The sequence below is a fragment of the Paroedura picta genome, chromosome 4 (assembly GCF_049243985.1).
Source record: "Paroedura picta isolate Pp20150507F chromosome 4, Ppicta_v3.0, whole genome shotgun sequence".
In the NCBI taxonomy this organism is placed as follows: Eukaryota; Metazoa; Chordata; class Lepidosauria; order Squamata; family Gekkonidae; genus Paroedura; species Paroedura picta.
This window is the reverse complement of record NC_135372.1, coordinates 119,932,123-119,990,496: the sequence shown is the minus strand read 5'-3', so window position 1 is coordinate 119,990,496 and position 58,374 is coordinate 119,932,123. Positions and strand designations below refer to the sequence as shown.

The window sequence follows — 58,374 nt, the reverse complement described above, 5'->3', positions numbered from 1 at the left end:
CATTTTTTTCTTTCTTCTGCTTAAATTTAATGGCATTTCATTTGTACCCTGCCTCTCCCATGGGGCACCCAAAATGGCTTACATTCTCCTCCTCTGTTTTATCCTCACAACAACCCTGTGAGGTAGGTGAGGTTGAGAGTGCGAGTGACCCAAGATCAGAATGCAAGCTTCCATGGCAGAGTGGAGATTCAAATCTAGGCTCTCCAGCTCGCAGCCGCCGACCAGCCTGCCGCAGACCAGCCTGCCGCTGCCGCCGCCGACAACTTAGGTAGGACCTAGCGCCCGCTGCATTCCCCTGCAGCGGGCTTGATTACTAGTTATATATATTTGTATTTTGAAATGTTTTAATGTTTGCCCTCTAGGGAACCTTACCGGGGTGGAAAAACAGCCCAGATATGTTTAAAATAAAATTAATACATGTACTTTTTAGTATTCATCTCCCTTATAGAAACATGGGAAGATATGTATGGATACCCAGCTGCTAAGTACACTAAAATTGAAATACTGGCAGAAAGTTCCCTGGCAAGGACAGAACAATAATCCAGGGCAGATCTTGTATATAGGGCATGGTATATTTCAGACCTGCAGAGGAAGGCAATGGCAAAACCAGTGCTTTTCACTTGCTTTGAAAGCCCCTTGCTCAAGTCACCATAAGTCAACTGTGACTTGATGACATTATGCACACATACATGCCTTTCAGACATGTGAATCACCATTAAATTTTGCAGGATCACACATGCTAAGCGGCAGGATGACAAAATGAAAATCACCATTTAATTTCACATTATTTGCAGCGCACCTCTGCCCTGGTAGAATAAATTTCAAAATTAAGTAATCAAGTTAAGATTGTCCTCTCCCAGACAGTATTCAAAATTATTTCTCTATGTTCCATTCCATTCTGCTTGCTTGTTGCCTTTGATGGATTGTTTACAATTGCTGGGTCAGAAACAAGTGGCCCACCTCCTCCTCCTCCTCAAATGGACAGGCTTCTTTGATTCAGAAAACCTCCTATTCTTTGGGTCTGATGATTGATTGGCTTTTGTGAGAATGCCTTTCACACAAATCGGTCTCAGCTCCTACAATATATATCTGTTGAACACAATCATTTGTCAGAACAACCCTCCATATCCTGTATTCAGTCATCCCATTTTTTTCTCCTGATATTATTAGTATTATTATTATTAGCCTGGGGGGCTGCAGTTTCATCTGTCCTATCTGAATTAACCATGTGCGTCAATCTTGAAAGCACACAGATTATGAGATTTAAACCTGGACTCACCTCAAGTCTAATTTGGTTCCTGGAGGATTATTAAAACAGAGGAAGGATTTTTCTTTTTGTTAAACAGTCAGCATGATTTGCATATTAATATTAAAATTTTAAGAAATTATTAATATTATGGCATATTAATATTTTAAGAGATTAAGAAGTTGATGTTTTTCTTTCTCTGATTAGAAGAGAAAGTTTCTGTAGAATACACTAAAAAGGAAATATGAGAAATTATTCCCAAGTGACTTCCTGAAAGCCAGGGAGCATCTGAATAAGATTTCTATTTGTTGCATAGTGAGGTTTTCAGTCTTTTCTGCTTCTGATTCCATTCTGATCTTGTGGGCTGCTATGGAACCCCTTTGGTGGTAATTTGCCGATAATTCATTATTCCTGGGTAATGAATTGAATTTTCAAAAGCTCAAACTGTGTAGGGTGTTTTCCGTACACAGAGCCTGATAGAATTTGCAACTGATTAAACTGAACTAACACTGAACACGGCTTCCATCCTGTACCTTTGGAAATGGCCACCGGCTGGACCTCTGAGACACACAACAGTATTATAGTCCTACTTTTGCCTTACCAGGTAACTTGATAAGGAGCTTCAAAGGTATCGTACAAAATGGCTCTTAAGCTCCCCTGCTGAGGGCCTGCTTGACTCAGATGAACCTGCAGTGCTTTTAGGATAGTCATTTTTTTAAAATGGACATTCTGAAGAGATTATGCTTTTTCCTACAAAGTGATTCAGTGAAGGGGAAAGATGCTTGTATTGAATTTCTGCCTGATGTGCAGAAATACCCACTTAAAAGGTGACAACGCTAAGTGCTTTGACACAAAAAGTGAGGGCAAGGGGTGTATGAGCAAGACCCCCCCCCCTCACGGAGCAATGGGGAGAAGCATGGGTGGGCAGTGGGATAGATGGCATGGATTCTGTTTGGACCATGACCACTTTGGATGATGGAGCACAGAATCAGTTTTCATCAGTAACATTTTTAAAGCAGAAATGTTTCTGCATTTTAAAAGAAATTTCCTTAAATGGAAGCAATGATTTCAAAGTCTGTGGAGGGGTGAATCAGTGTTCCTGGGTGAGGCAGTTCACTTGTGGATCTCATCTTGCGCTGATTTATGAGGATCAAGATGCAGGATACCTTGACCTCACACACAGGAGACACTGGCCCCAAAGACGTTCCTGGGAACAATAAATAAATAAATAAATAAATAAATAAATAAATAAATAAATAAATAAATAAATAAATAAATAAATAAATAAACAAATAAACAAACAAACAAACAAACAAACAAATAAACAAATAAATAAATAAACAAACAAACTCCTTGGTTTTTAGGCTCAGAAGAGATGGTTTCTCCTTATGGAGACAAATGGGGAAGATACAAATGACCTTCTGCCTATCTGCCCAGAGAAGCAAGATAGATCATGAGTTAGGGTTATGAAGCTGAGGACATGTGCCTTGCTATGGAAGTATAAAAGTGCAGGGAAGCACATGTGGGAACTAAGCTCTAGAGTAGGCCATGGAGAAAGCAGAGTTGTATGATAGTAAAAAAATTCTTTTAAGGATCTCAGACTATGATGTAAAGCATCTGGCTATTCATCCACTCATGAACCAAATGACAAAGGTTTTTCTGACACACGTGGGAATGCACTGGTGATTGAGAGCTGGGCAAAAGCATAGAGTGGGGGCCTCTGGAAGTGCTTATTTTAGAAGGTGGGCTCCAAATCAGGTACCTTTACATTAGAAAGCCTAGTTGGAACAGCACCTAACAGATTTTTCTTTGCCACCCAGCAATTTTATACCTGAGTGCATTCCTCATTATAATTTGACCACTGAGGAAGACCCCGGGGGGTCAAACACATTTGGTCCATTCTTTATTGGTCTATTCCATGTGTAATTAGAAATATGATTTTAAAAATTATGACAACTATGTTTTAAATATGTTGAATTAGTTTCCTTTTGCAATAAATATTTGAAAATTTAAAAACATTATTTTTGCAGCTCAACCTTTGGATACCTAAGATTTCCTTTTATGACAGGAAAGAAGGGAACAAATAAGAAAGTCTCAGTTCAAACAGGTATCTTCCCTACACCTTCTTGAGAGCTAGTGTGGTGTAGAGATTAAGACCAGCAACTTCTAATCAGGAGAAAAAAAGTTCTTCTTGGGTACTCTCAGGCAAAGTGTGTGTGTGTGTAGGGTGGTGGTGGATCATCACAGGTTTGATAGGGAATTGCCTGGAACAGATTATTTTATTCTGAATTACTGTTGTCAGGCCTGATTCAAGTAAAGGCATGCTCCTGAAGAACCCCAGATATCTAGTTACCTTTCCTATATCAGATCATTCATCTCCTAGCCAGATGTGTTTGGTCAGCTGAAATATGCAGGTCAATAAGATTAGAGCATTGTTGCCTCCATTTATTAAAAATCACTGTTTAAATCCTTAACACTGAATAGGTGAGAAGAATATGATAATACCATCCATTAATTCAACACAGATAATTACAGGAGAACAGTCACATGAATGCATTAAATGTCTCTTACCCTCCAAGTAAGAAGGATCACAAGCAAGGAGATCCCTTCAAGAAGATGGTAATTAATTCAGGCTCCCATATTGATAGGATTGTCTCGATCAAATTTGTCCCACTCAATGGCATAGACATTCTTGAAAAAGAAAAACAATTATCTCATAGCTCACACATCCTCCAAAATTATATCAATTCTGCATTAATACATTCTGTTTTTAATCATAACGGAAATTAGAAAAATAGGCATTACACGTTTCTCATACATACGTTGGCCCTCAACCAATGTGTTCCATTCTTGCACTGTATATTTATTTCTGCCCTTGGCTTGATATTGTTGTCATTCTGGGATCCACATATCTGAGGGACCACTTGTGGCCCTATGCCCCCCGCAGAGCTTTGTGCTTTGCAGGTATCAACATGTTGGTCATGCCCGGCCCCCGGGAAGTTCGCCTTGCATCGACCAGGGCTAGGGCTTTTTTGGACCTGGCCCCTACCTGATGGAATGAGCTCCTAGAAAAGCTGCAGGCCCTGCAAGAATTACCATTGTTTTGCAGGGCCTGCAAGATGCAGCTCTTCCCGCTAGGTCTATGGTTGAGGCTGGGTTATGGAAGACTGTAGGGCTCCCCTAGAAGATACTGCAACCTTTCCATAGGCCATCATATTGGTTGCTCTGGCATACGGAATTCCCTGGCACACTGAGGTGCAGTCATGCTATTGGGAAGAGGGATCTGGATTTTTACCGCCATTGTTGTAATATATGGGGTTTTAGTGTTTTATGTGGGGTTTTTAATATTGTGATCCATCACAAGATGGCTTGTTGTGGGTGGTGGAATATAAATTTAAATAATGAATAATAACAATAATTCTTTTTATGTTGCCTTTCCTGGACCCCAACACGTATCTGCTGATAGGAGTTCAACTGTTTCTGACCTACTAGAGGCCAAATTATACTGTAGCTCCTGTGTTCCTTTCCAAGGCTGTTCTGAGATTCTGAACATACTACTTTCCCATAATCTTCTTGATCAAAAAGATGTTTTTTCAGGCCTGGTCTCTCAATCAAACACCAGCTCTCACCTACACCCCCTACAGCAACTGTTCCCTACTGCACAGAAGCCATGATGATCAACTAGAGGATATATCTGGTGGTACTACAATAACTAATGCTCAAACATTCAGCAACACTTGCTATTTGGATTCACCTGGAGAAAGATGCCATGTCCCTTTAATAGATGCTTAATGGTTGGTATTTGCCAGGCGATGTTCTGTTATCTCCATGCCATGAACATCTTCAGCTCCATATTTTCCATGCTTTAAGCCTCTATTAAATAGACAGGACATTTTTTCCAGGTTGGTAAGCTTATGTTAGAAGAAGCTAAAGGACCCTGTTGTATGTGTACATGCACAAATAAAAGACCTTTCCAAAGTTTCCCCCAAACAGAGAGAATGGTTTACTGGGATAAGGAACTGGAAGATAGAGATTGTTCAGTGGGGAAAACTGGCTATTAAAGGTATAATATCTGGTTTGTATCTGGTTCACCTTAGATGTTGCTTTGCATTCACATTTTCATAAGCAGAGATGGGAATCTTGCCATTCCACTTCCCAGCAGGCCCAGTTCCTTGCTTTGGGAATTGCTGTTATCAGGAGCCTGCAGAAATACTGATTTGGGCTTATCTTTTACTGGCAGAGTTAGTTCAGTATCAATAGTTAATCAATGCAGGATCTGTCAGCCCTTTGAGAAACATTAACAATGGCTGTATCCATGTTACCATAAGGCTTTTAGGTATAATTCAAGACTGACGTATACAAACAATGTCTTTGGCTATATTCATGGCTGTTTTAAAGGAGGAGGAAGATTTGTTTTTCATACTCTGCTTTTCTCTACCATAAGGAGTCTCAAAGTGGCTTACAATCACCTTCACTTTCTTTCCTCCAAACAGCCACCATGTGTGGTAGGTGAGTCTGAGAGAGAATTCTGAGAGAACTGTGACTGGCCCAAGGTCACCCAGCAGGCTTCATGTGCAGGAGTCGGGGATCGATCCCAGTTCTCCAGATTAGAGGCCAATGCTTCTAACAACTATAACCATAGCTGGCTTTAAAACGTATTTTTTTAAAAAAATTCTAGTTTTCTTGGTTTACTTTTAGGTCTAGCAGCAACAGAACCTTGCAATCAAGGTAGGGAAGGATTTTCCTCCCCAGTCAAAAGGACCTCGGCCTCCGCAGGAGAGTATTATTTTGCCCAGTTTCTCAAATCACCTTCAGTCAATCATTTCTACCTTGATTTTGCTACTGATGGAACCACTAAACACTGCAGAGGAATTTGGGCAGTGTTCTAGAAAGAGCACACACAAGTGCTTAAGTCCGTATTGACCAGTCGTTGAAATTTACAGAGAAAAGAGAGTGCCAGCATAAACATTATGCAGAGATCCTGGAGTTGTTTTCATTGGGGGTGGGAGGATTTATTTAAGTCACCAGTTTACAGTGACTGTTTTGGTGGGCAAGCAACAAAGTTATAAGTGACTACATTTAATATAATCAGGTTCAATCTAGCAAGTGGAGGAAAACCAAGGATTAAGTTCATAGCGTTTACTTGACATTGCTTTACTTGTTCCATTGTACCTATTGTGCATGGATGATGATGCTGGCTTGTGTGACAAAGATCCCGAATCTCTAGAAAATATAAATTGTGCAGGCACACAGCTAAAGTTTGGACCAGGTCACTGCAGGCAGGGGATTGGGGAGCTAGCTCTTCAATCACTCTTTGGTTTGTCAATCAAAATAGGACTGCTAGTGTGGTTATAGGCACTTTATAATTTCATTTAAGAAAAGCAAGTTGGGATATGAGGATAGTCCTCTCTCCATTCCTGCATGGTTCCAATCCATACTGTGACAGCATATGCATTTTAATTTTCTAAAGATTAGTGTAACTCCATGATCTTTGCCATAAACATGTCCTGCACCCCAGAATTCTCATCAAAATTCATTCTAAATGGGTCTGTATTTTACCCATGCTCTGAGTTTGTTAAGTGCCTTTCTCCCCTGGCTAAGTAGACAGGGAAGGTGACATCTCCCAGCAGAAGAGTTAGCCAGCTGCTTAGATATGCAGATAACCTAGTCTAAGAAAGAGCAAAGGAGTGAAAGTCACACCTGAACTACGGACTCTTGAAAACCAAATGGTTAAATGATACTTCCCTTGGATTCAAGTGGGTAGCTGTGTTGGGCTGAAGCAGCACAATAAAACAAAATCAGAGTCCAGTGGCACCTTTAAGACCAACAAAGATTTATTCAAGGCGTGAGCTTTCGAGTGTAAGCACTTTTCGTCAGACAAGGAAAGACAGGATATTTGCCATTAGTGTGGGGAAATAATGAAAGTTTCTTTCAAATCCTTGCACAGATTTGCTATGTAAATCAGAACATGGGAAGAGCCTTGCTGGATAAGACCAATAGCCCATCTAGTACAGCATACTGGTCACGCAGTGGCCACCAATCCCTCTGGAGTGCCAAAAACAGGACAAAGAGGCTGAGAAGTTCCCTGACATTCCCTCTTGGCACTAGAATTCAGAGGTTGGCTGCCTCTGAATGTAGAGGTTCCTCTCATGACTAGTAGCCACTAGTAGAACTATCCTCCATTAATCTCTCTAATCCCCCTTTAAAGCTGTATATTCCTGTGGCTGACATTACACCCTTTGGCAATGAATCACTCTCAGTGTAAAGAAGTATTTCCTTTTGTCCATTCTGAATCTTTTGCCCATCAACTTCATTAGATGTTCTCAAGTTCCAGTTGTCTCCTTTCTAAACAGAAAATTCCCAGACTCTTCATGTGTTTGTCATAGGGAAGAAGCTCTTCCCCTTAACCACCTTGGTTGTTCTCTGCTGTACTTTTTCTAGCTTATCACTGTCATTTTTGAGATACAGTGATTAAAACCATACACAATATTCCAAATGAGACTGCACCATGGAAATATACAGGGGAATTATAGTATCAGCGGTTTTATGTTCAGTCCCTTTCCTAATAATCCCAACAAAGAGTTTGCTTTTTTCCCACCACTGCAGCACACTGAATTGGCATTTTAACTGAGCTGTCCACCGTGACCCCAAGATCCTTTTCACTCTTAGTCTCCGTAGGTTTGGGCCCCATGAGCCTGTACATGAAGCTGGGATTTTGTTGTTCCAAAGTGCATCACTGTACACTTACCAACATTGACCTTCATTTGCTACATTGTTGCCAGCTCGCCCGATTTTTGGAGATCCTCTTGGAGCGTTTCACAGTCGGCTTTGGGTTTTGCCGTTGTGAATAATTTTGTGTCATCTTTAAACTTGGCCGCTACATTACTCTCCCCTAGTTCCAGATCATTCCTGAATAAATTAAATAGAAGTGGAGCTTGAAAGAGCTGTTATGTCACAGAACCCTTAATTACTCATTCCAATCCTGTCCTGGACTTAAAATGTCTAGTGAAAGGTTAACATAATAGGTTGGAGGCTCCTAAAGAGACTTTGAACTAGGGCTGAAGCTGAGGTGATAAGCATCACATTGTATGAAAGCAAAATGAAGCGGTCTTTTTGGGATCCCAATGCAAACTGAGTCCAGAGATGTTTGCACTCCCAGCCCCTCCCTCCCATCAGCTGTCCTAGATGTTCTACCTTTTCCTCCTTTGCATCATCACAGTTTTGCACCTGAAACAGACAGGAAGGGCTCAGCTGCAGTCTATTCCTTGGGGTTTCTCTTGGCCCTCTCCTCCATTTGTTTTCCTGTCACCAGCCAGTCATGTGTGAAATCAGACAGAGGTGAGGTCACACAGTGTATTTTCTTGGCAAAGAAGAAGCCCCCCAACCCCGCAACTTGCCTGAGGCTGGGATGTCTGAATTTGAGCTGCTAGGCTCCATACAAGGTCAGCCTGGGGGGAGGGTGTCTTTATTTGCACAGCACATTAGTGGAGTAACATTACCACCCTGATTCCAAAAGATAGAATCATAGAATCATAGAGTTGGAAGGGGCCATACAGGCCATCTAGTCCAACCCCCTGCTCAATGCAGGATCAGCCCTAAGCATCCTAAAGCATCCAAGAAAAGTGTGCATCCAACCTTTGCTTGAAGACTGCCAGTGAGGGGGAGCTCACCACCTCCTTAGGCAGCTTATCCCACTGCTGAACTACTCTGACTGTGAAAAATTTTTTCCTGATATCTAGCCTATATCGTTGTACTTGTAGTTTAAACCCATCACTGTGTGTCCTTTCCTCTCTTCTTGTACTTCTGGCAGCCAATGGAAACAGCATCCTGCCCTCCTCCAAATGACAACTTTTCAAATACTTAAAGAGGGCTATCATGTCCCCTCTCAACCTCCTTTTCTCACAGATCAATCTGTGAGGATGTGATTTAGTGCTATCCCTGTTTATTTGCTACCTGGAAAGCCCAGGCATACCTCGGAAGCTAAGCAGGGCTGACCCTGGCTAGTATTTGGGTGGGAGACCTCCAAGGATTTGGATGGAGCTTCTCCAAGAAACATCAGGGGTCATGACCCAGAGGCAGGCAGTGGCAAACCACCTCCAAATGCCCCTTGCCTGGCTGCCAGACAAACTTCGGATCTCCTGCCTACACTACACATGCCATAAGATAGATAAATAAATAAATAATACTGCTCCCTGGATTCAAAAGCCTGGATTCAACCCAGTGTTTCATACAATGGTGTTCTGTGGGTCTTAGAGGAACTTCGGATTATTTGCTGATTGTTACTGAACATGATTCTTTCCGTTTTGGAGTCAAGGCTACACTTTGCATTGCATTGAGTAATACAAGGGAGAAACTGTTAGTCTGTGCGAACAATTACAGTGTGACTGGTGGGAATTTAAAGCAATTTAGCATTCCACATTATTGTTTGGGTGCAAAAAGATAGAAATCCCAGCTGGAATGTGATAATGTCTAACCCTACCCATGCAATCCTAAGCAAAGTTGCACCCTTGAAAATACATTAAAGTGAATGAAATTAGAAGGGATAAGCCAGTGTAGGATTGAACTGTAATTTCCTCATTTATTTCAAACTAGATTCAGCCAGTTTGTGGTTCTTCAGTACCATGCCTCTACTAATAGTCTGGGAGAATTGATCTAACATCTCCCACCCTCTGCACCCTCTGGGATATGACTGACATATAACCCTCATCTTGAATAAATCAGTAATTTAATTAGGGAGGGGAATCAGGGACAATACACAAATAGCAGACTCTTAAATGAACTCAGTGTTTCACAGTAAGTATTTGCACAGTGAATCCCCCCAGTATCCCCATTCGGCCTAACCTTCTTCTGGTGCAGAATCTGCTGCCAGTTGCTGGAGTAGATCTGCCCTCATCAAGGGGCCTTACCTTTCTCTGCTTTGCCTTGTGGAGGGAACCTGTTAAGTACAATGGCAGGAGAAGACACTGTTATCTTGCAAGAGTAAGAGTAATAGAGTCCCTCTGCTTTCCCTGGAACTTATCCAGAAGCTGTCAATTCTTTATGCTGTCCCACTCTTCTGCCCTGACTTAATGAACTCTGGTAGGCTAATGGCCAAGTCTGTTGTGTTTTGGAAGCTGGGATTTCCAATGCTCTAATGTACACAGTCCTGTGTATTTCAAGCCCTTCTGTCTGGGTGAATGTAGAACAGCTGCCGGTTTAGAGTTGCTCACATGCCAGGCATTTGAGTTGTACTTCTGGCAGAAGGAAGTTTAGCCTGTAGAACTCAAAGTGGGAGGAAAACCAAGCTACTGGGCTCAGGTGGGTTTTCATGGCCTGTTCTGCCTCCTGTGGTTGCGGGGTCAAATCTACTGAAAAGCAGAGTAAGACATAATGGGTCTTGTCCCTGGCATAAGGACAGCTCTTTGGGTTGGCAGCCTTATTCATGGCTCTACATTCCACCCCTGCCCACTGCAAAAGCAGATCCAGAATACTTTTTTAAAATTTATACTCTGCTTTGTTTTCCAAGGCTGACCTAAAGTGGCTTACAAATTCATTCTCTCCTCCTCTGTTTCATCTTCACAACCACCTAGTGAGGCAGGTTAGCCCTGAGTCTGCTTCAGCAGAGAGGGCAGTTTACAAATTTAAAGAAATAAGGTAAAAATAAAAATAGACCAAGAGCAAGGGATTGGCTGCAAGTGAGTTCAGTTAGCTTCTATGGCAGAGTGGAGATTTGAACCCTATCCTCCCAGATAGCAGACCAACTCCTAACCATTATATCACATTGTTTTTCAAACATGTATTTTCAAGCTTTCCTTGTAAGCCTGGGTTTATATTACATGTGGGTCTCAAGAGTGCCATGCTGCACTCCCAGAGGCTCAGCTGTATGTGGCTGGCCTCTGGCTATGGAAGTGAAACAGCAGGAAGCCTTAAGGTTGCCATTTAGATGACCAGAGCCCCAAGCATGTTTGGGGACCCTCCACTTTTGGAGAAAGGAGGACTTGATATTTGTCTGCACTCCAGCCCGGTCTGTTGACTTTGCTGCTGTCTGGGTGACATATGCCAAGGAGGCAGTCTTGGCCTCTGTGCTTGGAGAGAGCCAAACAAACAGAGGTGCCAAGAACTGCCTTGGGAGGACGCAGGCTGTAATTGAGGTCATTAGCTATGCTTCCTACCCTCCCTTCCCCTTTGCAGAGTGACAGTGGTGGGCTTTCAATAAGCAGACACCCCTTCTACACAGCACTTTAAAATCATTGTGTTTAATTGCCTACCTTCATCTCGTATAGAGTCCCCCTCCCCTCCCTCCTCCTCCTCCTTGAATCTGCAGAGCTACCCATCTCCTCTCTCGCCAGGGAGCATTTCAAATGGCAGCGTGTCTGTTTAAAACTAAAGTGAAAATTTAATGACTACAAAATACCTCTCTATTCATCAGACAGCATGTGCCTGTGGAGGGAGGGAAACACAAAGAGGCCTAAGGGAATATTAGATACCGTGGGGACCGAGTGGCTGCTGCATGTAGACTAAATGTTGATTTGGGGATAGGGGTGGGGGAAAGGATTTGGAGTCTTTTAATTCCTGCATTAGCCTTGCACTATAGATAGGCGGCCCTAGTCTTGGACTGTGTGTTGATTAAGCAGAGTGGATTCTGCTTTCTGGCTTCTGCACTTGCCCCTGTTAATGTGGATTAGAAACCCCTTTAGTTAGAAGCATCCGTTGAAAGCGTAAGAAAATCCACTTCTCTGCATGCTTGAATTACCCTGACTGGGAATACACATAAAGCCCACAAATACTAAATGCTACAATTCTAAATGCTACAAAATTTAATAGATCTTGGGAAACAAAAATAGCTTTAGGATACCATCATGTTAGCCTCCAGAAGTTTTTTCGCATAGCCATATTTTCCTGTGATTTCAAGGGGACTTCAAAGTTGGGTCATGGCAGACCTTCCTTGGAAATTAAGAAGAAGAGTTGTTTTTTATACCCTGTTTTTCTTTAGCCTGAGGAGTCTCAAGGCAGCTTACAAACTCCTTCCCTTCCTCTCTTCACAACAGGTACCTTGTGAGGTAGCTAGGGCTGAGAGAGTTCTGAGAAAGATCTGTGAATGGCCCAAAGTTACCTAGCAGGCTGCACATGGAGGAGTAGTGAAGAATCAAACCTGGCTCTCCAGATTAGTGTCCACAGCTATTAGCCACTACACAGTACTGGCTCTCTAAGACCGTTTACGCACTGGAGGTTTCATGCTGGGCTGCAGGCTGGAATTTTAGTCATGGCAGATTGCCCCACCTCTTCCTGTACCCTCATGGGGGAGCATTTGGTCCAGTGCACCTCATCCGCCCCCGATCTGTGCTCCTGCACAGGAGGTGGGCAGTGAAGTTCCCAGTGCATAAATGCCAGCCGCGCTACATGGCATGCAGAATGGTTCTGACCTGCATTGGATGTGTGTGTCTGAAAATTCTGTTCCCAGCACTTTGGTTTATTGTGAATGAGGAAATAGGCTGTTCCTGGAATGGTTCTACGGAGAAGTGGATAGCAGCTGCAATGTTTGTTTATATTGATAAATGAGGTTTTCCTTCTTGATTAATCTTCTCTTTACAAGGCTGAAGTGAATTGGTCCTCTTTGCCATCATGATTTTAGATGAACAAATTAAAATTCTTTATTGAATCATTTATATTGGTCATTTTGTTTGAATTTGCAATAAAGCCCCGTGTAGGCCTAATGTCAATTAATTGTTTCCTTCAAGATGGATACCCAACAAAATGCCCTGAAGGCCAGTACTGGCACAAGCATATTTTTATGTTTTAGGTTTCATAGCATCCCTGTGAGATAGACTGACATTGTTCTCATTGTACATACAAAGAACCACAAATAAATTCCTTATGTTTAGTAAAACCCTTATATTTATCTTTTTTCTTCTCTTTTTGGCTTATTTTCCTCCCTTAGCATACCTGAGGAGAAAGATAGTAAATATTTACCAGGTGATATATATGGTCATACTCTGGTGCTGGAGAAGACTCTTGCGAGTCCCTTGGACTGCAAGGCGAACAAACCGGTCAGTCCTAGAGGAGATCAGCCCTGACTGCTCCTTAGAAGGACAGATCCTGAAGATGAAACTCAAATACTTTGGCCACCTCATGAGAAGGAAGGACTCCCTGGAGAAGAGCCTAATGCTGGGAGCGATTGAGAACAAAAGAAGAAGGGGACGACAGAGAATGAGGTGGCTGGATGGAGTCACTGAAGCAGTAGGTGCAAACTTAAATGGACTCTGGGAAATGGTAGAGGACAGGAAGGCCTGGAGGATCATTGTCCATGGGGTCGCAATGGGTCGGACATGACTTCGCACCTAACAACAACAACAACATATGGTCATATCACCTGGTAAATATTTACTATTTTTAAAAATATATAAAAACTAGCTGCTACCCCATTTGGGAAATCTTTCCAGAGCCATCAAGAAACCACAGAGTTACATGAAACCCTGGTTGAAAAAGCCTGCCCTAGAGTGACCCTCAGTGGTACAACCCCAACACTTCTTCTCAGATCCCATGACTAAACCCCCCAAGAAAATGGGGCCAAAAGGAAGCCTGTCAACTCCCCATCAGGTCATTTAAGCCCAAGAAATCCATCCCTACACTGTTACGCATGGCAGGATCCCTGCCTTATGCCTTGGCACACTGTCTTCTATAACCAATGGCACCCCACAATAGTCTAGGCTTAAGCTAAAGCCATGACACTGCTAGGGTCAGCCAAGCCAGGCCAGACTCCATCTTAGAAATCTTGCTCTCTGCCTCAGGTTTGGAAATCCAGGTGCCTCCATGCCCTACTCTCGACCCCCCCCCCATTGTATTTCTAAGTGAGTGGACTGGCTTCTTCCTGTTTGCCTAAGGGCTCCTAGGAAAATCCTTTGTCTTGCAACATTTTTCACACTTGGCCCCTCTGCCAGGGGATATTTCCCCCACATCCTGCCAGCTAGACCTGATGGCTCTCTTCCTCAGAGCCATTAATACCTTTATCCAAATCCATTTACGGCCATCACCCCCCCCCCACTTGGCCAGGTATTGTCCTAATCTCTGGGGACCCTGGAAACTTCCAGCACATGCTTACCTGAGCCTTGTCACATAGCCCCCTTCCCAAAATCCTATAAAAACTGTGGCTTCACACAGCCACTCTGAGTGTCTTCCAACCCGGGACCTCCCACGCTGGTTCGTGCTCCTTCCTCTGACCCACCACTCCTTGGACAGGTAACTATCAAGCCTTCCACTCTTCCTCCCCCTTCTCTATATGTCTGCTTGTATGTGTGTTAGCTATTTGTGTGTACTTCTGTTATTTTCCTTTCAATAAAAGCTTATATTAACATTTTACCATTTAAATCTGTGTTTGCCTTGAGTTCCTACAGGTGGAATAACCCTCGTATACAAAGGTAACGATCCGATAACGCTAAGTTACCCCCCTCTCGCAGCATTTGAGCTAATATTCCCCACAAGCTCAAAGACACGTTTTAGGACACGTGTCCAGCAATTTGGGTAACAGATTATGGTGGATCTCGCGGGCAGTTGCCCCAGGCTTACTCGGGAGTAAAGTGGACGCACGGCACTCTCCAGTAACCCGGACGTAAGGGGAAAAGCCCGTTTGAACTCTTGGCATAAGTGTGTGAATGTGCTCTTGGAAGTGTGCTTTCTAAAGGGGTTGGCCTCTCTCTCTCTTTTCTACCCTTTTGCTATTGTTTTGCTCCTGCTGGAGATTAGTTTCCTTTAAGGCTAGGAACACCGAGGCAAGGTTTTCTTAGGCTTAGACGGGCGGGTGGACGACACGCACCCAACAACAGTTTTCTTTAAGGCTAGGAACACCGAGGCAAGGTTTTCTTAGGCTTTTAGACGGGCGGGTGGACGACACGCACCCAACAACTAGGGATTAGCCAAGCGTAGGAAGGCGTTAGACAAAATTCCTCTTAGCTGTAGGAAGGACCAGGAAAATCCCCCTACTGCTAAAATCTGTGCAAGCAGAGTCGCTCTCTGTAGCACAAAATTGCCCTGCGGCCGCAGGAGTTGGAGTTTCAAGTGTCGGGAGTGGCACGAGAACTCAAGCGGGCTTTGCGAAGCTCAGATGATCCAGGTTTTGGTAATTTTCCCTGTGTTCAGGAAAGCCAGGGCGATCCTAACCGAATAAATTAGCCGGTACCCTCAGGTTTTCTTGGTAGTTTTGTCCCTGAATCGAGAGAGCCCCGGCCATCTCGGTATAAAATAAGAAAACTAGCCAAACCCCGTAAGGACGTGCCTTGACGGGAGCCCTTCCCCCCTTTCCCCTTGCTGCTTTGAAGGATATAGAAGCTGCAAGAAAATCCCCCAGTGATTTCTTCCTTAAAAATACCTTCAGGTTTTCGGTGGTTTTCCCGAGGATCAAGTGCGCTCCGGCAACCTTGATTGGAAAAATCAGCCATCTGCTTGGTTTTTGGTAGTTTTTCCCCTGAACTGAGAAGAGCCCCGGCCATTCTCAGCCAAAAACAAACTAGCCACACCCGTAAGAGGTTAAACTCCACGGGATCCTTTTCCCTCTCTCCCCTGCTGTTTAAGAGACGAGCAGCGGCTGCCCCTAAACTCATCCCCTCTGTGCTTGCTTGCCCAGCGACAAGAAGCCAGAAAACCAAGCCCCGTCCCCTTTAAGATCTTGGAAATTAATAGGAAGAAATGGCATCCAGATTCAATCTGACTAGCCTGATTGCCCGTAAGGAACCGGCAGACAGATTGACACTCTGGGTGACCAAGAAGGGCGGCCGGAACCCCTGGCGCCCGGGAGCTTTTAAAAGCTCCAACCCCCTGGAAACCCTTACCGAGGCTTTCCAAGAATGGTGTAACACCAGGAAGCTCGGGGGTGGCAGTAAGGACTGTTATGCCACTTGGGGTATGTTTGTTGCCCTTCAGGACAGTGTAGCCCAGATTGCTGAGCTGCAACATGCCCTAGAGGAGAAGGATGCCCTAGTGAAGGAGCAGGTAGCTCAGCTGACTGACCGTCTCGAACAACGGGAGGCCCAGTTAGCTGATCTCCTGGAACAGCGTGAGGCTCATATCATCCACCTCTCCGATGAGATGGAGGACATGAGAACTGAGCGCTTGAGTGCACGGGTGGAGAAGGCTCATCAGCTTCAGACCATCCAGGAACTAGAAAGTCAGCTCCAAGCCACAAGGCAAAGAGCTGAGGTAGCAGAGGCTCGCATTCTCAAGCTAGAAGCAGAGCTAGTTAAGATCAAGGGAGCTGCACAGTTCCTAGTGGAGAACAATGTGGCCAAGCATGCTCAAGTAAGCCATGAGGCATGCCATAGAAAAATGCAGCAACTTGAAAAGCAGTTAGAGCTCCAAAGGGCTCTAGTTGCCACAATTCATACAGAGACTCTTCCCCTTCTACCTTCTGAGCCTCTGCCAGAAGAAATAACCCCCAAAATGTTCATAGAACCCCAAGGGGAAAATTCAGCTCCCTTCCACCGAGTTCTAGTTACAACCCTTGCAGATAGAACTGAGAGGCAGGAAATCCAGAAACAGCTCCCCATTGCAGGCCAGCTTAGAGAATCAGGTTCTCTTGAATTTCCCACTAACCAGGACTCCAAAAATTTAAACATTCAGGCAGACAGTGGTCTCCACTCTCAGTACAGGATCAAGAGGGAGAACTGTTTTAATCAGAATCACCCCAATTCTAATAGGAATAGAGACAATCGCTCCCTGCAGCCACCTTATGGCTGGAGCAAACAAAAGCCAGGAGAAAGGAGTAAGCCACTAAATGGTTTCCCTTCAAATAATTTTCCCCCAAATACTCTCAAACCTAAATACTTTCAGAATAGAAATTCTGCCCCTCAGCAGCAGAATAAAATTAGTGTCCGGATTTTTCTGTGGCAGGAACTTAGAAATGCTGGAGCAGACATGTCCCAGTATCATGACCAACCCACATCTGTACTCATGTGTGGTTTTGTAAAGGCCATTAGAGAGAAAAGGAACAGAGACATACTTAGATGTGAGCTACAGAAAACTAGCCCCATAGAAATTTCTTCTCAATCCCCTAAGGACTGGCAGAAGGAAATAGAGAAATTTAAAACTCTTACCCAGAAACAAGATTTAGAAATTAAGGATCTTAATGAGAAAAACAAGGAATTCCAGGGTGAACTTTTTAAAGTAAAAACCCATTTGCAAAATGTACTGGATTTCCAAAGCCACACAGATAATAAATTGAAAAGAAAATACAGCAGATCCAGTAACCCAGCTTCACCTCTTGTCTTTAAAGAAGAGGAAATATTCTCAGTTCCCCCATCACAGAGTCAGGAAGTAAATCTTGCCTCTGAACCTGTACAGAGTTCCAAAATCCAAGTTCACAATAATGGTTCAACATGTGTGCTTCCATTTTTACTTTTAAACCTCCAAATTTTAAATTTGGCTGCAATTAGTAGAGCCTCCAGCTATAGTTGCAGTCACACTGAAACAGCCACTATTTTGCAATCTTAAAACAGACTCTCTTTATCTAACTGCCTTCCTAGGCACTCAGCCCCATGACTCATGCCTTGCTCTCCCCCATCCAGGCAATTAATCCACATAACAAAGGACTGAAAGTATTCTTTCTTCCCAAGGGAAGAGGTTTTGTTTCTTTAAAGACTGACCCCTACCTCAGAGAGAATCTAAGGGGGGGGAGAGTACAGTAAAATAGTTCTGTTCTAAAATATGTTTAGTTTTAGTTTTTATTTTAAGACAATTTTGGCTGCTTTTAATATTTGAAATATTTTCTCTTTGAGAAAAAGCATTCCCTCCATAGCTTTTCCCTCTGACATTTTTACTTCCTAGTTTAAATTTTAATTGGCAGTTAACACTTTTTCCCCTTTTTTCGTAAGAAAAATCTGTTTTTGCAATTTTGTTTTTGTTTTGAATATGTTTTGAAACAGCTTCATACAGACCTTTCATTTGGGTACTCAGGCTTCCACTCAGCCTGACTCCTATGAAAAGGCACTCTGTGTATGTACAGAGGAACAGTCTTTCCTCCTTAAAAACACATTTCTTTTGACACACTATTGTGTAATGGGACTCTGACTTCATCTTCATGTTCCTCTCATTCATTCTTTCCCACTCATATTCTCAGCAGTACTCCAATGTAACTTTTAAAAGAAGCAATTGACATCTAATCAGCCTGGCCTACCAGCAGGCAGATCTCAATCTGAAAAACAAGTTTCTATACCTCAACCTTTAAATTTTCTTTAAGGTTATTTGTTTTATTCATTTTTATAAGAAACCTTTGCTTTTAGAAATGTGCTTATGTGCTCTAACTTTTTAGATTGTTTATGTCAATCCACAATATTTTGCAAATTCTTTTGCCATGTTTTTGAGTCCTCTTTTAATTAGGGGTCCTCTCTTGTGCTCTTTATAGCAAGATTTTTATAGATCACAATCAAAGTTTTGTTTTTGAAGCTTTCTTTTTGTGTTTTGATTTATCTTATGTTCCTTATAGAGAAAAATCTGTAGTATGCTTTTAACCTATTGCATATCAGAGCATCTATTTCTTTTTGTGCTTATTAACTAGGAAGCAATTGACCAGATTCTATCTAGCAATTCTCCTTTTTTCCCCTCATATATATGTGTGTGTATTTGAGCTGCTAATCTATTCATTCATAGACCATTTGCAACGTGTTTGCAGGAACCTTTAACTTTGGCTTTTTGATTCTTTTTCTGAATGCTTCTTTTTACACAACAGTGCAGAAGGCCAGTAGACCTAGCCTCCTAGTCTTCTTACAGAACTTGAAGGACTTTCTCTCTTCTTGTGTATTTCTACAAAGCATCTTGCTTTAGTCACCCATAGTAATCTATCAGTTTTCTCTCAAATTCCCAAACTCACCAGGAGTTTGGCAACCTCCTTCCCTTGTCTTATGATTGCACTCTAATTTCCATCTCCCTCCCTGGAGATGGCATCTAGCTCCTCTTAAATTCTATTTTCAGTCTCTGTAAGTTCATGGTGGGCACCCACCACAGTAGATCTTTTTGACAGTCACTTATGGGGGCACCCCTCTGCTCCAATCTTTCATTTTGAGTTCATTGTCTTCAAAGCTCTAAATTTTTGAGTATTTTTCCTAATCTGTATATCCATCAGGCTGTGTGCCTACTTGAGCCCAGCCTCAACAGACTTTGCAGCTTCACTCTTTGCAGCTGCACACACTTCTCCATTGAACTTTTGTCAATCTTTGTCCTTTTCTCAATTGGGTGTCTCCCCCTTGAGCTCTTCAGCTCCACTGTGCTGTTGACGCTCTGGGTCGCTCAAATATTCTTGCAACCCACGTCTGCCAAGTCTGCCCTAAGGAGGCTCCAGGCTTGTGCATCACAACCAATTCCTGATGGTCCTGCCTGCATGCTGTTCCTGCTCGCCAACCTCCAGACCTGACCTGGTCAAAGATGACAGCAACCCTCTGCCTGCGTTTGCTATGGATGTGTCCTGTGACCTGCTGTTCTGCACTTTCTGCCCCAGCCCACCTGCTGGTGAACTTCTGATGCTTGCTGTTTACCCCAGCTCCTGCTCTATGAAGCCTCACTGCCCAGGCGGCCTGCTTCTTCTTCTGTATGTTACCTCTGATCCTGCGTACGCTCTGACACCCTGGATTAGTGCCTTCACTGCCTCTTCCCCTGCCATTTCAGTCACAAGGGGGGGGAAGAAGATCAACTTGCAAGCTAACTCGGACCTGCACACATCTCCAGCTATTTGCTTGTTGCCACAACCAGTGGCTGGAGCCAGTGGCAAGTTGATTTTTACCCCCATGGAGGAACCCCCTTTACCATTCTATGTGTTTGCAAACATCACCCAGCAATGTCTTTTATATATATGCATATATATATCAACATCTTCAACTGCTGAACCAGTTGCTCATCCTCATCAATCCTCATGTTCAACTATTCAAGGAATCTCCAGCTTCACTCCCACCTTTACCAATGGGACAAGGGGGGGAGGAAGTTTTTCAAACTGTATTGTCTGTATTCTAAATTGTATTGTGCCCTGTATTTCAACTCACTGTCTATTGCATTGTGCCTGTATCATCAGTTTTAAATAGTTTGCTAGTTTATGTATATAAGTTTTGCTAAATTGCTTAGCTTTATCTTGTTCTTATTGCATTGCTTATTAGAAGCCATTGCTTAGTTCATTGTCTAACTTTTTAGTTTCTACCACTTTCTGCCTGCTTCATAGTAATTGCTTGATATTCATTGCCAGCATTTTTAGGATTGCCTAGTGCTCGCATTCTAAAATATTGCTCAGGTACTGCCCACAGTTTCCTGCCTGCATAGAATTTGGTTTTCACTGCATTTGCTTTTTGTCTATTGTTTGCTAGATTGTCGTGCTCAACGTATTAGTTTGCATTGGTTCATTGCTTTATTCATATGGTGGAGACCTCACACTTAGCTAGTTCATAGTTCATGTGTGTTACATTTAGTATTGAGTGGTTGTGGTAAAGAGGAACGGCAACTTCACAGCTTTCCTTAAGTCACCTAAACCCCTCCTAAATGTGTTTTGTTTTTAATTTGGCTTAAGTTTTTGTAGTTTTTGTAGTGGCAGAAGATGGCCCCACTTTTCTCTCTGAATTTCTAGTCTGAATTTCAATCTTTGCCGCCACTAACACAGTATATTGGTCTGTAGTGAATAAATTGGACATATAATTCACTACAGAAGGGGGGGAATGTTACGCATGGCAGGATCCCTGCCTTATGCCTTGGCACACTGTCTTCTATAACCAATGGCACCCCACAATAGTCTAGGCTTAAGCTAAAGCCATGACACTGCTAGGGTCAGCCAAGCCAGGCCAGACTCCATCTTAGAAATCTTGCTCTCTGCCTCAGGTTTGGAAATCCAGGTGCCTCCATGCCCTACTCTCGACCCCCCCCCCATTGTATTTCTAAGTGAGTGGACTGGCTTCTTCCTGTTTGCCTAAGGGCTCCTAGGAAAATCCTTTGTCTTGCAACATTTTTCACACTTGGCCCCTCTGCCAGGGGATATTTCCCCCACATCCTGCCAGCTAGACCTGATGGCTCTCTTCCTCAGAGCCATTAATACCTTTATCCAAATCCATTTACGGCCATCACCCCCCCCCACTTGGCCAGGTATTGTCCTAATCTCTGGGGACCCTGGAAACTTCCAGCACATGCTTACCTGAGCCTTGTCACATAGCCCCCTTCCCAAAATCCTATAAAAACTGTGGCTTCACACAGCCACTCTGAGTGTCTTCCAACCCGGGACCTCCCACGCTGGTTCGTGCTCCTTCCTCTGACCCACCACTCCTTGGACAGGTAACTATCAAGCCTTCCACTCTTCCTCCCCCTTCTCTATATGTCTGCTTGTATGTGTGTTAGCTATTTGTGTGTACTTCTGTTATTTTCCTTTCAATAAAAGCTTATATTAACATTTTACCATTTAAATCTGTGTTTGCCTTGAGTTCCTACAGGTGGAATAACCCTCGTATACAAAGGTAACGATCCGATAACGCTAAGTTACCCCCCTCTCGCAGCATTTGAGCTAATATTCCCCACAAGCTCAAAGACACGTTTTAGGACACGTGTCCAGCAATTTGGGTAACAACACTATGAAACCTGAATGTCAAGACTGTATTTAATTCTGAAGACAAGCAAAGTATGACCTTTCTTGACATAATGATTTTCTCAGGTCCACATGCTTAAATCAGTGTGACTCAGGCAAGAGAGGAATATAGGTCACTCCAAGGAAGAGAAATTAACTTTATTTACACTATATCATTCTGCAGGGCCTGTAAGATAGAGCTCTTCCACCATGTCTACAGTTGAGGCCAGAGCAGGAAGATCTGACACCTCCCCCCCCCCCCCCCCCGGCAGAAGTGGATGGAGAAGAACAAGATACTTGTAGAGTCTCAACCAGCCAACCATTGCTGTGTGTGGTGAGCCAACACACAGGGACTCCTTGGACACCAGAAGGCAGCTAATGATTACAGAATTTTGCTGCCACCTTGGGACTTTGCCACCTTGGGACTTTTGAGGAAGTGTTAATGGGGTAATTAATGTTTTATATTTTTATCTGGGGTTTTACCTGTGTGTGACAGCTTGCTGGGAGCAGCGGGATATAAATAGAATAACTATATAAATATAAATAATAAATACTCTCAGTGGGGACCCAAAAGGACTCCATTTTATTCTGACAACACCCCTGTAAGGTGGGTTAAGCTGAGAATGTGTGACTGGCTAAGGTCAGCCAGTAAACTTCTGAGGCAGAGCTGGGATTTGAACCTGGATCTCTCAGACCTAAGTCAATATCTCTGACTATTGTGTCCCACTGGCTCTCATTGATTCTAGTCTGAGAGATCAATCTATTTCCTTAATTCTTTCATCACAGTAAGAGTGCCCACCAAACTGTGACTTAAGTATTCAGCATCCAAGTGTGATCCAACATTGGGGTCTTGCGAATGACTATTAGCCAATGGCTCACTTATAAATTGAAAAAGATACAGTCTGGCCACTGCAGTGTGGGTCCCCCTCCCCCACTTCTGGCACTTTCTCGCCTGTAGTGTTTTCCCCCACATAGATAAATAGTTAAAAGGCAATTAGAATGTTAATTTGTTGCGTTAATGCTCTACAGCAGGATGCACAAAGAAGCAGCATAGACTAATGTGGTAAGTCAGTCAGTTTGAATTAACAGTTCAGGCTACCTGGGGAGTTCTGTGTGCCGCTGGGGTGGGGAAGAGAGTCAGAAAGAAACACAACCAGTGTGTTATCAAGGCTGACATTGAAAATGATGCAATCACGGTCAAGTGTCCCTGAAGGACCAAGGCATTGAATAAAGATAAAGCCACTTAACTCTTCCTGTATGGTTATTGAGAAGGAAGGCATAGGAATAGCCCGGGTGTCAGTTTTACCCCTGGGCCCTCTGTTTTCTGTTTCTGGACTCCAATCATTCATTGAGGCAAGAACTGAGTTGGGCCCTTAATGACCGAACTCCAATTTCTCCATCCAAATTTTGCCATGAACAATGACACTTCATTAAAAATCTGGGACATGTGTAGTTAGCTGTTTTAGTTTCTTAAATGTTAACAGTAACATCGAACTAGAAGGTATGCGTCATCAAAGTGTAAATAAAACCCAACTCTATGGATACCAGCTATTATTGTGTCAAATTAAAATCCAAAGAATCCTTCAGAGGGTCCTTTTGGGTACTTAAAAGTTATTGTCCCACATGCTTAAAAAAAGACAGAAAGCTTTTAAGCATCCATTTACAAACCATTTATGAAGTCTCTTGTGGCTATTTATCATCACATAGGAACATGCTGTTGGAAATGTGCTAAGTAGTTGCCAGGTTGGTACCTTGTTACCATACATTGTAGTGACAGATCTTTGAGGGATCCTCATGGTTTAAATTTCTGTTGGGAAATTAATTGGAATTTGCAAACTGTTTTCTGTGCTACTCTTACCATTTTGATATTGTGAACTGTCCATGGTGCTGAATATTAGCAAGACAGTTGCAATGTAAATATGCAATCTAGAAAAATAGGTCTTTTAGCTTAGATGTATTTCATGTATTTGGTGAAATTAATTTTTTTTAAATGATTAAAATGTTACTTTAACTTGAGTCATTCTTAAAGCTCAGACTAATAATTATTGTGTATGTTTGTGTATCACCCCCACTGCATTTATTCCATAAACTCATTGATAACAAAAACAAGTTATCTTGTGAATACATCACAAATTTAGAATTCTTCCAGAACAAATTGCGTCCTTGGTGCTTACAAATTCTTGCATGTTTTAGGATTACCACCTCATACACGAATGCAGCCATTCATAATCTATAACTGGGTTTATTCTGTTCTTACTTCATTTACTGACTCTATCATACTGAGTAAATGACTAGGCTGTCAACCAAAAAGCTCTCTTTCAAGTCTCACAAGGTGGCAAATAGTCAATGAATCCATTTAGGGGATGAACTATTTAATATAATCCAACAGCTGCTTCTCACAGATACCAGAACAAATTCAATATATGTCTGTGTGAGTTTGTACATGTTTGCTATGCTTTATTAAAACATAGGTATGCCTGAGAAAGTATTTAGTGCTTTTTATTGCTGAGAAAAAAAAAGTGAGAAGGCTCTCAATGCACAGATGATCTCTCACCCCTTCTTGATGGTGAAAATAGAGGTTAAGCAGAGTTGTCATTCTCAGGATAAAGTTGCTAGACCCATGGATGTGTCAAGGGTCTTTTGACTATGTCCCAGAATGCTTAACAAACCACACAGGCAATTGTTACTGCTACTTCCCTCAAATTATTCAGACTAAAATCATAGTCCAGTAGCACCTTTAAGACCAAAAAAGGATGTGAGCATTCGTGTGCAAGCACTCATCCTCAGACTCCCTACATCAGTAGTCCCCAACCGTTTTATCACCGGGGACCACTCAACGCTGGGGACCACTCAACGCCTTTTACTGAGGCCCGTGGGGGGGGGGTAGTTTACTTTGTAGTTGTAGTTTACAAATTTCATTGGCACAAAGGTATGTTTAAGAAAGACATTACTGCACTTATGAATATATGAAGTTGACAGACTAAGTCAGATTGCTGGTCAATCTAACTCAGAATTTTCTGTGATTATTGGAAACAATTTGATTTAGTCTCAGGAAAAGAAAGATCCCACCTCTTATTAGTTCTCAAACGGGTAAACTTCAGCATGCAAAATAGAGATACTCTGCTACTGAGGCAGGGGGTCTTGGTTATGATTATACCTATTTCCTCTGTATTCTTTTCAAAGTTCAGATCAGATCTATGCTGATTTCTTTGCAGATTTTTCAGAATTTCAAGGTCTGTTGAGAGAGGGTCTCCATTAGTTAATATGGTTGAATTTATTTTTATATGTGTGTTATCTTTTGGAGACATAAGGCTGACAATGTACATATGGGATCTCTCTTTAAAATTCAAAATCACAAAATAACACTGGGGGTGGTGTTCCATTCATAACACAGCTGAGTATCACAAATTTGTCTCTGTTCCAGATAATTACATAGTCCAGTGGCATCACAAGAGAGAGGCTCTGTTTTTATATCGCAAAAATATTATATATGTATATTTTTTCTTCTGCATGCATGGAAATGTGTCATTTGAATGTGTTCTGTCATACAAAAAAAATTACAGCAGCACATAAGCATATACAGCCCATTGGTAAACCTCACCGTCACCCATGTAGTAAAGGCTAATTTTATATGCTCTGCTGGGACCTGGTGTATTTTTCAAACCGTGCCCCTTAACTCTGCAGTATGATGTGCATTTTCTGCTTCACTAGTTAGTCAGATAGGCAGCAAATGGTGTTGACTTGAGGTCAAGGAACATGAAAAGCTACCTCCAGCTGCCTCCCACTAAGGTGGCATTATTGCATCGATCTTCACCCTGGTTGAGGATATTAGTAGGCTAGCAAATAGGCTAGCAAATAGGCTAGCAAAGTTTACGTTGAAGATTCAAAGCAATGGCTAATATGGGGATAATCCAAAGATCTTGTGAAAATCACTGTTAATCAGAGCAGTAAGGGTAAAATTGATTGCTGTGTGATGCTGAAGACACAGGCAAGGATTTGGACAATAGCAAAGGGTCATGAACAACCTCTCAAAATGTAAGGTTGTCAGTTCCAGGTTGGGAATACTTGGATATTTTGGGAGTGGAGCCTGAGGAGGGCAGGATTTGGGGAGAGGAGAGACTTCATTTAAATATAATGCCATAGAGTCAATCTTCCACAATGGTCATTTTCTCCAGGTGGATTGATCTATACCACCTGAAGGTCAGTTATAATAGTGGGAGATCTCCAGCTACCACCTGAAGCTGGCTATTCTATGCATATGGATGAATGCTGCCTTTGATGGTCCATATTCCCCACACTGCATCAGGGTAATACACAATCCACCTGGAGACCAGAATGTCTCCACTGCAGAGCACTGACAGGCTGTGACTCATTGTCATTGCCCAAACAAAATAAATGGTAACAGCTGTTGTTATTGTTTTTGAACAGGTGAAATATTCTTAGCGGGGGAGCCAGCATGCTGTGCTTCACCGAAAGCTCAAGGCATGTGTTCCCTTCAATTGGAATTATAGTGACAATAATACACTGAAGGTGTATGAACAGTTTAGGAAGATTGGTCTATTGTATTTCTATCACATGGAACTCAAGGTGGTGGACAACAGGAAAGTGGTCACTTTCCTATTGTTGTGGCACTAACCACATAGTTGTGGCACTAACCACATGATTATTGGAAGCATCAACTTATTTAGCTTTGTGTATATGAATAAATACATACACCAGAACACACACACCTCTGAACATCCTGAATTCTATGACCTCCAGTGGTCACCAGGCTGCACTGAATTGACAGTCCCTTGTAGCCTGAGAATTAGTTTCTATCAATTTGAACGATTCTACCACTTTCATTTATACAGGGCAAGATTAAGTCACATTTCCACCTAAATAGATCCTGAAGTGGCTTCCAGCAAAGACAACTATGTAATACTGTACTGCATACAAATATAAACTGAAATCCAATTATTAGCCATTTAAGGCATTCTCAACACTCCAGTGGCCAAGGCAACCTATATGACTGTAGCAGCTAGGTGGGGCCTGGGGGTCCCCTGTAATTATAGCTCATCTATAGACTAAAGAAATCAGGCCCTCTGGAGAAAATGGCTGCTTTGGAAGGTGGATTCTGTAGCATCATACTCCACTCAGGTCCCTCCCCACTCCAAATCCTACTCACTCCCAGCTCCACCCCCAAAGTCTACAGGTATTTCCCAACCCAGAGTTAGCAACTCTAGCAGTAGCAATGATATGATGTAGTTTGTCCAGCACATTCCTGCCAGAATCCTCATGACATATACTATACTTTCTTTAGCCCTGATTCTATACTTACTACTACTACTACATTTTTATAGTGCCCTCCCTTGTGGCTCAGGGCGGTTTACATCATAAATTCAGTGTTCACAACTCCATTTAAATTTTGGTACAATACGTCATGTTTAAACTCATTAACTCGTACATTTGTAAAACTCGTAAACATTAAAACTATTTATTGTATAATTGTATAAACTGTTACTTGACAGGGTGGCCACACTTGGACTACCTTGTGTTGTATTGCATCAACAAAATTTTCATGGCTGTTTATAGCAGTTTCTTACAACATTTCTATACATGAATATATAGCCAATGTATACCATTACTGTATTAACAGGTACCCTGTTATTTGTTATATCAGGGGTTCTTTTCAGATGCCCTTTCTAAAATTCCAGGGAAAGGAATTTTAAAATTCTGGGGAATTCAGATTCCAAATTCAGAACCCTGATTTGGGTTGTGGGATTTACTTTCATATCATGTGGTCATAAGCAGTAGCTATTGGTGTGCAAAGCTGAGAAGAAAAGCAACCTCACCAAGGGGCTGGTTGGATGCTGTCTCTTATCTGTGATGCTGACAATGCTGGGTCCTTCTGGGAGCTTCCAAAGCTGAATTAAACAGCAACGTTGCCCTGAGCTGCACAAAGCTAGGAGATACGGTAAGGAAATTATTCCCCCTTGCTCTCAGCCACTTGTGACTTGCAATCTACATCATCGCACAACCCCTGTGCTTGTGTACACTTGGCAGTTGGTCACAATAAAAAGCACACATCATATCGGCTTTAGAGCAAAATGTGCCCTCTGGGTTGCCACAGTGAGTGATACGTGTCAATTGTTCCTTTCTCCAAAGGGACACTGCAACTGAGCTTCCTTTTTAAATATCATATCAGAAAGCAGTGGAAGAAAAGGCATGATAGTATAATAACATGTATTCCAATTGCCATGAGTATATTCAAAACATCTAGATAAAAAGAAGATAGGGGAATGTCTCTTATGCAGGATTCAAGTCTGAGCTTTTGTATTTGATGTGTTGACCTGACTCCACTCCAGATCTTGGGTCACCCTAACTTAATAACCAGTTGACTTTGGTTTCCATTGACTCATTATATGAAACAGCAGCAAAAACTCATTATGTAAAACAGCATCTAAAACAGTGGTCCCCAACCTTTTTATCATCGAGGACCGGTCAATGCTTGACAATTTTATTGAGGCCCGGTGGGGGGGGGGGTAGTTTGCTGAGGGACGTCACTGCCGGTGCCTGAGCCCCTGCTCCACTTGCTTTCCCGCTGGAGCCCATGACTTCCCGTTGCCCGCTGGGGGGCGCTGCCAGCAGTAGCTGTGCAGTGCCACGCCAAGGGGGAGCCCCAGCCATGGCAGCCACTGGAGAGCACCAAAGGTGAGCTAGCAGCAGAGTGGCAGAGCAGCCCCTGAGGCAGCAGCCAGGGAGGACAAGGAGGAGACGCGGCCCGGTACCGACTGATCCACGGACCGGCACCGGTCCCCGGACCGGGGGTTGGGGACCACTGATCTAAAAGTTATCCCCAGTATGGTTAACAATAAATATGTTCTCCCTCCACTCTCGGTCTTTGAAGGGACTTCTGTCTTCCCTTAGGGATCAGATAGTTATTCAATCTGCTCTTGGTATTTTAAAATGGGTGCGGCCATAGTTTCTTCCCAGAAGGCCTGAGGCACAGCCAATTACCAGCTCCACTCCTTACCTTTCCATACTTGCTTTCTTCAGATATTTCTGAGATTCTGCATGGGATGCAAGGAAGAGGCCTTCAGAGCAGGACCTGCCATTATACAATCTCACATTCTGCAAATTCCTCATGGCTGCCACAAGGGCTTTGTATCACATATGTGTCAGGATAGCCATACCTCCCTGTCCGATGGCAACTTTATTCCACTTGTGACCAAAGTAAACATAGCAAAGTGTGAATTATGCCTAATAATGACTGCACTTAGGGCTGCTTTCGTGATGACACTTACCAGTGCTGAGTACTGGAACCTGGCAAGAGGGCTCTCCCAAGTCCTGAGGGGGGAACTGGTGGAACCTTACTGATTAGTAGGGTCACTTTTTTCTTTCCCAAAAAAGAACTTAGTGCACTTTAGTTTCCAATTTGAGCAAATGGAAACTCCTCAACACTGTGTCAGTTTGTGAAAATGATACAGGGAGAAGGCTGAAGCCCCTTCTCCATGCATGTCCATTAGACTGTCCCTAGACTATTCCACTGGTGTCCTAATCAAAACAAACCTTTCATGCATCTGGGAGATGTGGAATTCCTGGTGCACAAAACTCTCAGTGCAGCCACATGGACTTTGTAGTATGAACCTTCTCTGAAAAATTGTCTCCCCACTTTTGCCTTTAAAAAAAATCCAGCCTAATGTTGAGTTCTACAGAACTCAAAAACTTACCTCTTTTTGTTATTGTGTTTGGTTCAAATAAAAGGCATTACATAACTCGTTTCTGATTCAATGCATATTATGCACCATCACATAGATTCATCTACTGATCTCCTTTTTCTTGCCTTTTAAATAGAACACACTTTGCAATTTAATTCAGAGGGAAGTAGTTTTTTTAAAGCAAATATTGATTTCTTGTGGCCATGATTTCCAGAAGCAAAGTGTTAGACAGAGGTGATGAGCAATGAATGGTAGAATATGAATAATACTTCTGGATGTCTGCCAGTGTCCAAGCAAGTTATCACACTTATGTGTATATCCTTGTACAAATAGCAAAGTTTTGACAGTGATATGCAATTAGAAAAAGAAGGAAATTGTCCAACACTAACAAGACAGCCATACTCCACCCCTCTCTTGCGGCTGTTACAGATTTATATTGTAAAATAAGATTCTAATTCTTATAAAGCCCTGACACAGATACAGGAGGGGCAAATATTTATTCTGCAACTGACCTTCTCTGGCAAATAGTGCATTACTCTGTGATGAAGCTTGCAGCTTTGCACATCAGGGAAGTGAGAAATCATAAAGAAGGTGAGAAAGGGTTGGAAAGGAACAGCTGATTGCTCAGAAGGGCTATAACAAATTCCCCAACTGGAAGCACTCTGAAAAGCCATTATCCCAGTGAATATAGCTTTTAAAAGCCTTGGATTTCTCACCTAACATCTGTCCAAACAAAGTCAACCTTTTCCTTACTGTGATGCCAACATTATTGTTAAGTCTACTGAATGCTTGCTTAGAGCTTTAGGTGCACAATTGTATCATGTAGCTAACATCTGGGCTTGCATATGGAATTATTGTTACCATGTTCAGGCAACAAACAGCTTGTCATTTTTGACAGCACAGGTCAGCACTGACAGCCTGTTTTGGAAATGAGGTGGAGTAACTGAAATTATGCTTTCTTCTCCGACTAAGAAATCAGGGCTGTCAGATTATGCAATGAACAGACTCTCCCTATTCTGTTCCATAATAAAATCAGAGTCCAGTGGCACCTTTAAGACCAACAAAGATTTATTCAGGGTGTGAGCTTTCGTGTGCAAGCACTCTTCCTCAGACTATAAATTCTGTTCCATCACATTCTTTCCTTTAAATTATTCCCAAGGCTCAAAAAGTGAGTAGGTGCCAGGAAAGCCGTTGACATATGCCATGGTGATGCAAGAGCACTTTATGATATCGATGGTCCTACTTCATAACAGTGAGTTAAACTATATGGCCTTTAAATTCTTACCATGTGGTCAAATATTCTGTGTTCTTGAAGAAGAAGAAGAAGAGTTGGTTTTTACATCCCACTTGTCACTGCCCAAAGGAGTCTCAAAGCGGCTTACAATCGTCTTCCCTTCCTCTTCCCACAACAGACATCCTATTAGGTAGATGAGGCTGAGAGAGCTCTGAGAGAGAGCTTCTAATCTAACAGGACTGTGACAAGCCCAAGGTCACCCAGCTGGCTGCATGTGGAGGAGCAGGGACTCAAACACAGCAGTTCTGTTTTTAAAGGACATGCCTTATATTAATATTGGAAATGCATGGTGTGATGGGCTGCATTTTAAAAGCTCATAAGTGCTGCATAAATGTGTGAAGGACTATGAATGGTTAATGCCTCACAGACCCAGAGATGCCTTTGAGTTCCTGTCAGACATGGCACCACCATGCCCACCCAGAGAGGCACATGGTGATGGTCAGGGAGAAGCAATCACTGGGGGAAATCTTAGGAGGTTGAAATTATGAGAATGAAAATTGAACTGGCGAGAATAGAAGCAGATAAAGAAAAAGAATTAGCCAGAATTGAAGCTGAAAACAGAACTACTAACACAATTAGACACAATTCTATCAGAAAATGAAAAGGCTATTGTGGCATAGCAGGAGAGAGAAAGGGAAGCCAAGAGAAAGCATGAAAAAGTAACGTATAATATGAAGATGAAGTAAATACAGTTAAGGTCAGAATTGCTGCTTCCACAGAGAAATTGAGAAAGTCAAAAACAAAATTAATTTGCACGTTATGAAAAAATGGATGATGTGGAGGCATTTTTATTTCATTTTCAGCAGAATTGTCTAGACTTTGGTGTCCAAGATGAAGGCAGAATGATTTATTTGTGCCTGCACATTTGAGAAGGACAGAGTGAAATTTACTTAGAGATGAGGAATGAGGAGGTCTTTAAGGATTTTCTTTTAAAAGAGAAAATGAGGGTTAGATTTGGGTTAACAGCTGAGCAAAGTAAAAATGTTTTTGGAGAAATTAAAAGAAAACACGGTGAAAATTTTGCACAGCTAAGTTGTCATCTAGATAGAGCCTTAAGCAGGTGGGCTGAGGGAAGCAAAGAGAACAACAAGGAAGTAATAGGGTGGAGAGATACAGGGACAGAAGTCACCATAATAAAGCCTAAATTTGTAAAGAAAAAACAATACTTCCCAGGAAGAACATACAGAATCAAGGGAATCAGTGGCCCGGAGTTTGGAGAGAACTTGGCAGAATTCCAAATTAAATACAAAGGATTCTAGTGAAAATGGATAATGGGAGTGTGGGGACAATTGGATGTTCCAATTATACCAGGAAATGACCTGGCCTCCCAAGCAAAATTGGTTAATGTAGTGACCAGGAGTAGTTTCAGAGTCAGGCTTCAAAGCAGCAGGCTAGGCCTGATACTCAAATGGTTGCTACGGAAACCAGTTATAGCAATATTGCAGAGAATTTATAAGCAGAGCCCAGCGGGAGAGAGTCAGGCAGTTTGTTTCAGGAAATCCATGCTGAAGAATTTCTCAATGAACCAAGACAAGATGGATTTTTTGCAAAAATTGTGGCAAAAGACTGAGCCATCCTCTTGAAGTGAGTCCTTGTTTAATACCCTAGATCAGAGACTGTATAGAGTTTTTGTGAGGCATAAACGTGTTGCTATCTGGGAAAAGCCTAAACAGCTTTCCGTGTTTACTAGAAGATATAGCTTGCAACTTTTACAACTGGCTCATGAAACACCTATATCAAGACAACCAGGGACCAACAAGACTAGAGAAAGGTTGCAAGCAAGATTCTATTGGCTCAGTATGGGAAAAGATATAAGGGTGCCTTGCAAGTCTTGGCAAGTATTCAGCTAGTAAGCAAAGCACAAGACACAATGAAAGGACTCTTAAAACCCATAGCTTATCATTCATAATCAAATGGACTAAATGAAAAATTTAGTGGAACGTTGTGTCACATGTTGAAGATATGTGTGGTGATACATCCTCGTGATTGGGATCAGAGACATCAGCATCTGTTATTGGGATATCATGATGTGATATCCTGGTTTTAGTATCCTCGAGCTACTGTTTGAATGTCAGGCAAAAGGACTGATGGACCAGCATGATGTAGTGATTAAAGGGCAGCAGACTCTAATCTGGAGAACTGGGTTTTGATTCCCCACTTCTCCACATGCAACAAGCAGGGTGACCTTGGACCGGTTATAGTTCTCTTTGAGCTATTCTTGCAAAGCAGATCTCTTAGAGCTCTCTCAGCCCCACCTACCTTACCAGGTGTCTGTTGTGGGGAGAGTAAGGAAAGGTGTTTGTAAGCAGCTTTGGGAGTCCTTTGGGGAGTGAAAAGTGGGGTATAAAAACGGGTCTTCTTTTTCTGATGGTGATCCTTAAAGAAGCATGGATGGGACAAGAGACCATCAAAAGCAATCATGTCATCACCTATCTATAGGATAAGTTTGACTGTCAAATGTGCCACGAACATTTTTGACAGTCAAACATACCATGTTCAAAACTGTCGATCAGATACAAGTGATCACCTGATGTCCATGTCAAACAGCAGTGAATCCATGCTGAAACTGTTATCATCAGGTTCTTGCAAAACTGTGCATGTACAAAGATGCTGCTGATTGCAACTCATTTCTTAGGATTACTTAAGTGAACACTAAAGGATAGGAGTTTAGTGAAAAAACAGATTTATTTACTTATCACTGATATTATTTCTAAGTGATCTTAACAATAGATAACTGCTGAGCAGAGTAATTACAGGCTTAGAAAAACTTGGTCCAGCTGTCTGGGAATGTGTATGTGCAGGAAGGGCAATGCTGCTGTTTTGCATGTTAAGGAACAAATATAGTGTAGTAGCCTGTCAAACACTGAAAGACAGATCAATGAGCTATGTAACCAGTCACTGAAAAACCCAGTCTCTGCTTGTGACCCTGATGAACAGGATCCATTTCAAATTGGGGGTGGGTGGGTAAGCATCCCTAATAGTTACTGAATTTCTCAGTTTAATAGCAGTGTCTGTTTGATTACAATTTCAATTCACACTTTGCTCTCCGCAAGTCTCTGCCAAGCAACACTGTGACCTCTCTATTCTCCATTTATTATAGAAGAAGAAGAAGAAGAAGAAGAGTTGGTTCTTATATGCCGCTTTTCCCTACCCAAAGGAGGCTCAAAGCGGCTTACAGTCGCCTTCCCATTCCTCTCCCCACAACAGACACCCTGTGGGGTGGGTGAGGCTGAGAGAGCCCTGATATCACTGCTCGGTCAGAACAGTTTTATCAGTGCCGTGGCGAGCCCAAGGTCACCCAGCTGGCTGCATGTGGGAGAGCGCAGAATCGAACCTGGCTTGCCAGATTAGAAGTCCGCACTCCTAACCACTACACCAAACTGGCTGATGCAACTGGTTCTTCTTTAGAGATCAGTTTCCTTCTTGCTAAAGGCTGAAGAGTTTGGGGCTTTAGTTTAGTTGAGAAGAAAGATGACTAAGTGGGGACAGAGGTTTATAAGCTCATGCATGGTGTAAGAAAAGAGGATGAAGCCAAAGCAGCTGCATCAGAGAATCGCTCTTTCTGGTTCTTGAAACCAACTAAAGCTACATTAAAAAACATCATCAAACCCCATACAATTAGAACATATAGGGTTCTATAGCTCCAACAACAGTGAGCAGCTCTTGGAATGGGAGCTTTTAGAAGAAGAGCATTTTGTGGCTGCAGAGAAGAAGGAGGCTGTGCTGGGTCCCCAGCCTTCCCTGCAGGAAACTGCCACCCTTGCTGATACCAGTACCTGGAGCAGCCCAAGAAAAAAATTACGACCATGCTCTTAAGGACTGCAAAGGCTGTAATCCCTACCATCCTGAAACCCCTTTTCCCTCACCTTAAAGAAACTTCAGAGGAACTCCCACCGATCAGCTATAGCCAACTAGGTGGTTTAACTCCCCTGAAGATCATCATTAATACCACCAATATAATTTGATGATTAGAGGACCACCTTCCAGAGACTCAACTTGCTCCACTCAACTCACCCACCCACACACACTCCCACACACACACACTGTTCAGCTAGCTTATCTTGGGCTGTGTAATAATTTTTATGGAGTGGACCCCGAGGTAGATCATGGCATCCTGTCCCTGGGCCTTGTTGTGACATGAGTCTAGCCAACCAGCTCTGGAAACCAAACAAGTTTCCCAAGGAAATGTGCTGGTCCTGTGGCGATTGCATAAGGATGAGAGTATGGGAGCCAACATGTAATCACCTGGCTTTCACCTGCAAGAGGCAGTGGTTCAGCCTCTGTTGAAGAAGTCATCATTGGATCCATGGGACCCAGCCAAATAATGCCCCATCTTGTATCTTGTATTTTTGGGAAAGGTGGTTGAAAGAGCCACTGTAGACCAACTTATAGCATACATAAATGGAACTTTGGCCATTGAGCCATTCCAGTCTGGCGTCTGACCTGGGCATGGAGTAGAGATGTTACTGGTTGCCCTGATGGATGATCTCTGGTGCCAGCTGGATCAAGAAGAAAGGAATGATGATGGCTGTCTAAATAAAGCCCAAATTAGGTATGTGTGGCAACTTTTATGTAATGCTTTGGACTGGACCTGATGCATCCCCAAAATTAGAACTATATAAAGAGAATCTTTTTCTACTAGAGACTGTTTCAGAATTCCTTTATTTACACAGCTGTCATTATTCCTTTCTTCCTCATTTCACATTTGTTGGTTCAACTGGTCTTCTCTTCTTGCCAGCTGGATCAAGGCAGGTTGGCACTGCTTATGATGTTAGATCTCACAGTGGCATTTGATGTGGTAGATTATGAGCTTCTTGCTTACTGCCTTGTTGATATGGGTATATGGGGGACAGCCCTACAATGGCTGATCTCCTTTCTCCATGGTCATAGACTGAGCATTACAATGGGAGACAACCAGTTACATCACTGTCAACTCTTGTGCAGAGTTCCTCAGGGCATGATTTTGTCACCCATTTTGTTCAACATCTTTTCCCCCCCCTTGGCCCAACTGGTTCAGAGATTTGGGCTTGAGTGTCATCAATATGCCAGCTCTGTCTCCTAATCTAGACTCACCCCCAAAGACATTTGCCAGTTGTTTTGATGTAGTGACAGCTTAGATAGAGCATCTGAAATTCAACCCTTCCAAGACAAAGGTCCTGTGGCTAGGTAGGAAAGACCCAGCAGAAGAAGTGCATCTGTCTTGCCTAGATGGAGTACAGCTGAAGGCTGCATCAACTGCTAGGAATTTAAGCATGACCTTTGACTCTGCTTTATCTATGGAAGCTCAGGTCAACAATGTAGTTCAACTGGCATTCTACCACCTTTATCAGGCTAAGCTACTAGCACCTTACCTGACTCCAGAGCACCTTACCATAGTGATCCATGCGACAGTCACCTCCAGGTTAGACTTCTGTAACTTGCTCTATGTGGGCCTACCCTTGACCTAGAAATTGGAACTGATCCAGAATGCAGCAGCACAGGCCCTCATGGGAACATCCGGGTGGGGGGCGTATTAGACCTTAGGCAATTATGGTCTCAAAGTTCAAGGTTCTGGAATTGATCTTTGAGACCATACATAGTCTGGGCCCAGTGTACCCAAGGGATAGCCCAATTGATTATACCTTCCCACCAAAGAGCACTTGGCTCAGCCAATTTGAATTGGCTGGCCCTAGAGAAGTAAGTCTGGCCTCAACTAGGTCCTACCTGGTGAAATGAGCTTCCAGAAGAGCAGCAGGCCCTTCAGGAACTGCAAAATGGAGCTTTTCCACCAGGGTTTGGGCTGGGGTCAGTAAGCAACTAGTGATACTATCTAATGGGCCCTCCCCAAGACTATCCCACCTCTGGAGATGGAGCGGGATACAGAAATTAAGGTTTTTTAGCTGATGCAGGTTGATATATTTTGACAGTTTAAATTGTTAAACATTTACTGTATTGTTGATTTTAATGATGTAAAATGCCACAAGCAGATACATATCAAGAGGAGGGGTAGATAAATATAATTATAAATAAATAAGTCACCAGATGGTTGGGTAGTTGATTCTGGAAAGATAAGAGAAAGTTCTTCAAAAAGCACATAATCTACAGAATTCACTGTAATGATGGCTATGGAATCAGATGGCTTTAGATAAACTCCCAGAGGACAGATTATCAACAGATATTATGGTAGTTAAAAGGAACATCTCTTAATATACCTCCAGATACCAGGGTGTTAAACTAGAAGGACTTTTGTTCAGTTGTCACATTTTCATCTCCCTTTCCTTACACAGAAAGCCAAAAATCCTAGGAATAATGTGGATATCTTCCATCATCTCCTTGTGTGTGTTTATTAGGAATACATGACTATTGCCAGTGGGGCAACCTGAATTAAGGAAGTACATATGGTGGATATTTTCAGGGTGGCTTTTGTGGGTCAGGCACTTCTTAAATGCAGCACTCACCCAGGGCAACTTCAAAATATAAATAGTCCCTCAGGGTCCAATTAGGCTTTGCATGCAACTGCATGTAATAGAAGCTCAACAGAATTTCAGAATTCAAGAACAGAAGAAGAAGAGTTGTTTCTTATATGCTACTTTTCTTTACCATAAGAAGTCTCAAAGTGGCTTACAATCACCTTCCCTTTCTTCCTGGATCAGACCAATGACCCACCTAGTCCAGCATCCCATCTCACACAGTGGCCAACAAGTTTAGAGGGCCCACAAAAGGGCAAAAGGAACTTCAGCACATGTGTGTGTGTACTTTTGAGTGAAGAAGTGCCAAAGGGAGGGCAGGTTCTTAACCTTTCCCTGTCCGCTATTTTCATCCTTTCCCATGAAGCTCCTCCCTACTGAGTTCCAGATTTCACACACAGCCCCCCAATGGAGTCCTGCTGGCATCCAGTGACTCCTGTTTTGCAATCACATGAGAAAGGAGATGGACACACAGGTGCTTCGTGCCATGATGTGATCTGTGTTTGTTATTGATAATGCCAAAAATATTCCATTTAAAAATGGTTGAATTGAATTTGGGGGGAGGATTAGGAAAGTAAATTGCAGAAGTGGAATTCATGTGTGTGTGTGTGTGCGTGTGCATGCATGCACACTTGTATGCACAGGGCAGTAGCCTTATGAAGGAGAGAGCTTATAGAAAAGGGAAGGTTGCAGTGACTGACTGTTACCTGCTTGGCAGTCTAAAGGCATCCATCTGAGGGGCTTGCAAATCTCCTCGCCGAGACCACCCAGAGTTGACATCACTGTTCTTGGGGTGGGCAGATGATCATCTCCATAATGATGCCATTCATGGCTAATTTTCCAGGATTGAAAATGAACTGTGGCTGCTGCAGCTTCAACCTTTGCCGCATAGCAACGAGAGCAGAAAGTCAATTAATTACCTTCTCGCCAGAATCCAGGGGCCTTTTCATCCTCCGCTCAGTCAAGTGTGTAATGGAAAAAGAGAATGAAACAGACTGCATCTGGCCAGTAGGGAATTGAATGACAAAGTGAAAGATGAGCACTGGGGGGGGGGGGGGGGGAGGAGAAAAAACCTGGTCCTATGAGTTTATTTTGGGGGGAACTGCTGCCAATGATATGATTGGCTTATTCTTCTATTCAATTCTGCCGTCCAATTGTAGCCACTTTACCTTCTTGAGTATGAAATCATAGAAGGTATATCCTTACAGGCCTTCTTCATGGAGAGAAGCCTGGAGAAGACAAGATTGAAGGGGAGACATAAGCATACCATTCACATACCTGAAGGTCTATCACCTGGAAGATGGCAAAGTCTCATTCTCTGCAGCTCTAGAGGGCAAGATTAGCTCCATTGGGCTTAAGCTGTAGAAGTGTAGAATGTGGTTGAACATGAGGATACATTTCCTAATGGTAAGGACAATTCAGCAATGAAACCAATTGCCTGGAGATGAGCAGACTCTGTCTCACTGGAGGTCTTCAATAAGAGACTGCACAGCCATCTGTTAGAAATCCACTGGTGTTGGGTTTCCTGCACTGGGCAAGAGATTTCCTGCACTGGACTATAATACTCCTTCCTAATATAGGACACTAGCCAAAATCCATCCTTAAACATCTGGGGAACTATTGAGAAATCATCATATTCTAGAATAATGGTTCTGAATGGCAAAGGGTAATACTAAGTCTTGTTTTCCAAACATAGGAGTGGACACTCCAATGAAAACAAAATCTAAGTGATGCATTCCTGTAACTGCCCTCTGCCAGGGCTCTTGGCTCCCATGTTTCTGTCCCCGTATTCCAGCAATTCCTGTTGTCTTTGCCTCCTGTGGAATCCATACTACATGTTTGCAACCCAAAACCACTTGTCCTGGTGTCACTGAAAAATAACCCACTTAGTTTTGAAATGTCCTTTGAGCTTCCATGTGTTCACTAAAACAACTTCAATGTCAAAATCTCATTATTTTTTCTTTAAAGGTGAAAAAGATGTATGAATTCCTGTAAGATAGACATAATACTCTGTTGTACCAAAAATAGCCAAGAGCCTAGTGGCATCTTAAAGATGAGCAAACACATTGTGGCCTCCGTTTGGGGGTATGGAGGACGTCATCTCAAACACAGAACAGACTATTGAGTGAATAGCAGCACAATCCTAAGCAGAGTTACATCCTTCTAAACCCAATGAAGTCATTGGGTTTATCTTAGAGTTTAGATAGGCTGTAATTGTTTTAGGTTTTTAGGTCTGCTCATAATTGTGCAGTGGGACATCTAAACCAAGTGATAACTGGGCAAGGAATGAGGTGGAACCTCTGTTGGGTTTGGTCTCAAATTTCCTAGATTCAGTGAATCAAAACAAAAAAAGCAAAAAATAAAACCATACACAGTAACATTGTGGAATAGTCCCTGTGGATTTGTAATGTGTGGTTTGCACACTGGTGAGCATTTGTTCCTTGACCTAGTCAGCGCAGCTACATGCAAACACCATCACTTTTATAGATTGCTTCTGCCCTGCACAAAAAATGACTTGCTTGAGGCATGTACAATGGCACATTATTATTGCTGGGGTTTTCTGCCGACGTTTCATATGCCCAGCTGCTCTTCTGCAAGCTGTTCCTGTGCAGAGCTTGAACCCGAGATCAGTGTTTTGCAGCTGCCAAAGCTAATGAAAACATACTAATCAAACCACAGAATTTTTGCCCAGGAAAGTCTGTACCTGGATAAGTCTCAGCCTTTCCAGCTTGTCCTTTATGTCTTTATCCCCTGCTCTCCCCCCTCTCAGAAAACAAATGGCTATGAAACAGAACATTTATTACTCAAGTTATAAATGTGAGTGTTTCACCATAGTAAAAAGATTTCTAAAAATGTATGGGTAGTAGAACTGTTTTAGGTTGAATCCAAGAACTGGGGACAAAACATAGGAATTAGAGGGCACCAACAGGCTGCAAGGCTCTCCCTCCAAGAAAGAATCTATCTATCTATCTATCTATCTATCTATCTATCTATCTATCTATCTATCTATCTATCTATCTATCTATCTATCTATCTATCTTTTTTTTTTTTGCTGCCCTCCCATATGGCTCAGGGCGGTTCATATAAAACATTATATAGAACAGTCTAAACAAATAACACAGTCATAAATGACATATCAACAATCTAACAGTGGCTTCAAATAGAACGATAGACAATCCCCCAGGGAGGTCAGGCTGCTTCAGGTTATGGAGGGGATGTTTGATGTTGTTGGGTCAGTCTGACTCAAGCAAATGCTTGGTGGAGGAGCTCCCTTTTGCAGGCCCTGCGGAATTGTGGGAGTTCAGGCAGGGCCCTGATCTCTTCAGAGACCTCCCACCAGATTATTTGCATAGAGATGCCAAGGGTTGAACCTGGGATCTTCCACATGCTGATCAGATGCTCTGCCACTGAGCCATGGCCCCTCTTGGCAGCTGAGTATAAAAGTGAAAGTAAGAAAAAGAAACATTATTTATTTATTTTTATTGATTGATTTGATTGCTTACCTACCAGTCCTAGCAAGCTGTCATCGTCTCCTCCGAAACAAGACACACTGTCCTGGAAGGCCACCAGAGGAACACACCGGGACTGGGAGTGACCTCCTCCAGCAGAAAAGGTGCCTGTCTAATAAAATACCACCAATAAAATACCAGCTCTGTTGTCTAACCTTCCCTTGGGTGACTGGATTTGGCCATGGCCCTGATGCATTGGAACTGGATAGAGATGCTCAAACACTCACCAATTTGTTTTCCCACCTGTTCACCGGTTGCAGACAGGGAACCTGTAGTCTGTTTATTGGTTTGCAAGTTGCAAACAGTTTGAGCCTGTTTGTTAGGTTAGTTTTCAAGTGTTCACACAACACAATGCAATACAATGTGGTGTGCATTCTTACAGACCCTGATAATATTAGCAATCCCTCCAGAGCCAGTTTGGTGTAGTGGTTAGGAGTGCGGATTTCTAATCTGACATGCCGGGTTCGATTCTGCATTGCCCCACATGCAGCCAGCTGGGTGACTTTGGGCTCGCCATGGCACTGATAAAACTTTGCTGACTGAGCAGTAATATCAGGGTTCTCTCAGCCTCACCCACCTCACAGGGTGTCTGTTGTGGGGAGAGGAAAGGGAAGGCAACTGTAAGCCGCTTTGAGCCTCCTTCGGGTAGAGAAAAGCGACATATAAGAACTAACTCTTCTTCTTCTTCAGATACCATCCCTCATAGAGCTATAGCCACTGCATGCCATGCAATAATGAGTGGTATAAACAAACCATACATAGTGACTCCATATTTATAAAATGTCTTACAGTTTGGTATTTGTTCAAATCTATGTTATCAGTGTTATATTGTACATGCTTTTTTTGTACAGCTGTATAAGGGTTGTGCCCTGTACCCGTTAATGACCTGCATCCATGGAACCTGAGCAAAACTGATTTTACCTACTGCCCCCGCAAGGCAAGGAAATGAAACCCCACCATTATAGCTAGTTCACAGCTGCAAGTCTATTTGACAGCTGTTTAAGAGGGTCGATGGGCATGAACAGATCAGACGTTCAGATGAACCAAACACCTTTCAAATGTGTGCTGCCACATAGGTTTTCATGCAGTTTGTGAATGTGCCACTTCCTTCCCAAACACACAAGCCAGAGCATTTTATTCCTCCACTCTCTCGAAATTCCCAGGTCTCTCCAGAGCTATTAACCAGGTCACAAAGCTTCTCCCAATCCAGCAGTTTATCTAATTGCCTTTTTATAGTGTTTCATGCGAGTCTTCATTATTCTGTCAAAATTCTGCTCCGAGGCCCAGTCAAGGGGAGGGGAAATAGGGACATGCCAGAATGAATGAATGGATTTTCCTGCACACATGAGAAAAGAGAGAACATGGTAGTAAAAAGAGACCCCTTCGCTGCCAGAGCTCCCAATCTTAACAGGAAGGAGATACCCTCTCTATCAAACAAAACAATCATTCATGTTTTAAAATCTATTAATCTCAGGCACACAAAAATATTAATCCCATGCAGCTGGTAGGCTATTGAACATATTTTAGCAAGGATTTTATCCTTATTCCATTTTAAGCAGTGTAGGATGCTCTATAGCAGGGGTAGTCAACCTGTGGTCCTCCAGATGTTCATGGACTACAATTCCCATGAGCCGCTGCCAGCGTTTGCTGGCAGGGGCTCATGGGAATTGTAGTCCATGAACATCTGGAGGACCACAGGTTGACTACCCCTGATATAGAGTCCATCAAATGTTAATGTGGTGTAGTGAGGGAGTGTTCTTGGAGTCTCAAGTTCAAAATTGTACCCTGTCGTAAAACTCCCTGTGTGCTCTTGGACCTGTCCCATTCCTGCTATCTCTCCAACTTCACGGGGTCACTAAAATGGAAGCATAGGGATGGGAGCATGACAGCCCTGGGATCTACAGAGGAGTCGTGGTATAAAAATAAATGGCAGAGTCTGGCAGGTCTAAGCCTTCTGCTTCTCACTGGCCTTGTGCACCTGAGTGGAGGACCAGGCTGCCCATCTGACGAGTTATCCGACTGGGACAAAGAAAGGGGCAGTCTGATTTATAGCACTGAAGCACTGTCCTTCCCTAAACCTCCATCCTCATAGCTGAAAGAGTCACATTAATGTAGATAATTTAGCCCTTGTGTAGCACCTGTTCTTGTGCAATAAAAGCTATTCAACCAATCACCTCAATTACCTCTATGGCTAATTTGCAATGACCCACATGGCTTTGCATTATCATCAATAGGAGCCGGACTGGATACTTACACCAATACTGTTGGCATGAAATTGCCCTTTTTGGCATGAACTTCACAGCCTGGTACAACATAGAATCCACATAGGCTTCCTCACCAATGCCTTCCCATCTGACCTGATGAACTGAGAGGACACCAGCCCATCCCTATGCAAGAAGGGCCAGTTCCCCAGTCAAGCCACCCATGTGGCAGCTTGGGGTAGCACAATGAAGATGGCACTGATGGAAACAGGGCACTGCTCATCCTGCCCATTGGCAACATGAGAGGTGATGAGCACTGGTTCTTGCTCCAGAGGCCTTGCACCCTGCTGGCTCTGCTGCAAGAAAGGGCCAATGTGTTACTTTCCCTGGAGTGAGAAAATACCTCCAACCAGGCCTGTTCTTCATATTCCCATTTTTCAACATCTGATTTTCTGCTATGGTGTTGAACCAAAATCACAGGAAATTGCTGCCATTCAAGCATGCCCTGCAAAAGGAGACGCTGTACACATCCTTTTACAGAGTCAGAGGCATTAACAACGCTGGGTTTGATCCAGACTAAACTGGCAATTTCCATGCTTTGGGCTGCATCTGCCATAATGTCATTCCTCAGGATCTCCTAACTCCAGGAGCAACATTTTGTGGAGATCGGGGGGGCTCAGTGAGAGGAGAGAAGCAGGAGAGGTTCCTTTTGCTATTGGAAACGGGTCTGGATTCAATCCAGGCAATCAGCATTTGGACTGATTTAAAGTGGTGGTGACTTGAACAGGAAGATGAACCGTTCTGTATTGCCACAGAGATGTGACAAATCTGGCTCCTCCTCCATCTGCCTGTCAGCTTACGTGTCAAAGCCCCACGGTTGATCAGGCAGGATATAATTATTATGGGCATACTTGCCTGTTCCTTCTGTTTGGCATGCAAACACAGAGCTCAGGTTTAGTTTGAGAGAATGGAGGGGAACGGGGAGGGGGTATGCTGCAGAAATTTCAGTGTAGAAATTATTTTAATGCATGTAGCTTTAGATCTACACTGGGGGTTCTGTCACATGCCACAAAGCTGAAAAAGTGTGCTTGCACACGCAAGCTTATACCTTGAATAAAACCTTGTTGGTCTTAGAGGTGCCACTGGACTCCAACTTTGCTGCTATATTTGAATCTCATGTACCCAGCTCAGGCTCCACAGTCTTCCTGAAGAGTAATGTGTCATTTTCACGACCAAGTAGCTCTCCTAGATGGCACATATATATAAACACTGAAATCTTTAGTTCAGGGGTGGTATCCAAAGGTGGGTCATGGAGCCCAACCTGCTGGGTCATGAGATCTTACAGAATTGCTTCCCCCCCACATACACACACACACATACACACACTACATTTAGAATCATGCCACTACTAGGACATAGGTGTAGAGGGCAAGGGTACCATGCTCGCTTCTCACACAACAGGAAAGTAAGGTAAGGAAAGTAAGGTAAGGTCACATCAGTGGTGGAAGGGATTCTCCTTTAGCACAGGCAGGTCCAAAGACTCTTCCCCTTTGTATCACATGACCATGGCCGCATGACCATGTGACTTCCTGTCCCATGCTTGCAGTTCAGTGGGTCTCATAATACCAACAGCAATTAAAGGCAAGTCCCAAGTTTGGGAAGTCTGAAGGCTGCTATTCCAACACATTGTGTTACATAATATATGATACTTCTGTTAACACCTGTAAAATGCATGAGATGGCATTGATGTGGAATCATCACCGGTCTCACCAAATCATGTCCAGGGACTGCTGCTGTTCTAGCAATGAATTAAAAATGAATCCAAAGAAAGAACAGCCATATTTTAATATTGATTTATTTAGCAGCGCACATTCCTATGCTGCTTTTCTCCTGTAACACAGGACTAAAAGTGGCTTACAAATGTTAATGCTGTACACCAGGGGGCCCCAACCTTTTAAGCCTGTGGGTACCTTTGGACTTCTGGCAGGGTGGTGAGCACAACCACAAAATGGCTGCCACAGGAAGTGGAGCTACACATACAAGTGCAAGGGAGAAAAGGGACAATGAAAAATATATTGGGAAGGAGGGTGACATAGAACAAAATAAACATTGAGGTGGCAGCTGCCACTGAAACAATGTTATGCAATCTGCATAACTGAGCAGATCTTCAGTGGTAAATCAAAAGCCCCATCCATCTTCTGGAAACACTTGGGGGGCACCAAGAAATGAAGCACTCACAGGCACCACGCCAGGGAACTCTGTCATTGATAATGGAATATAAGGATATGATCCAATCCAAATGCATCAAGACTTCCATTAAGCATGTTCTTATAAATATAGCACTCATAAACACTGTGTGTGTGTGTGTGTGTGTGTGAAAGGGGATTCTGTACCAGCAAAAAACACCTAGAAGCATTTTAAAAGTTGACAACTTCAGGCCATAACATTTTCACAATACTCCTTTTAGTTCTGAGGAGAATCTAAGCCAGCCCCTTGCCTTGATCAAGAAGGTTGCATTGGCTATTTTAACTCCCATCAAAGCCATGAATCAAATGCTGGTTTCTAACCCTAAAAGGTACCTTTGGAACTGGCTGATGGGACAGGGAGAGAGGGGTTTGTCCTGGTGCTTCCCAATGATGATTTCTGCTTATCCCGCCCAACAACCAAGCAGAGCAGGGAATCGTCTGTGGTTCTCTGCTCCCCATTTTATCCTCACAACAAGAGTGGCAGAGATTAAGTCTATGACTGGTGACTGTTCCAACTTGGACTCAGGACTTTGACCCTGGATTCTCTATTCTTTGATTTGTCTGTAGACTGCCTGGTGATGGGAACTGCTCTGGTTGAAATGCTGTAGTGGAGAAGCCAGGGAAGTCAGCCAGGAAGCTCACAGAATGATCTTGGCCTCCATCAGTCCTTGTCTTCCTGCCTACCTCTCAGAGTTGTTAAGGATTCTGAATCTGCATTCTCTAGTCTTAGATTGCCTTTGGTGATGGGAACCATATGGTTGGAATGCTGTAGTGGGGAAGCCAGGGGACAGATCTTCACCCCGCCACCAAATTAATAAGATGGTCTTGGCTCCCATCAGTCATTGCCTCCCCACCTACCTCTTAGGGCTGTTGTGATGATTCAGAGTTCCGTGGCAATGGTGAGGACTAGAATAGTGCTGAAAAGGGGAATCTGATATTTCTTCCATTACAAGGAAGACCGTTTTCATGCAATCATGAAAAAGGCAAGGGGGAATTGAGGATTTAACAGCCTAAATACAAGTCAAATAATTCTGGCTGCAAATTCCCTCCCCCCTCCTCCTCCCCAGTTTCCTCTGGGGGGGCTTGAGTTCCCTGAGCGATTAATCCAGGCTGCTCAGCGGCCTGCCTGCTCGGAGGAGATAAGGGCAAAGCCGTTTAACCCCTTGGATGTCTTTGGAAGGCCGCGTCTCGCTGCCCTGCCGAAAACGATCGAGTCACCGCTGGAAACGGGATCCTTCGGGCGGCGGCGCTTGTTTCCCCGCAGGAATCGCCAGCCGCGCTTGATCTGCGGAACGCGCATTCCGGGGAGGGCGGGGGGAAGAGTCCCGGCCTATCTTTCCCCTTGACCTGGTTTAGGCTTCCCCCCAAAACGCCGCCGGCGATCGGACCGAGGCTAGGTACGCCGAAGCGCAACGCGCGCGGAGAAGCGAAGAAGGGCGCTTTTGTTCGCCCGCCTGGCTTCATGCAGGAATCAGTTGCGGAGCAGCCGCCGCCACACACACAACACACACCCACACACACACAGTCCGCGCGCCCGGAGACCCACTAACCTTTTAACAACGTTGCCCTGTAACCTCCTGCCGGGGAATAATTAGAAGTTAGACGGGGAAACCGGCGCGCGAGCGACGCCGTCCGACTCGTTCATTGAGTCATTCATTCATTCTCCGCCCTCGTGCGGCCGTTCATTCGCCGCGCCAGCATCCCGGAGCCCTGCGCGGCAGACAAAGATGAAGCCTGAGTAAACGCGATCTCTTCCGACCCTCCCGGGTTGTGTCTGCCCGTCTGTCTGCACCTTCTCTCTTTCTCTCCCCACCCCCACCCGCTCCCGCTCCCCCCGCGCTTTCCGTGGATTCTGGCAGCCGGGAAACCGTCCGGAGGATCAAGGCAAAACTTTGGGGCGGGGTGGTCATTCCCGGCTGACGCCGGAAGCCACCGGCAGAAGGAAACTTTCCCTGCGAAGGCAGGTATGCCATAAGGAGGGGTGGGGTGGGGTGGGATGGGGTGGAAGGGGGGATCAGCAGGATCTCGGTCCCAAGCCTTCGCTCCCTCCTAGGAGCCGGGCTTGTTTCTGCGTGCGCGCCGTTGAACCGGCCGGCTCCTGCGCCATCCCTTGGGCGGCGGAGAATGGTGTCGGCTGCAGTCTCGCCGCGCTTCAGAGGTCCTCAGGAGGGCTTGGCCAAGGCGCGGCTGCCTCCCGGCCCCTGGGCAGGGCTTGCAAGGCATGCGAAGTTCAGAGGGGGTTTGCCGTTGCCTGTCCCTGCGCTGCCACCCGGGGCTTCTTTGGGGGTCTCCCATCCAGGGCTGACGGGGCACAGCGTCCCAGATCTGCTGAGATCGGCCTCTCAGGATAGTCAGGACTTACCTCGGAGTAACCATGCGAAGGATCGTGGGGCTTCGGGGTACTACAGTGGGTTTCAGGCGGAACTTCCGTGTGTGTGTGTGAGGGAGAGAGGGGGGGGAGGTTTGTGTGTTGCGCCTGTCACTCAAGGAACCCATCTACAATTGCAAAGCTTTGTGGCCGCCGGAGGGAAAGGGAGGGGGTTGTACTCAGCGCGCTTGTTCCCTGCTATATGCGTGATCCTATCGCGGGAGGGGGACGGAGGTTAGCACGTGTGAAACGCAGAGCCCATGTTAGCCATTCGGAGCGGAGGCTTCGCTGCCGCTGCTGGCCGAGATCCGACAGCCCTCGTCCTTCTCCCGGGTCTCAGTTCTGCTCCTTGCGGCGTTCAAGGCGGCCCGATTTTGCGGCGGATCTTGCTGGACTCCCAATCAGGGAGTTCTCCTGGGAACCAGAGAAGTGTAGTTTCGACAGACAAACCATTAATATGTATATCATCTATCTGTTTATATATCTATAATTTAAAAAGGAGATTAACCAAAGCGACGGCAAGGTAGTATCCAGGGCTCTAAATCGTCCCGCTGGCCTTTCCTTGCTAACATAGATAGGGGGATTCCGAGGTTTGGGGCAAGGGAAGAAGGCGCCGAGAGAAGGGCCAGGTTCCTCCCACCCCCCGCCCCCTTCTCCTTTTACCTCCCGACGCCATAGGCGAACTTCTGGGCTCCGTAGAGTGGTCAGAGGATCGATCCCCTTTTGAGAAACTAGCGGAACTCTGGTCTAAACTCTGTGCCTGGAAGCAAAGAAGCAGGAATGTAGCATTGGCCTGTCTGCTGCACACGTGCCATTGATCCCTCTAAGCTGCCCGCGATCGTGCTCTTGAACAGACGACCTTTGCTCGGGATATTGCTACGTCCAATCGGGGTTGTTAGGAATCGAGTCATTCCCCATTTTTAGCGAACCTCAATATGCATTCGCGGCCGTGCGCCAGGTATCCACAGTTCTTCCCAATAAATCCGGGGTAAACGAATGCTGGCCTGTGTTTGCTTCCGCACTCGCTACCGGCAACAGTAGCTCTTTCCACATAGACTGGCGCCTCATTCCTCAGAGTGCAGTCCAAGGAGCACATTTCGGGTCTAGGGCGGTGGGTATTGGGGCCCACTTCCAGAGGGACGGGCGCTGAATCGGATTCGACCGAGACATATTTCGGGCTGTCTGGAGTGTGCGCGGCTTGCAGAAAAGCGAGCGAGGAAGGACGAGCCTGTTCCAGCAGTGCACGTGGATGGGCGCCCTTCATGAATGCGGATCTCGGAGGGACGGGAGGCTCGCTTCCAGCGGACACAGAGCCCAAAGGATGAATAAGAATCCGGGAGAAGAAACTAGGCTCCTCCTGAGTTGACTGCACCGTTTTCGATTCACGAGGCAAAGGCGTCTAGGAGCAGGCGGTCTTGCCCCTCAGGGCGTCTTCGACGGTGCTCCGGAACGAATTCCAGACCGCGGGGCATTGCACACGCACCATAAGCCACGCACAATACAGGCGCAGGACAAGCGCCAGCCAGTCAGCCCGGGGCGTCTTTAAAAGGTGCTTCTCATGCCCAGCTCCGGCTCCGTTTCTCGGGACGGCAGGTCCGTTCCCCCCGTCCAGGAACCGCTGGAAAAACCCCGCAGGGAAATCAAAGCCACTTTCTCACGGGAAGGGGCCACGTCGGCGAGTCTCTCTCGGGCGTGGGAAGTAGGCGAAGGTGGGATGGTCGCCGAGGGGAGGGCTCGTTGGCGAGGGGGAGGAGGCTGGGGAGCATTCGCGTCATTACGAGAAAAAGCTCGAGCAAAAGCGCGCCTCGCCAAGACAATGGGGCTTCCCCCTCTTAGAATATTCAAAGAGGGACGGCAGGTGGGGTGGGGTGGGCCGCCCTTGGCCTCTCCCCGTCGAAACAGACGGAGGTCGCCGGCGCCTTGCTTGGTCTGGCCCCGTCCCTCTCTCCCCTCCTCCGGCACCGTCCGACATCCGCGAGGAAGGTGAGTTGATGGGAAAGAGCAGACTTCGACTTCCTCTCCAATTCTGGCTCCTGGCAAGGGGACATTTCACACGTTCCAGCCCCTGCCCGCCAGACTCGTCTCGTCATGGAAACAAACGGGACGTTCCCTTTCCCCCTCTGGGCGATGCAAACGAAACGGGGCTCAAAAGTAGTTGCGCGAAACCACATTGCTCACATTTTCGCACCTTTCGCACATGTCTCTTTCGGCATTTGTGAGAGGAGAGAAACTCGGCTGTTGACCCCCCCCCTCCCCTTTGAAATTTATTTGGAAACCTTCCTTCCTCCTTCCTTCCTTCCTTCCTTCCTTCCTTCCTTCCTTCCTTCCTTCCTTCCTTCCTCTCCCCCAGGAAAATTAAGGTCTCCCGGGAACCTAGAGGTCCATTTAGGTAACAATGTGAGTAAATCAAGACGATGCATCAGAGAGACTGCGAAGCCATTGCATTGGAAGCAGAAAGCCCCGAGCCGTTTTAAGAACAGCCCATTTTTCCTGATCTGCAAAATTCAAATAACTTGGATCCCGGATTTACCTGCATATTTATATATGTGGGGGGGGAGGGGGAGGGAGTGCGTGAGCGACAGGCGCGCGCACACAGACGAGGAGCCGGAATCTGAGACTGCATCAAGGGTTTGCAATCGAAATTAAAATCTGGGCGCGATGCGATCGCCCCTTTGTAACAGATGCCCGCTGGAGGTTTCTAAATATGGAGCAAAGAGGGGGGAAAAGCAGCTTGTATTTCTCGACCTATTTGTGCAATGATATGTGATAATTCCTCCTTCAAAGGAAGGGCAGAGGCCGCTTTTGCTGCACTGCGCGGTCCCCGCTCTTCAGCACGGCTGGCCTTCCTGTCCTCCTAGGAGCTTCGTTCTCTTCTGGGAGGCGCTCTCTGTCCAAGACATTCAGAGGTCTTTCAGAGGAATGGAAACACGTATTGGAGGGCTGCAAGCTTGCTCACTTTGCAGGCATTTTGTAGGGGGGGGGGGGTTACTTCTGAATAAATGCCTATGAGATTAACGGTGGCTTTTAGGAATGTCCCACCACTTTCATTAGGTGAAGGTCACATGGGGTGGTTGCAAATTTCTTGAAGTTAAAAGATCCCGTGTTAGCTACACATCGTCTTTCTTCTTTCTTTTCCCTTCCTTCTAGCTTTTCATGACCCCCCCCCCTGCTAAATTTGACCGGGGTCCCCTTCCAATCGATGCCAGGGTTAAAATATTTGGGGGGCGATGCGGTGCTTTTACTACGTCTCGAGCAGCAAATGAAGCCAGGCAATAAGCAAATAGGTTACGTCACTACTACAGGAAGGATCCTATTTTAGGATCATTTAATTGTCATATTAATAGAAGTGTGCGTATGTGTGTGCGCGCGCGAGTGCCCAAGCGCGTGCCTGTGCGGAGGGCAGAGAAACCAATCAAACAAGAAACGGCGATGGCTCTACGGGCCTTTAGGCTGCATCCCTTTCTCCGCCCAGACAGCAACCCAACCGGGTCTGCTGCAGTATTTTTAGGGCCGGGAGCTGTCCAAATCGTAACCAAAACCTCGGCGTTATTGTGCGCGGGTTCCCCCCGATGCTGCGGAATCAAAATCCGACGCGTTTGTGGAAGGTTAAAGACGTTTGCAGGTAGAAATGACCTTTTCAAAAGAAATGCAAACGACGACGTGAGAATCCCTGCTACATTTTGGCGCATCGACGTCGTTTTTTTGGCACACAGACGTCCTGCCTGTGTGTCGTGTACCGTAGACGAAAATACACTGGCAGGGCTACATCAGAAAATAAAGTGCGGAGGGAAGCCGGGGGGGGGGGGGGTGCGAGCCGCCCGCCATCTTTCCGGCCCTGTGTGCCAGCATCCTGTAGCACAACGAAGCCAGCGCAGCTCGCCTGGTTCAAACGCAGCCCGAAAGAATTCGGGGCGAGGGGGGGGGGGGGGCAGGGATTGTCACAGCCATGAACGGAAGGAGGCGAAAGGCACCCGGGCATCTTCTGGGGGACCATTCCTGTAGGCTCTCTGCTTTGCCCGAGGGGAGAGATGCCCGTCGAAAGGCTCTGCAAATGAAGCTTAGACGCTGGGGGGAGGACAGCAAATGCGGGGGGGGGGCTTCACGGCCCGCCTGCCCCCCTCCCCCAATCCATCCGCTCCTCACTATCCGCAGTGTTTTTGAAGCGTGGGTGTTGCTTGTTGGGAGGGGGGGAGCGGTCGATTTTGGCGGGGACTTGCAGTACCTCCCCCAGAAATGCAGCAAACCTTCTCTCTCTTCCCTCCCCCCTTCCCTTCTCTTCCCTTCCCTCCCCTCCCCTTCCCTCGGAACAGCTGAACGCGTGGGGACGGGGACGTGTGGTGCACGGCAAAAGGCTTGCGTTGGCAATCTGGTGATCATCGCTCGTCCCTCGTCCTCCCCTCCCCTCCCCCCCCCCACCCCAGGCTCCTCTGCATCGCATTGGCATCGCTGAGGCTGGAGAGGAGACAACCCACCCGCGTCTCTGCTGCTGAGGAAGAAGGAAGGGAGGGAGGGAGGGGGGAGAGCGGGAGACGTCGGGAGCGGCAGCTGGGCATCGGAGCGGCGCCTGAGGACCCCCTCCCCCGGAGCCCACCCTCTAGCCGCCGGGAGAAGCTCCCATGGAGGCCCCTCGGCGGTCCCTCTGAGCGGTGTCATGCTCCAGGGGACACTGCGGAGGAGAAGGTCCAGTTCTAGCCGGGAGTGGAGATAGCGCCTCGGACGAGCCCCCAAGACGACCAACGCCGCTGCAGGCAGCAGAGGAGGCGCCCCTCGCTTTTCCTTGCCCAAACTTTGCGTGTGAGTGCGTGTGGGGGAGAGAGAGAAAGCGTGTTTTTTGCTGGACCCCCGTCCCCCTCCGTCCCTCCGTCCCTCTCCGCCCGGCCAGCGAGGGAGCCAGAGCCGAGCATCATGGCGACGCTCATCCGCAGCAAGATCTCCAACGTGGCCACCTCGGTTTCCCACAAGTCGCAGGCGAAAGTCAGCGGCATGTTCGCCCGCATGGGCTTCCAGGCGGCGACGGACGAGGAGGCGGTGGGCTTCGCGCACTGCGACGACCTCGACTTCGAGCACCGGCAGGGGCTGCAGATGGACATCTTGAAATCCGAGGGCAGCGAGGAGGGGGGCGAGCCGCCCTTGGAGGGGGACATCCACTACCAGAGGGACGGCACGGGGCCCCTGCCCCCGTCGGCCTCCAAGGACGAGGGCGTGTGCGCCGAGCTGTCCGGCCAAGGGAAGCCCAGGATCACCGCCTGGGAAGCCGGCTGGAATGTCACCAACGCCATCCAGGTAATCCCCGACGCTCGAGGGCCCGCGCATCGATGGGGCGCGATCCCGGCTCCCTTGGAAGCAAGCGCCCTTTTGCCGCTCGCTTCCACGGAGCCGGGAGGGTGGTTTGGGGCACGGGCGCCGCCACTGGGGCAGCGAATCCCTCCGGGAAGGATTTCAGACTCAGTCTCCTTTCAGCGGCACCCTGTAGAATTCTAGAAGCTTGGAGTTGGAAGGGTCCCCACTAGGTCATCTAGTCCAACCTCCCACGCTCGGAACGTGCGGAGGAAGGACGGGAAGTGTTTGTGGGGTGCATACTAAACATTACGTAATACTCGCTTTCGGGTGAAAGGATGACCAGCCAGGTTCCCGCCCCCATTCCAAGCTTGTTCCTGGAGGGATGATCTGATTCGTTTTAGGAAACGCAACAGCCATTATTCCAGATTGATACATTCCGAAATTGTGGTTTTGGGTATGCACCTGAGACCTAGCCGTAGAGATGGTTCCGAATCTGCGAATGTCTTCAGGATTTAAGGCTCCTGTCCTCCCAGATTCATTTGTTCGGTCCTGGGGAACTCGAGAGCGGCCAAGGCAACAGATGGGCCACCCCAGATGGGCCACCTCTTCTGCCTTCCCCGGTTCTTTCCTTGTCTTCTGCTCATTCAGCGAAAGATATTTGGAGCGTGAATACCAGAAAAAGTTTTTCTTAAAAAAATCTTTAAAATACCCGGCTTGCTTCTTTTTGTAGATACAACGGCATTTTGTGGTTTTAAAATGGAAAACCGAAAAGAAGTGATTTTGCTGTTTGGGAAATGTTGCTGTATTTTACAGAGAAGCAAACTGCGGCAAAAAAACCCTGACAATTCAAGCCGGCTTGGTTCTATCGAATGCCTTTCATACTCCAAGCAGAGGAAGTAATAGTGATAAGATACATTCCTACAAAGAAGATGCACCCCCCTTCCATATTTCTGATTTTCTTTCCTGCAGATGAGCTTGGAAGACAATATTCCCCAAGGACCTCTGCTGATATTTTCTCCTCCCAATTATTGCCAACCCCAAATCAAATTCCACCTGCTTATTTTTTAAAAAAAAACCTTCATTCTTTTCATTTTAAATACCAATTCTCGATAGCTATAGGAATCTTAAATTCAACTTTCCCCCTCCCAATTATTGCCAACCCCAAATCAAATTCCACCTTGCTTATTTTTTTTCAAAAAAAACCTTCATTCTTTTCATTTTAAATACCAATTCCCGATAGCTATAGGAATCTTAAATTCAACTTGCACTCAACCTTTTAAATACGCCTTCTGTAAAGACTTGACTGTATGGTCAAGGAACCAATTAAGCCAGAATACTCTATTCAAGTGGTTTCTTTACATAGCAGGCCAGGTACTAGTATATAGTTTTGAGAAGGAACCCAATGAACAAGCCTCCCTCCCCCATTTATTACAATAATAAGTCATATATTTCCAAATTGCAGATCTCTGGGGGGAGCACTTTCCCCTGGTGAACATTTATACAGATATGTAAGATGTATAATGTGTTATTAGGTGCACAGGAATTCACTTGATGCTGCCCTCTTTAAAACAAATATAAGAAAACCATGAGAAGGAATAGATATTTTTAGGCATTCAAATATGTCCCCATTGTTGTACATTGTTGTACAGTGGCATGCAGGATGAGCTTTAATATTGCTAGCAGCCACTTTTTTTGTGCACACAAAATTGTTGCACTGATTTCATTACAAACATAAGGAGGGATGGCAAAAACAAAGATGCTGATTGATACTTAATCCAAGACTTCATAGATTACTTCAAACTTTTCTACCTTTGGAATTAAACATTTATGCTTTTGGGGGGGGATCATTTAAAATATATACCTTTAAAAGTATCAGGATTAGAGCGTTATTCTCATTTAAAATAAGCATCTTTTCTGATTGAATAAGATGCTTGTGAATAACCCTTACGCTATAAGTAATGTTAAAAGTAGAATTCATCATAATTTCTCCCCTGCAACCTGCTTCTAAAAGACTTGATTATTTACACAGGATAGAAGCTGCTGTTTCCTTTTTGCTTCTGCTTATTGGGAGAATGAGCTGGTTCCTGTTAAATAAAAATGAGCCATACAAGTCTCCATTTTATCTCTTTCTAGGGGATGTTTGTTCTTGGCCTGCCCTATGCCATTCTTCATGGTGGATACCTAGGACTCTTTCTAATTATTTTTGCAGCAGTGGTTTGCTGTTACACTGGGAAAATCCTTATTGCCTGTCTTTATGAAGAGAATGAAGATGGGGAGACAGTCAGGGTGAGAGACTCCTATGTGGACATTGCTAATGCTTGCTGCACACCCAGGTTTCCCACACTTGGGGGCAGGATTGTGAATGTGGCCCAGATCATAGAGTTGGTCATGACCTGTATTCTGTATGTTGTGGTCAGTGGCAACTTGATGTACAACAGCTTCCCTAATTTGCCGGTCTCCCAGAAATCGTGGTCCATCATTGCCACAGCAGCTCTCCTGCCTTGTGCTTTCTTGAAGAACCTCAAGGCTGTCTCCAAGTTCAGCTTGCTCTGCACCTTGGCCCATTTTGTGATCAACATTTTGGTGATTGCCTACTGTCTCTCCAGAGCCCGTGACTGGGCATGGGACAAAGTCAAGTTTTACATCGATGTGAAGAAGTTCCCCATCTCCATTGGCATCATTGTCTTCAGCTACACCTCACAGATCTTTCTGCCTTCCTTAGAAGGAAACATGCAGAACCCCAAGGAGTTCCATTGTATGATGAATTGGACTCACATAGCTGCTTGCATCTTGAAGGGACTCTTTGCCTTGGTAGCCTACCTGACCTGGGCTGATGAGACAAAAGAAGTCATCACAGACAACTTGCCGTCCACGATTCGAGCCGTTGTTAACATTTTCTTGGTGGCCAAAGCCTTGCTTTCCTACCCGCTGCCTTTCTTTGCAGCTGTGGAAGTTTTGGAGAGGTCCCTCTTCCAGGATGGGAACAGGGCCTTCTTCCCCAACTGCTACGGGGGTGATGGGAGGCTCAAATCATGGGGGCTCACCCTCAGGTGTGCTCTGGTCGTTTTCACATTGTTGATGGCCATCTATGTCCCCCACTTTGCCCTTCTGATGGGCCTCACAGGGAGTCTCACAGGCGCAGGCCTCTGCTTCCTCCTTCCCAGCCTCTTCCACCTCAAGCTCTTGTGGAGGAAGCTCTTGTGGCACCATGTCTTCTTCGATGTGGCCATTTTTGTAATAGGTGGTATATGTAGTGTGTCCGGGTTCATACACTCTTTAGAAGGCCTCATTGAGGCTTTTAGAACCAATTCAGAAGACTAGAAATGTGGGCAGAACTGGGTTGCATTCAAGGGGAGGGGAAGGACTCACACTGAATATCTGCATAGCCAAATGATCAGCACATCTCCATAAAACAGAAATGTCATATTTTTAGTTCATTACACCCGACAAAATGTCACAGAAACCTTAAGCAGAATTTCCAACACTTGCCCAGCAGACTTTTTAAATAAACGGAGACATAAAAATATATATATATATTTTGTATTATTTAGATATTATCAGAGAGGAAAATATTTGAGATATTTCCCCCATCCTGTTTATTCAGTAGTTTTAAAGTTCTAATCTTCTTAAGGGAGGTTAAAAAAATGGAAATAATGAGAGTTTTCATGGGAATATTTTTGCAAGAGTTATGCAAATTCAGTCTTGAGGAAATACCTGGCAGCCCAATTGCTCTTCATCATCATGCTGGGACACTGGAGGAAATACACAGCCTAAGGCAAGATCTAAATCACATCACCAAGTGGCAGCAACGACCAATGAGGCACCTCGTAAGTTGTAGTGTTTACATTGTATAGTTAAAACCCACCAGTGAAGACTGCTTGATTCTTCCATGCTGACTCATGTCCAACACCAGCGCTTCCCATTTTGATTAAGATCCTGGCCTCCAGCTGAAATCAGAGCTTAGCAGTTCAGTTCTGGATGAGGTCCTTTTTATTTCTAAATTTAGTATAACAACAAAAACAACAACATGAAAAATGGAAAAAAAAACCCAAGTTGTTGGATTTGAAAAGTATTCTGGATTCAAAACAAAACACACACAAGGGAAAAAATTCCATTCTGTGCAAATACCAGATCTGTGGAGCTGTTTCAAATGTATGTGTGGTGTAATTGTGGTAAAAACTAAGATGACAAATGTATATCAGAAAAAAACTATCTTTAAACATATAATGTGGTACATAAATATATCAAACAATAAAGAGAAACCATATTAACAATGTGTGGCATGGTTTGTTGCAGGGGGCCTAATGTTTAGTGTCTGTATGATGCTTTTTTGTATTGTCCCAAACAACAACGCTTTAAGATAGGTCATGATTATTCTTGCCCTAGTACAGATGGTATGATTTGAATTGGTGCCTTCTTGGCCACTTGAGAGCTAATCAAGGCCTTATTGGAAATGTACCAGAAAAACTCTCATGTATTCTAGGCTCAATGAAGGAGGAAAATAAAGAACACACACATGTTCCTGCATCTTCTGAAAGAACATACCTTCCTTCCCTCTCATATCCTAGTTTAAAAGAGTAGCTATGTTGGTCTGCAGTAGAACATATAGAGTCCAGAAGCACAAGACTGTTGATCTAAGGTTCTCCTGGGCTTTTCTCTAGCCCCTTGTGAATGTTTTGGTAGAGAAGGTAGACAAAAGGGAAGATGTATGTCACTCATATTTGTTTGGTTAACCAGGGAGCAATAGCTCTTTCCACCACTATGGCTCCTAATATCAATTTGCAAGGCCTTCTTTTTTCTTGGAACCACTTCTCCTAAGGCCTAGGAGAAGATCAAACATTTCTAGAGCAAGGAGATTCCAAAGCAAGGAGTGCCCTGACTGGGGTGGCACAGGCCAACCTACTCTTCTCAGTTCTTGGAAGCTAAGTAGGGTCAGTCCTAGTTAGTATCTGGATGGGAGACTACCAAAGAATACCAGGGTCTTCACACATAAGAAAGCAATGGAAAACCATCCTGTTAGTCTCCTCCCTTGAAAACCACACAGGGCAAACATAAGTCGGCTAGGACTTGATAGCACTTTGCACACACACATTACAGAGAGCAAATATAGGTCTTGTTGCCAGGTCCTGGATGGCTGACTGAAGGCACAAGTAGAGAAGCAGAAGTCCTTTCCTTGCTCTTTTTTGTTTTCAGTTCTGCAGTTCATCATTTATTTTTATATTAATTCATTGCATACATTTTGTTTGGCAACCTTTCTCATAGCTTATTCTTACAAGAAAGACACCAGGTAGACATGTAGTAACTTAAAGTTGGATACCAAAGACCTAGAAGGGCTGACTTGCCCAAGATCATCTAGCAAACCTCTGACTGAGGTGGTGAATTAACTTATAGCCAGTCAAACAATCTACATGCTCAGAATATTGGGCAGCAGGGGTAGTCAAACTGCGGCCCTCTAGATGTCCATGGACTACTATTCCCATGCGACCCTCCCAGTTTTTAGAGCCTCTTGTGGCGCAGAGTGGTAAAGCAGCCAACT

General features: G+C 44.7%; 1 protein-coding gene and 1 long non-coding RNA gene across 2 annotated transcripts; one reads left to right on the top strand and one right to left on the bottom strand.

Annotated features, from left to right (window-relative positions):
* Positions 1–316: 316 nt before the first annotated feature.
* On the bottom strand, positions 317–50,016 carry LOC143836282 (uncharacterized). The gene is made up of 4 exons (XR_013230564.1): positions 48,222–50,016; positions 46,741–47,972; positions 3,818–3,937; positions 317–2,453 (listed from the first exon to the last, which is right to left on the bottom strand). It is a non-coding gene; the product is annotated as an uncharacterized LOC143836282 (long non-coding RNA).
* On the top strand, positions 47,023–57,123 carry SLC32A1 (solute carrier family 32 member 1). Its single transcript, XM_077335404.1, has 3 exons — positions 47,023–47,154; positions 51,869–52,841; positions 54,972–57,123. The coding sequence occupies exons 2-3, from the start codon at positions 52,464–52,466 to the stop codon at positions 56,157–56,159; spliced, it is 1,566 nt and encodes a 521-aa protein (XP_077191519.1). The 5' UTR covers positions 47,023–47,154; positions 51,869–52,463; the 3' UTR covers positions 56,160–57,123.
* Positions 57,124–58,374: the final 1,251 nt, after the last annotated feature.

Bases quoted from the DNA above. Each gene is read 5' to 3' on its own strand.
- SLC32A1 (XM_077335404.1), top strand. From the start codon at position 52,464: ATGGCGACGCTCATCCGCAGCAAGATCTCCAACGTGGCCACCTCGGTT. The intron at 52,842-54,971 runs GTAATCCCCGAC...ATCTCTTTCTAG, and splicing joins ATGTCACCAACGCCATCCAG to GGGATGTTTGTTCTTGGCCT.